The 71,277-nt window shown below is 38.1% G+C and overlaps 7 protein-coding genes and 1 long non-coding RNA gene across 14 annotated transcripts; 6 read left to right on the top strand and 2 right to left on the bottom strand.

The window, feature by feature from the left end:
* The first annotated feature begins 2,951 nt into the window (after positions 1–2,951).
* Positions 2,952–4,755, top strand: LOC131312969 (berberine bridge enzyme-like 15). The gene has a single exon (XM_058341008.1). It carries the CDS (start codon positions 2,989–2,991, stop codon positions 4,582–4,584), a length of 1,596 nt encoding a protein of 531 aa, XP_058196991.1. The 5' UTR covers positions 2,952–2,988; the 3' UTR covers positions 4,585–4,755.
* A 24,497-nt stretch (positions 4,756–29,252) lies between these two features.
* Positions 29,253–31,184, top strand: LOC131312968 (berberine bridge enzyme-like 15). Its single transcript, XM_058341007.1, has one exon. It carries the CDS (start codon positions 29,341–29,343, stop codon positions 30,940–30,942), a length of 1,602 nt encoding a protein of 533 aa, XP_058196990.1. The 5' UTR covers positions 29,253–29,340; the 3' UTR covers positions 30,943–31,184.
* A 4,104-nt stretch (positions 31,185–35,288) lies between these two features.
* On the top strand, positions 35,289–37,113 carry LOC131312959 (tetrahydroberberine oxidase-like). Its single transcript, XM_058340997.1, has one exon. The coding sequence runs from the start codon at positions 35,344–35,346 to the stop codon at positions 36,949–36,951; it is 1,608 nt and encodes a 535-aa protein (XP_058196980.1). The 5' UTR covers positions 35,289–35,343; the 3' UTR covers positions 36,952–37,113.
* A 38-nt stretch (positions 37,114–37,151) lies between these two features.
* LOC131312960 (berberine bridge enzyme-like 21) lies at positions 37,152–39,315 on the top strand. Its single transcript, XM_058340998.1, has one exon. It carries the CDS (start codon positions 37,449–37,451, stop codon positions 39,030–39,032), a length of 1,584 nt encoding a protein of 527 aa, XP_058196981.1. The 5' UTR covers positions 37,152–37,448; the 3' UTR covers positions 39,033–39,315.
* Positions 39,316–39,487: 172 nt separating this feature from the next.
* On the bottom strand, positions 39,488–55,256 carry LOC131312966 (uncharacterized). Of its 7 annotated transcripts, XR_009196026.1 has the most exons (11): positions 54,481–55,256; positions 54,312–54,392; positions 53,463–53,750; positions 53,253–53,308; positions 53,040–53,154; positions 50,621–51,889; positions 49,880–50,063; positions 48,588–49,763; positions 48,082–48,201; positions 47,179–47,995; positions 39,488–40,012 (listed from the first exon to the last, which is right to left on the bottom strand). XR_009196026.1 is itself a non-coding variant. In XM_058341005.1 (2 exons), the coding sequence occupies exons 1-2, from the start codon at positions 44,864–44,866 to the stop codon at positions 39,742–39,744; spliced, it is 372 nt and encodes a 123-aa protein (XP_058196988.1). In that variant the 5' UTR covers positions 44,867–45,578; the 3' UTR covers positions 39,488–39,741. The 7 variants fall into 7 exon arrangements, 1 of the variants encoding a protein (XP_058196988.1); XR_009196025.1 differs by lacking the exon at positions 54,481–55,256 and having other exon boundaries at positions 54,312–54,470; XR_009196027.1 differs by lacking the exons at positions 48,082–48,201; positions 54,481–55,256 and having other exon boundaries at positions 54,312–54,470.
* A 3,102-nt stretch (positions 55,257–58,358) lies between these two features.
* LOC131312962 (zinc finger BED domain-containing protein RICESLEEPER 3-like) lies at positions 58,359–59,851 on the top strand. The gene is made up of 2 exons (XM_058341000.1): positions 58,359–59,688; positions 59,797–59,851. Exons 1-2 carry the CDS (start codon positions 58,668–58,670, stop codon positions 59,823–59,825), a joined length of 1,050 nt encoding a protein of 349 aa, XP_058196983.1. The 5' UTR covers positions 58,359–58,667; the 3' UTR covers positions 59,826–59,851.
* A 4,969-nt stretch (positions 59,852–64,820) lies between these two features.
* LOC131312967 (uncharacterized) lies at positions 64,821–65,945 on the top strand. The gene is made up of 2 exons (XR_009196031.1): positions 64,821–65,202; positions 65,266–65,945. It is a non-coding gene; the product is annotated as an uncharacterized LOC131312967 (long non-coding RNA).
* LOC131312963 (dihydroceramide fatty acyl 2-hydroxylase FAH1-like) lies at positions 65,625–69,421 on the bottom strand. The gene is made up of 7 exons (XM_058341001.1): positions 69,193–69,421; positions 68,333–68,403; positions 67,817–67,909; positions 67,429–67,625; positions 67,247–67,352; positions 66,769–66,915; positions 65,625–65,994 (listed from the first exon to the last, which is right to left on the bottom strand). The coding sequence occupies exons 2-7, from the start codon at positions 68,381–68,383 to the stop codon at positions 65,875–65,877; spliced, it is 714 nt and encodes a 237-aa protein (XP_058196984.1). The 5' UTR covers positions 68,384–68,403; positions 69,193–69,421; the 3' UTR covers positions 65,625–65,874.
* Between the last annotated feature and the right edge of the window lie 1,856 nt (positions 69,422–71,277).

Raw genomic sequence — 71,277 nt, 5'->3', positions numbered from 1 at the left:
AATATGACCGGAAAGGAAAATGCATTTAAAGTGTTTTTATGAAAAACTACGTGAAATGCATTTAATGTGATCAGAATGTGATTTTAAAGATACTCGCGATAAATCAGCAAAAAAAATGATCGGAAAGGGCTTCATCCGAGCAGTTTATTTTAGGGCAAATTTTCGTAGTCGTCCCTCTAGTTTTACGACTGTCTCAATTTCGTCTATCTAATTTCAATTGTCTCAATTTCATCCCCGTAGTTTGTTTTACTTTTCAAATTGGTAAAATCGTTAACACCATTAATGAAACTAACGGAAAAATATGATTAAAAAATTAAATGCTTCAATTTTCAATCCGGTTGAACTGGTGCGAAGATCTTATTTTTTTGATCATTTTATCCTAGATGGTCGTAATGAATTTTTGGCTCTAAGGCCTTTCAACGAGCACCCAAAAACTTCTTACTCCTAATTATTTAGTTTCAGAGCTCTCTTAAGGTGCTCATTGAAAAGCCTTAGAGCCAAAAATTCATTATGATCATTTAAGATAAAATGATCAGAAAAATAAGATTTTCGCATCGATTCAAACGGATTGAAAATTGGAACACTTAATTTTTTACACCGTTTATATATTAAAAAATATAGTTAAAAAATTAAGTGTTCCAATTTTTAATTTATTTGAACCGGTGTGAAGATCTTATTTTTTTGGTCATTTTATCTTAAATGATCATAATGGATTTTTGGCTCTAAGGCCTTTTCAATGAGCACCCTAAGAGAGTCTTGAAACTAATTAAGGAGTCTTCGGGTGCTCGTTGAAAGGCCTTAAAGTCAAAAATTCATTACGATCATTTAGGATAAAATGATCAAAAAAATAAGATTTTCGCATTGGTTCAACCGAATTGAAAATTGGAGCACTTAATTTTTTAATTATATTTTTCCATTAGTTTCATTAACGGTGTTAACGATTTTACCAATTTGGAACGTAACACAAACTACAGGGATAAAATTGAGACAATTGAAACTAGAGGGACGAAATTGAGACAACTGTAAAACTAGAGGGATGACTACGAAAATTTTCCCTTTATTTTATGACCTATTCCAACAAATATTCATGACATTATTTCATGAAAAATCAAGATTCAACAAATTTTATTCATCAGGAAAAAAAATGATAGAAACTAATGCAGGGAGGTATTTCCGAACATGTACAAATAGGATCCGAACAAGTGGTACGTGGGGCCACAAAATAACTACGATAAGATAAACCGTCGTGGAAGGTGGTGATTGGCGATATGGACTAATGACATGTGAAGTCACTGGTCCAAGCAGTCTGTTCGGCAGATAAAGGACAAGAGACATATTAAGTCACTAGTCCAGGTAGGTTGTTCAGCAATGAGGTGGCCGAACAGGGAAAGAACTCTTGAGAAAGCAACCTCGAATGCTAAAGCAGGAGGAACATTCTAGAAGGATCCAAAACAGTGGGACCACGTAAGGAATAAAGATCTCGAGAATGAAGGATCTAGAAAAGATACCCAACGGGAATGGGATGTTCGGCCAGTCATGGAAATGAGTCCTAAAAGGACTAGGGTAATAAACTGATAAGGGAACGAAAATCTTAAATATCCAGGTTTCTTATACGAGATAGAAATCTTAGGGCAATAAGGATGCTTGGGCAGCAAGCATACGTATGCCTATATAAACAAAGTTAACCTAGAGGTAAAAGGTACGCAATATATTGCATTCATATTGTTCGCCTACTGATAACTAGGGTTTTTTGAGTACATGATACTAATTTAGGCATCGGAGGGTCTTTGCCACGAAAGGCAAATGTGCGCTTACCCCTTGTCTATTTTGCAGATTCGGGTTCTGACAACAAAATAGGATTCCGATGAAGAGGCACGAGTAGCCGTCGCTGTCTAGTGCTGTTCTAAGCACCAATTGTTTTCATCCCCCTACAACTAACATAAAATAAGTGAGTTCAAACATGATAAGTTTCACAAACATGACAAATAGGATCGATTGTGTGGACTTGATGATGAGTAAATGGACTTCGAGTACTCTGTGGTGTTGTTAGAGCCACTACGGATTGTGTGGTTGTGGTGGACTTGGATTTCTTCTTCTTGTTGAGTGGTGTAGTAGTGGTGGAACGGAATTGGTTATTTGGTTTTCAAATAGGATTAGCCTAATCCCTAGAATTGTATGAATTGGAAACGTCTGGTATATATACGTATATGTAAATATATTGCGGGAACAATTTACATAGGGGTCCTTCATTATATAGATAGACTTATAATGGGGCAATAATGCATTTTGATGATGAAAACATAAGTATTCAAACTCATATAGGATGCCTATTTAATTTCATCTAAAAAGTATATAATCCTAACATGCCTTATACCACACAGGTTCGATTCTCGTCAAGAGGGCGAGTGCTTGTTGTGGTGGTAAATGCCCTTTGGGCTTGCCTTATCCATATACCGCCTAGCGGTACCCCTTCACCTCCTTAAGATTAGGCTAGATGTCTAACCAGGAAAAAAAAAAAAAAAATGCCGTACAGCCTGCAATGCCGTGTCTGGGTTCTGTTAATGCCGAAGCTACTTAACATAGTTCTTAAGCCAATTCGGGAAAGTTTAGTTTCCTAAATTAATGTTGATATGCTGTAATCTGTATACACAAAAGTTTGTTTTCTTTGAATATTCGCCAGCAGGCACTTGTAAACTATGCCCTTCTGTGCGTACGGCTGTTTACTGTTAATGCCCAAAGTACAATTTTATGTATATTCAAAAAATATGTTGAATTTTCCTATCCCCCAAATGAGATACTACTAGTATTTGCTCAATGAATTACACTTTGACTTTTACAAAAGAAATTCAATTGAACTTGCTAATACGTGTCTTATCTATCTATCTATATATGAATCTTTCAACCATGCCCCTGCATGTGTTACAACAAAATGGATCAGACTTTTGATGTTAATAGAATTATCATCCAATTCAAGTGCTGAGAGAAGATATGAAAATATCTGTTTTTGGCTTTCTCACATTAGCTTTCCTCTTCTGTGTCTCAATTCCATCAGCAACTTCAGACTCAGCCTCCAATAACTTTCTCAAATGCTTTCAATCCAAAACTAATCTTTCCGTCTCCGATTCCCCTTCCAATGTCATTTTCACCACAACCACTCCTTCCTACACCTCGGTCTTGCAATCTTCTGCTCAAAACCTCCGATTTGTGACTAAGTCCACACCAAAACCACAACTCATTATTCGGCCACTTGACAAATCCCACATTCAAGCAGCCGTCACTTGTTCCGAGGAAAACAACATTAACATACGTATCCGAAGTGGGGGTCACGACTACGAGGGCCTTTCATATGTATCCCACATCTCATTCATCATCGTCGACCTTTCCAATCTCCGGTCCATCACTATCGATGTGGAAAATAAGACTGCGTGGGTCGATTCAGGTGCAACACTAGGTGAATTGTACCACGCAATTGCTGAAGAAAGCAAGATTTACGGTTTTCCAGCTGGTACTTGCCCCACGATAGGCGTTGGAGGGCACTTAAGTGGAGGTGGAATGGGTACCATGTGCAGAAAATATGGCCTGGCCGCAGATAATGTCGTTGATGCTCAAATAGTAGGTGTAAACGGAAGGATATTCGATAGGAAGTCGATGGGGGAAGAACTTTTTTGGGCTATTAGAGGTGGAGGAGGAGCGAGCTTTGGAATCATTTTCTCTTGGAAAATAAAGCTTGTTCCAGTTCCATCCACAGTTACTGTGTTCTTAATCCAAAAGTCATTGGAACAAGGTGCAACACAGCTCGTTCAGAAGTGGCAGCTCGTAGCAAATAAACTCTCTCAAGATCTATTTATCCGTCTTATTATAGGAGTTGCTGATTCGGCGAGTGGAAATTCAAACAAAACGATTGCAGTTACCTTTGCGGCTGTTTTTTTGGGCAGACGTGAGCAACTCTTGACTATGATGGAGAACAGTTTTCATGAGTTGGGAGTGGAGCAAAAGGACTGCATCGAGATGAGTTGGATCCAGTCGGTCCTTTACGTTGCCGGATTCTCAACCGAGGGATCGTACGATGTTTTGCTTAATAGGAATAACACGAACAAGTCCTATTTCAAGGCAAAATCGGATTACGTGAAGGAACCCATATCGGAAGAAGGGTTAGATGGGCTGTGGAACATACTTCTTGAAGAAGAAAGTGGTTATATGATTTGGACCCCTTACGGTGGTAGAATGAGCGAGATTTCGGAATTTGAGATCCCTTTCCCACATAGAAGTGGGAACTTGTACGAAATCCAAAATGTGGTTACTTGGGAAACAGAGGAGGAAACAGAGGAGAATGTGAATTGGATTAGAAGGCTTTACGGATATATGACACCTTTTGTTTCGAGCAATCCAAGATCTGCCTTTCTTAATTACAGAGATCTTGACTTGGGGATTAATGGGAACGAGAATGAAAGCTATGGACAAGCAAGTGTTTGGGGATTGAAGTACTTCAATAGTAATTTCAAGAGGCTGGCACAAATCAAGACCCAAGTTGATCCAAGTAACTTCTTTCGGTATGAGCAGAGTATCCCATTGTTCCTGTCATAAGGGAAAAGGAAGCTAGCAATGGCTTGATACGTCCTGGCCCGTTATCAATGTAATAAAGATTTTATGCATTCACTCTGCTTTTCTTTGGTTATGACTCTTTATATAATCCTCGTTCTTGCGACCCTTATCTACTGTGACTAGGGGCGCAGATAGGATGTTCGATTAATGGGGTCAAAAACTAGTAGAACTATATGCAACTTATTATTATTATTTTTTTATTGCGATTTCTAATTGTTATTGCTCGATCGAGGTGTTTGTATGTTGTGGCCTGTGGGCCTGATTTGATATTTTGTTTAGGGAGATATTCTTGGCTTGGTTTTTTTCAATATAAAGTGGAAATGATAGACATCTAGCTATTGAATTGGGTGAGATGCAGTCCACTGGTATATTCACATGAGAGAGAGCAAAAGGAAAATGAATTCAGTCAAATTAATTAATTCACGGCCTGTAGTAGATAGGGAGATTAAAAAAGCCTAATACAACCATGCATTTTGATTGAAAAAGCCTAGTAGGCTATTTTGAGAACAAAGTACGTACCGTTGAAGATTATATACAATCATGCCGTGGAAGAATTAATGGAAGAACCTCATCTCCAATGTCGTGGTGTTCTTATTTAGGTCTAGCTAGCTAAAAATTCTACAAGATACAGCTATACAATATTGACTTAAATATATTTTAATTTCTACATTTGCTAAATCGCCCAATATGGACTTATATTTTTCTTTTGAAATACCGCAACACATACGTACAGCTGTAAATCGCCCAACCTTTCAGATGAGTTTACTGGTTGTGGTAAATAGTTTCCACCTAAATAAGGAGAGTGAGCAAGACCTTTTGTCACCCCTATTTATGACTTGGATTGGAATCTTTGGTACGTAATCCCCTTGTTGCCCCTGTGAAGGGTAGGACGTTGCATGTGCGCATGCATAATGTCAAGCCAATTAGTTAGTAAATTGTCTATATATGTGTGTCAATGTACACACACTGGAAAGAATGCAGGGGGCATTTATATTTTGCTCACATGCATGTTAATTCGCCTAGCCTCAGGTGTGACATTCCACTTTTTCAGTAATATATATATATATATATATATATATATATATTTCACCCAAATTATTAAATCTTTCATTTTTCTTTTTCAAACTTCTTGCTAATAAAAAAAGAATAATAATAATAATAATAGGGAATGACTTCGGTGTCTCCGGTCATTTTGGGGACACCGTAACTTTTGGCATAACAAAACCATTATGAGTATAACCATAACCAATTATGAGCATAGCCAAAACCATTATGAGGATAACAGAACCATAACAAAGCATAACTTATTTGTTATGCCTTGGTTGGGTTTGGTTATGCCTTGGTTGATTTTTTGGATATTCCTTGGTTATACTTTGTTTGGGTTCGGTTATGCTTGTAATAGGTTTTAGTTATGCTCATAATGGTGAAGTTATGCCAAAAATTACGGTATCCCTAAAATGACCGGGGACACCATAGCATCATCTAAATAATATTAGGTAGATTGTGTAATTAGACTAGATAAGTTTTGAGTTTGAACGTGGACAGTTTATTAGAGTGAGGAAACATCTGAGAAGTGGGGTTATTTTATTTCTTGGGGAGGAGAACAATGTGAACGAGTAGCCGCAGTTGAGAGTTCGTCGATAGTTTCCGGATCAGTAAATCGTTGGGTAAGCTTAATGTTTTCATCGTCTCTTTTCTCCTTGCTGGGTATATTGTTTATAGTAGTTATAGATATACATAGAATTATGGATTTTGGTTTGATGACGGTGGAATTTTGTTTGGTGGCGAGGAGAGAGAGAGAGAGGTGTGCATGCATGTGTTAATATGTATATATATAAGTATATTATGAACCTGTAGGCATGTGCAGTGTGTGCGTGTGTCGAGACGAGAGAATTGAGAGATTAACCCATAAGGTAGTTCCTGGAGTTAACTTAAGGAGGATCAATATTAGTAATAATTATATTGTTATTAGTTTCAGTGGTAACTAGAGTAGCCGTTTTCATTGAATTGATTTCCGTACATGCATTCGTTTTGTTCAGACTAGCGGAGTACTCGAGCAATATTGCTTTTCGTGATTTATCTATTCAACCGAGGTGAGGGGTTAAGCATGTGATCCCTTCTTTTGGATTCTCCTTGAGCCTATCTGTTCTTAACAATTCGTTTACTCGTTGTAATTCGATAAGTGATGTTCTTATTCGTCGCTCTCATATTTATTGACGTTTGACGTACCCTTTGGCATACAAGGTTTATTGATGATATTTTCGATTGTTGGATTGCCCATATTTTTCTTGTTGCTCCATAATGTTATTATGACTCTGCAACGACACAGAGAATATTCCTGGTGCAGGTGACTCTGGTTCGCCGTTGTTTTATTTGTGTTTGGGACCATGGATTATATTTGTAATTATTAAAGTCCAAGGAAAAGACCCGTGAGATATCGTGGTGACTTTGGCCGCTAGGGAAAAGACTTGTGAAATACCCTGTGACTCTAGTGCTCAACGGATAGGGAAAAGACTTGTGAAATACCCTGTGACCCTATTTCGGATCGGCTTAGGGAAAAGGTCCTAGGCGCCATCCTGTGATGACTTTAAGTACGGTGTTGATCCAACGGGCGAAGCCCTGAGAAAATATTTGGCATTTGATAATTGGTACTTGGTAATTGGTGATTATGGTTCCCACTTTGATTTGAATTTCCATATTATTGTTGTTGGTCATTCTGAATATCATCTGGCAAACTGTTTGATGTAAATGCCCATTAGTGCTATTCGATTATTGATCCTGGTATTAGTTAATCAATTGTTGAGGCCATTGGTACTACTTGTTGGCCGTTCACCTTGTCATTTCTTATTTAGTTAGTTATTGATATTCGTTGACCCATCGATCATTACTATTGAGAACCATTTCATGGAGCTTTCGGTTATCATTTGTCTATACGTATGCCGCGTTGTACTCATTATCTTTAGCATGCTTAACTACTCACTGAGCTCGTCAGTTGACGGATTTATTCCACCTTTCTTTTTCAGGTTAGTTCATGGAGCATTGTAGTGGACTCTGTGGCATTGTTGGGACCTTCTGTTGGACCTCTAGGGCGTCTGCATTTTTATTTATTTTCTATTGTCAAATAGCTTCTGTACTTTTATTTATTAGTTTCTGCACTTTTATTTATTAGCAGTTCATGGTGGAATTTGGAGATTAGAAAATCGGATATCGTGTCATTTGCTTAAGAAAAAAATATTAGCTTCGTGTCGCACATTTATTGTAATAAAATATCCAATTTTTCTTTATTTATTTCAAGTAGTTAAAAATATTTTTAATTAGGCTTTGTGTCCCATGATTGCTTCATGGTACATGGCTGGTCATGCTCCCGGATTTGGGGTGTGACATCAGGAATATCTATGTACTCATCAGCAGCGGCACTGGCTTCAGTGAACAATTCAGTATTGACAGTATGAAAGAAAAATCAAATTATACGTATAAAAAAAATGAAAATTTAGTGCATTTTTCGAGTCTAGAGTGTTCGCTTGAACCCCCTCAAACATAGGTGCAGCCCTGCCCGATAGGGCTCTTCTGCCTGTTGAATTCGAAGTCGAAAACCTCTGTTTCTTTGATATCGGGACGGTTTAAGGGACATCCAAAAAAACACCCCAAATCTCAATCTCATAGTTCCTGATTAAATTTTTATGATCCGAACCGTTCAATGTGTGCAGAATGTGATTTTAAGGGTGCCTGCGAGAAATTAGCAAAAAAAATGACCGGGAAAGACTTGATTTGAGAAGTTTTTATTTGAACAGTTCAATAAAAAACTGTTTGAAACTGTTCGGATCAAGCCCTATCCGGTCATTTTTTTGCTGATTTTTCGCGGGTACCTTTAAAATCACATTCTGATCATATTGAGCGGCTCGGATCATCAAAATTTGATCGGAAACTATGAGGTGTTTTTTTAGGTGTCCCCGGAACTAGAAGACTAGTCTAGCAAACCGGTATGGTGTCACCGGTATGGTGTTTACCATACCGGTGTTTACCATCCACTAAACATGCCTAGTCGATCGTGCGAAGCACCAAAGGGAACTAGAAGACTATTTGCTAACAAGGTTTGGATTGAGCCTAGTCGTGATCTAGTGTGGTGCAGCCCTTTCGTGCTTCGCACCATACTGGCAGAGCCGGTACACACTCATACACGCACGCGCGCGCGCGGCCTGGGCTGTGTGGCGTGGGCTGTGGTGCATTGTGGCGCTTTAGCGGCGCACTTTGCACTTAGCACGTCGGCGCCTTGTGGGCACCATTTCTTATTGCGAGTTGGCAGTAAGGTGACGGTGACGTGGATGCTGCGTGTACACGCGTGGCAGGTGAGTCACACGGAGCGGTTCCGATCGGGTGCAACTCGAGCCTACCGGTACGTTAGTTCGTAGAGTTGCGATCTCAGCCGTCGGCCGCGAATGGGCTCGATCCAACGGATTGGATCAAATCCGATTGGGTGTGAGTGAAACAATACACCAGTTCGGTGTGACTGGGTGCGACTGATCGATCTAAACCGTAGGATCTGATCCAATGGTCAATCTAGATCAGGTGCATACCCATTCTTAATGGGTACGTAGTGGCCTATAAATAGACCACTACTTGACAGAATTCGTACACACAAAAAAAAATCCGAAATTCCACATCTCTCTATACTTCCTAGTATTCATTTTGTATTCTGTTTTGCTGCAGAAAACAGAACGCAGTGGTTCTCGGTTCTCATTTCCGTTCAGCAGGTATTCTGTCTGTTTCGTTAGTGCAAACATAAACGGTAAGAACTTCTAGTTCGGGCTTCGATTTATCTTGAAGGCAGGTTTGCTGTAACCCTTTGCATACCGGTATTGGTGGGGGCAAATACTGTCTTTAGGAAAGCGACATAGTCGTGACTCGAAGCGTATTTCAGCATTTGTGGAGGTTTCGCCAACAGTTTAGAATTTGCTGCAGCCAATTTCTCCATCAATCTAAAGACAGTATTAGCGATGGCGATGTCTCTACAGAAGATGGCACAAAACTTTCTGAAATTGGAGCGGTTTGAAGGTGGGAATTTTAGGCGTTGGCAGAAGAAGATGCACTTCTATCTAATGACCTTGAACGTGGTGTATGTTTTGACTACTTCGAGTCTGGAGATACCGAAAAATCCAGATGATGAAACTATGGAGCAGGCTCGTGAAAGGGGCAAGTGGGAGAATGATGACTACATCTATAGAGGACACATCCTCAATGCACTGTCAGATTCACTATTCGACGTCTATCAGAATTCAATGACAGCAAAGGAACTTTGGGATGCACTTAACGATAAGTATCTTTTTGATGACGCTACAAGTAAGAAATTTCTTGTTAGTCAGTTTATGAATTATTGCGTGGTTGATACAAAGCCGGTCATTGATCAGTTGCATGAGATTCAGTATATCCTCAGTCAGTTTAAGGTTAAGAACATGCATATGGATGAATCTATTGTTGTCTCCTCTGTTATTGACAAACTGCCTACAGCTTGGAAAGATTACAAAAAGGAACTCAAACATAAGACCGAGGAACTTACTCTTGATCAGTTGGCCCAACACCTTCGGGTGGAGGAAGAGACAAGGCGTCAGGAGGGTAAGGATAATTCTACTTCCAAAGTACATGTGGTGGAAAAAAGTTCCAACAAGAAACGCAAGAACAAGGACGGTGATAAGTCTTCTGGTAAGTGGAAGAAGCAGAAGCGGGATCCTACCGACATTGGTTGCTGGTATTGCGGCAAACCTGGGCATCTTAAGAAAGATTGCAAAATCCTGAAAAGGAAGAACTCTGGTGGAAATCCAGGAGCATCTGGGGTAAAGAATTCTAAATTCATTACTGTTGTTTCCGAGGCGAATATCCTCGATGATGCTGGAGGTTGGTGGGTTGATTCTGGTGCGACAAAGCATGTCTGCAATGACAAGAGGTTCTTTACTAAGTATAGTCCAGTTGCAGATGGTACCGTTCTGTTCATGGGAAATGCGTCAACTGCATCAGTTAAGGGAAAAGGCAAAGTGGACTTGGAGTTCACTTCTGGCAAGACGCTGACTCTTACTGATGTGTATCATGTACCAGAAGTTAGGAAGAATCTCGTGTCTGCAAGTCTACTTAATAAGTATGGTTTTAAAGTAGTGTTTGAGTCGGGCAAAATTGTTGTGTCCAAGGGTGGTGTATTTGTGGGAAAAGGCTATGTAACCGAGGGGATGTTTATGCTTAATATTAATAACACAGTTGTTTCTGCTTATATGCTTGATTCTTTTTCTTTATGGCATACTCGTTTAGGACATATCAGTACAAGGAAAATGCATTGCATGATTAAATCTGGACTAATTCCTAAATCTGATAATGATATGGTTGATAAATGCAAGATTTGTTTGGAATCAAAGATAACCAGATTGCCATTTCCTAAAATTGAGCAGACTTCTTCATTACTTGAATTGATTCATAGTGATGTATGTGATTTTCATAGCACTCCTACTAGAGGCGAAAAACTTTATATGGCAACATTCATAGATGATTATTCGAAATTTTGCTATGTCTATTTGCTTCATTCCAAAGATGAAGTGCTTGATAAATTAGTTGCATATAAGGCTGAAGTTGAAAATCAATGTGGTTTGAAGATAAAACGTCTTAGGTCTGATAGGGGTGGTGAATATCACTTTCCTGATAATTGTGAATCAGTAGGGATAATTCATGAAGTAACTGCACCTTATACACCATAACAGAATGGAGTGGCCGAAAGGAAGAATAGAACTTTATCTGAGATGGTGGTTGCTATGCTAAGCAATGCAGGATTAAGTAAAGGTTTGTGGGGCGAAGCCATACTTACCGCTGCTTATATCCTGAATAGAGTACCTCTCAAAAAGTCTAACATTACTCCATATGAACTCTGGTCAAAAAGGAAACCAAACTTGAGTTATTTTAAGACTTGGGGGTGTAGGGCGATTGTGAGATTGCCTGGACCTAAAAAGAAGAAACTGGGTCCAAAAGGAATCGAGTGTGTATTCTTTGGATATGCTTTGCACAGTAAAGCATATAGGTTTCTAGTGGCTGAGCCTAATGATGTTGTGTCCATCAACACCATCATTGAATCTCGAGATGCAGTGTTCTATGAAAATAGATTTAACAGAATTCCAAGGTTAAAATCTAGTAAAGATTTGGAATCTAATAAAGATTCGAAAGAGTTTCCTTTGATGTCCAAAGAGGACAACGAGCCTTTAGAGGTTCCAGTTGAAGGAAATGAACCTGAGGAACAAGTTGAATTGAGAAGGAACAAACGAGTTCGGACAGAAAAAACGTTTGGTCCTGATTTCATAGTTTTTCTAGTTGAAGGCACTAGAGAGACTTCATGTGCTCACAATGTATTTTCACTTCACGTCGAAAATGATCCTTTGACATTTGAGGAAGCAATGAAATCGCAAGACGTGGCTTTCTGGAAAGAGGCTATCCAAGATGAGATGGACTCTATTATGGGTAATAATACATGGGTTCTGGCGGATTTACCACCTGGTTCTAAGCCAATTGCTTGTAAATGGATTTTCAAGAAGAAAATGAAAATTGATGGAACTATTGATAAGTTCAAGATCAGACTTGTAGCCAAAGGCTTTACCCAGAAAGAAGGTATTGATTACTTTGATACCTATGCCCCGGTTGCTAGAATCTCAACAATTAGAGTTTTAATTGCTCTTGCTTCTATATACAAGTTTGAGATACACCAAATGGATGTCAAGACTGCATTTCTTAATGGTGAGTTAGATGAGGAAATCTATATGAAGCAACCAGAGGGGTTTGTTGTGCAAGGTTATGAGCACAAAGTTTGCAAGCTTATAAAGTCTCTTTATGGACTTAAGCAAGCACCTAAGCAATGGCACGAGAAGTTTGACAAAGTGATTGTGTCAAATGGTTTTACAATACACCAGTCTGATAAGTGCGTGTATAGTAAATTTAATAGCAAACGAGGAGTCATTATTTGTTTGTTCGTAGATGATATGCTCATTTTTGGTACAGACCAAGAGAGCATTCAGAGTACAAAAGATTTTCTTTCTGCTAACTTTAGTATGAAAGGTATGGGTGTTGCTGATGTAATATTGGGTATAAGAATTAAAAGAAGTGGTGGTCACTTGATTCTATCCCAGGAACATTACATTGAGAAGATTTTAAAGAAGTTTAATTACTTTGAAAGCAAACCGGTGTCTACTCCGTATGACTCTCAATCACCATTGGATCTTAATGAGGGGAGAGCGGTGTCACAACTAGAGTATTCTAGAGTGATTGGCAGCTTGATGTATGCCATGACAAGTACAAGACCGGACATTGCATATGCGGTGGGGAGACTTAGTAGGTATACTAATAATCCTGGGCATGTGCATTGGCATGCAGTATATAGAGTACTGCGGTACCTCAAAGGGACTATAGATTATGGAATAGTCTATAGTGATATCCTTCGGTTCTAGAAGGATACACTAATGGTAGTTGGATTACTGAGCGGAATGATCACTCGTCAACGAGTGGTTGGGTGTTTATACTTGGTGGAGGGTCAATCTCCTGGGGATCTAAGAAGCAAACGTTGATAACAGACTCGACCATGGCAGCCGAGTTTGTAGCATTAGCTTCTGGTAGTAAGGAGGCAGAATGGCTGAGAAATCTGTTGCTAGAAATTCCAGTGTGACCTAAGCCTATGCCACTTGTATTGCTGCATTGTGATAGTCAAGCTACATTGTCGCGAGCGTATAACCAAGCGTATAATGGAAAGTCCAGGCATATTGGACTAAGGCATAGCTATGTGAGACAATTGATTGTTGATGGGGTGATAACCATTGATTTTGTTAAGTCAAGTCAAAACTTGACGGATCCTTTTACGAAAGGCCTTGCAAGGGATTTGGTGTTAAAAACATTAAGGGGAATGGGACTTTTGGCCAATTAGCTTAATCACTCCTGGTGGAAACTTAACTCAACCGATTAATACTCCTAATCTCTTCAGTTCAATGAGAAACTACACCATATGTCGTGATTGGAAACACTTTAAAGCTATTTTACACATTCCAAGGTAAACTGTTTTGTACCTATAATGTGAATACAAAGGAGGTTGAACTACTTAGTTCTTAATAGATTGTTTTGTGCTAATGTTATAGGAGTACGGATAGCGATCTACCTATGTGAATGTGGAGGTGGAGGCGCTTCCTATAGATTACAGGGGCTAGACCTTAGAGCGTTCATGAAATCAAGATAAAAGACCCAAGGCCAGTTCACGGGTCAACCGATTAGGATATCTGCATTATTTGGAGGATTATGTGTGAGACACGTCCGGTTGGTCGACAGAGGACAACTAGTTCAAAGACACGTCTACTACGCTGTCCTGACCAGCTTTGATATGTTTTCACTAAGTGAATAGTTGAAGTCGCAAGACACTATTTATGTATGTATAAACCTTGTAATAAGAACTGAGAATATTTCATCTGTATTTCGAAAATGGTAAGGGATTGTTAGAGTTCAAAATAAAAGAGTTGTCGGTTTTGGTTTTGTAAAATTTTCTTTGTTTTCTTAGAATGCTTGTTTTCCTCTTTGTGAGCTTTGTCCCACATTGGTTAGCTGAGAGATGTTGGAGTGGTATATATTAGGAAACATTCCTAATATAAGTAACTAATGATCTAGTGTGGTGCAGCCCTTTGGTGCTTCGCACCATACCGGCAGAGCCGGTACACACTCACGCACGCGTACGCGCGGCGTTGGCTGTGTGGCGTGGGCTGTGGTGCATTGTGGCGCTTTAGCGGCACACTTTGCACTTAGCACGTCGGCGTCATTTCTTATTGCGAGTTGGCAGTAAGGTGACGCTGACGTGGATGCTGCGTGTACACGCGTGGCAGGTGAGTCACACGGAGCAGTTCCGATCGGGTGCAACTCGAGCCTACGGGTACGTTGGTTCGTAGAGTTACGATCTCAGCCGTCGGCCGCGAATGGGCTCGATCCAACGGATTGGATCAAATCCGATTGCGTGTGAGTGAAACAGTACACCAGTTCGGTGTGACTGATCGATCTAAACCGTAGGATCTGATCCAACGGTCAATCTAGATCGGGTGCATACCCATTCTTAATGGGTACGTAGTGGCCTATAAATAGACCACTACTTGACAAAATTCGTATACACAAAAAAAAAAATCCGAAATTCCACATCTCTCTATACTTCCTAGCATTCATTCTGTATTCTGTTTTGCTGCAGAAAACAGAACGCAGTGGTTCTCGGTTCTCATTTCTGTTCAGCAGGTATTCTGTCCGTTTCGTTAGTGCAAACGTAAACGGTAAGAACTTCGAGTTCGGGTTTCGATTTATCTTGAAGGCAGGTTTGTTGTAACCCTTTGCATACCGGTATTGGTGGGGGCAAATACTGTCTTTTGGAAAGCGACATAGTCGTGACTCGAAGCGTATTTCAGCATTTGTGGAGGTTTCGCCAACAGTTCAGAATTTGCATCAGCCAATTTCTCCATCAACCATGTCCATTGGTTGGAGATTGTGGATAGAAGAAGGTTACGTAAATGATTTGAAGGCATAGTGAGAGAGAGAGAGAACTACTCCTAAGAGAGAGTGTTTTTCAGGAAAAAACTAGCAAAATCCATTACAGTATGTATAGCGTGAGAGGTTGGAAGAATTTCCGTCCATGGTCCTCCTGTAAATGACTTTTTTAGCCCTTCTGGTGAGTTGCTTCTTACTGCCACATGGAATGGTGAGGACGGTGCTTAGTCACATAATCCTTGGCCTTTGCACCCTGCTCTCAACCACATTCTCAATCCTCGCACTCATGAATTGTAGTGGGTTGGGATTTTTTTGAATGAGGATTTCATGTTTGCGTTTGCGCTCTCACACCCATGCGCGCATTATATGACTTAGGGATAGTGCATTGAATTTTGCACTTTTTTTTAATGACTATTTTCACCCTTCGTTAAGCACTTCTTTTGCATTGGTGCCCACTTTTACAGGGTCAGGTAGTTATGTCTAGTGCAGCTCGTCGGATTAGACGAGAATGAAGAAGAACCCGAGACAGTTGGAGATACTCTAACACCAGGTCACACTCTCCCTGGTTCTGAATACGTTTCCAGAATGCATGGAATCTACAAGATTTGCAGATCACCTCATATTATTCCGACCAAATATATTTGCCAAAATCAGTCAGTTTAACAATTAGAACTCCCCCACAAGAACCAACATTAGCCATAACCATACGAACCCTCCTCCATTTTATGTGGCTAGAGGAATGAACTTGAGAGTTGAGACGGATGTTTGTGTCCTAAACATTGTTTCTGCTGCTGCTGCTGCTGTCATGCTTCCTTTCGCTGTTTTTTCATTTGTGCTAGTGGTTTTCTTCTATATTAATTGTTATTTTGTGCCATCAGCTATTTCTCTATATGTTGCCAATGTTTACCAAGGCTGACTTGGATTGCTGTGTCCTACCTAGATGACCGTGAAGCTGGATCTGTTATGTTAATTGTTGCTGCTGATTAAGAAGTTGCCAATGCTACTACCATGTTGCTATTGTGATTTGGAGCCAACTAGGCGGCGTTTCTGCATGCTTCTCTAATAAGTACTCGATCATGGTTGCTGCTGCCATTTAGTAATTTGTTTCTATTTCTTTTGTTTTTGGGTCTTGGTTGAATGCTTGCCAACCATTGCTCTCTGGGCTATACTGTTGTTTGTAAGGTTTACATATATGATTGTTTAGGTTCATTGAATTTTTTTTGAACAACTATGGCAACTATATATTGTCTTGGGGATCGATAATGCAACGACAAACTTCAATTGGAAAATCACACCTTGGACGGCTTTGGTTATTTTTTTGCTCATTTATTTAAAACTTTTTTTAATTGTAAGAATCTATGCTAAATATTTTAGCTAGGAAATTTTTTTGCTACCAAATATTTATTCTAATGAAATTGGTTGATAAGAACTAGTAACTCATTTAGGGACCATATTTATTTATTTGTAGCTAAAAGAGGTTTTCAGCAACAAAAAATGGACCCTTGGAGACCAAATTGGCAAAGGCCTTTAGCCTAAAACAAAGTTGTTAGGGACAAGTTGTGCATTTGGTCCCTAGCTAATGCTCACCCCATTAGAGCAAGTTTACCAGTCAAGGTAAAAAAGCTTTTTACGGAGTATCTATTTTATCTTGTCAAAATAAGAAAAAGTGCTTTGCACCAGAGTATAGCAAAATACAAAGGTAAACAACTCTTGGTGGTTTGGCTCGGTATTAATACCTTAGAACTATTCATGAGTTATCTCATTCAACAATAATTGTTTCTCTCTCTTCCTCTCTCTCCCTCTCCCCAATGGAACTTTAGTACTGGATGAATAGTAAAGTTTTTTATTTTTTTTATAAGGATAGAGATGGTAATAAAGAAGATTGGTGTAGGATTGAGAAAAATTTGAGTAGGTAAAATTAAAAAAAAGGACTGTTGAGTAGCTAAAATACACAACTATTGATGTATATGCTCTTAGCAACAAACCCATAATTTGGTCTCTAGAAGTGATTTTTGACTTTTCTGGACAATATTTTAAGCACAAACCTTCCGATCGACCATAAAATATTGTCCCAAATTCTCTTTGGCAACCAAAATGTTGGCTTTCGCAACCAATATGTTTGGTCGATCCCTAAAACCATTACATGTTAGATGTTGTACGGTGATATGGTAGGTAAAGTAGGTTTGAATTACTTGGCAATGTCAAGGTATTTGGGTGCAAAACGAGCAGGGTTTGACGAAAGCATGAGGTGATCGAGGCCAACCTTTTTTCACATGCAAAAAGTGGGAAATTTGAAACGTACGTGAGATAAAGACACAAATTTGATCTTCAGGAGCGACTCTTATAATTAAAGTTTCATGACATAATCATACCGGCCGATTAATACTAGTACGTACTAAAATACCAAAAAATAAAAATAAAAAATATATGAGTGGGGCGGTGGCCCCATTCCGCCCCCTGAAATCCATTAAAAATTTAATCCTCAAAAAAAATTGTGGATACGTCATGCTTTTTACTCACAACTCCAAGTCATATTCAAGTATGCTTTCTTATTTTAGTGAAATAAAAAAGCTACTAGATGAAATATTTTTAAAACATTGGTTCTAGCTAAGCTAGGTAATTTTCCTGTAAATCTCGGTAAACTATCATTTGTTAGATCTGGCATGCATGGTTCATTTTAATTGAACGGTTTCGATTGAAATCAACCATGCCAAGATAAATAGAGAATACTGTACGGAGGTTTACATGAAATTTGGACCCGGTATATATATTCTTGATTGGTTCAGTTGTCTAAATTCCTTCTCCGCACGCACATGTGCACAACACAAAAAAAAAAAAAGAAGCAAAAACGAGATTATGAAGTGCTCCTAAGTACAACCATGTGGTGCCCCATTCCCCTCCCCTATTACATATCAATGTGGGATTCAAACACTTGGTCTTCATGCCTGTATTAATATACAATGGTGGAGGGACTTGAGACACCACATTACGGTGCCACAAAGGCACTTAATAATTTCTCAGGCAAAAATCACTTAAACCCCCTCATCTTTTCACTCGCTCTCACTTAACACCCTTCATTTTTAAAATCGATCAATCACACCTCCTCATCTATCAATTGACCGTACCACTTAACACCCTTCCGTCCATATTTTGGATAGAACTTTGTTACTTCCGTCCAAATTAATTTTCATATGTCACATTTACCCTCCATTTTGGAGGAATTCAGAAGGGTTTTATAATGCCTTAAATTTAACACGTACAATTATAATGCCTTGAAATAATTTATTTTGTTTGCCGGTGAAATAATATATTTGTTACTATATATGTATCAGGAGGAGGGTTTTATAAGCTTTAGAAGGGAATGGATGAGGATGATGGAACTTTTCCTCCAAAATGGAGGAGGAATGTAACAAAAAATAATTAATTTGGATGAAAGTAGCAAAGTTCTATCAAAAATTTGGACGAAAGGGTGTTAAGTGATACCAGTTGATAGATGAGGGGGTGTATTTGATTGGATTTAAAGATGAAGGGGGTTAAGTGATTGCGAGTAAAAGATGAGGGCGTCTAAGTAGTTTTTATCCTAATTTGTCAAAGGAAAACTCTACATCATCGACGTCATTCTAATGTCCCTATACTACTCCCTCCGTCTCCATTTAATAATCCTTCATTCTATTCTAACCAAATAAAAAATTAGTTATATCTTTAAATTGGTAATGAATTTACCTCCAATATGGACCTTATTTAATAAATTTCAATTAGTTCTATAAAATAATGTTTTAAAATCACATAAAACATTATAATATATAATCCATTGAAAAGTAGCACGAACTCTCAAAAGAGAGTATTAAATAGGGATAGAGGGAGTATTAATCTCTAAACTTTTCCATTAACAATGTCCTTTTTGGAATTTCGTGCCACTTTTCAATAGATTATATCTTATAATTTATAATATTTTATGTGATTTTAAAAATATTGTCTTCTAGAACTAATCAAAATTTATCAAACAAGATCTATATTAGATGTAAAATTTATTACTAATTTAATTATATAACTAGCTTTTCATCAAGTTAAAATAGAATAAGAGACTATTAAATGGAGACGGAGAGAGTAAGACTTTCCCGAGGAGAACATGGAATTTGAGCTAGTGTGATCTTACTTGGCTATGTATATTATGTAGGAGTACTACTTTTTATTAACCACTAATCAATTTTGAGAGAAAGTGTTGGCAACCCTCATTATCTTTTATACTATCTTTTATTGGGAAAACGAATATATCCTTAACCAAGATTAGCATACTTCATCACCAGCCACTTTACTTGCACTAGTTGAGATTTTCCAAACTAGTGGACTTAAATAAGACCCATTTCGTAATTAATCTATATGTCACATTCTATAATATTTTTTGCGATTTAGAAAACTTTGTTTAAAAAATTATTTGAAATTTATCAAACAAAATTCAAATTAATTTGATATAAAAATATAATAAATTAAAAGATATAGTCAAGTTTTTAGAGGTCCCAAATAGTAAACAGGACTAACAATTTGGAACGGAGGTAGCAACTTTGTTTGAGTGATTTCATTCACATATCACCAATTTAATTAAAACTAGTAGTGCCAAGAAATCATTTAAAAACAGAAAAATACTTATTATACTACTTCTCTAAGAAGGAATATCCTCACAAGGTCACAAAAAGGGTGATTGCCTACATATGTTACTAATTATTTAGGTTTTGTTTTAGCTTTATTTTCATGGTTTGTTGATAAAGCTGTTTCACCTACTTACTTCCGGAATCTCAACTTTTTGGGTTAATTTTTTTGTCACTGAATGGAATTTAATGGAAGACTACTCGCCCAGTGCCCCATTAAAATTATCAAATGCTCAAAGCTAGTCATCCATCCATCAGTGCTTAATCTTGACGAGTTGACGTTCAATTTCGTGGTACTCTGTGTGTGTGTGTGTTTTTTAAGAAAAAAAGTGTATTGATATTTGCAAAAAGTGCAAAAATATCCATCAATCTGCATTGATATCTGTGAAAATTGTATTGGAGCTAGTTCTTATTGTTTTATCTTTTTTTGTGTATTATCTCAAGCCCAATAGGTTCACATTAACGTACCCTTTTCAAAACAAATCTATTTATTACAATAAGAAAATAAAAATGTAAAAACCAACTATTTCCCAATCAGTATTTTCCTTTGCCTTTCCTTGGATAGGAGTAATACAATCCAGGACATTCAAAACAGGAAACTCCCAAGAAAACAAATCAACGGTCCAGAACTTTTCCCTGTAAGAGTTTTTTTAAATCTGGATTGTTTATTTATTTTCCTGGAGGGTTTTCTGGACCTTATCATTTCTGTTCCTGGGGTTTTCAACATGGCCAAGAACTCTAATAGATGCAAACCAGGCTCAAACCAATGTGAAATAAATAAAAAAATTGACAAGAAAATTGTTATCACAAACCAGGAAGAAGAAGAAAAACAACCAAGCAATTAAACTCCACACAAGAACACCAAAATTTAAGTGGCCGGTTTGGCTTAAGCACAAAGCCCACGGACGAGGGATGAGGAGAATTCATTAGAAACATAAGAGATTAAAAAGAGGTGGTTGTATCCGTAAGTCAATTTGGACCATCGATTTTCAAAATCGGAGTAATTAATTTCGAGATAATCTTTCATGGTACATAGAAATTTCCCAAAGAGAGCAAAATCCTAGTTTCCTTTTTGTAGGAGAGCACGAAATAGCTAGGGTAATTATACTAATTAATTCTGAAGCGCCTATGTTTTCCGTGTTCGACCGTGCAGACAGTCGACTTAGGATGGAAACGAACGAACTAAGTATATTTATTGAATTCAAAGCACAACCTCAACAACAAAAAATTTACTACTTTAATTAATTTCGCATGCATGCACATCAATTAAACTCTTTAATTACGTACCCACGAGTCGACGATATATAGCGACAATCGATCCACTGCTAAAAACTCTGAAGATTAAATTACTATGAAGCTAGCATCTCGTTTTCTTTTGTCTTTCTTGGTGCCCTCTGCCACCCCAATATTCTACTCTCTCCACGGTCCTTGAATTTCATCAAGTTCCTAATTTATAAAGCCGTAAGCAAGCTAGCCACCATGCAGTATCATATATATATATATATATATATATATATATACATTTATTAAAACCATACATGTATAGATACAATTGTTAGATCGAGGTTTATTATATATGCATGACCCCGCATTTCACATTTCAATTATACAGTTTTTTACCTCTAAGTACAACAAAAGTGACACTTAATTCTCATTAAGGAGAGATAAAATACTTAATTACCACTAGGTCCATTTTTACAAAAATACAAGTACTATTAATGAAAGTGTCACCCTAGGATTTTAGGTTATGCCAGGGTTTTATGGTACCCTAAAGTCTTAGGGTACCCTAAGATTTTAGGATATCCTATGATTTTAGGATATCTTAAGATTTTAAGGTTTAGGATACCCTAGGATTTAGAGTACCCTAGGGTTTAGGTTTAGGTTTAGGCGCTTTCATAGAGCCCAAGGATTTAGGTTTAGGCACTTTCATAGGGGTTTTAGGGTGCACTTTTCTATTATAGGGTTTTAGCGGTTTAGGCACTTTCATAGGGTATCCTAGGGGTTTAAGCATTTTCATAGGATATCCTAGAGTTTAGGCATTTTTATAAGGTGCCCTATGGGTTAGGCAATTTCAGTGTTTAGGATTTTAGGCACTTTCATAGAGTTTTAGCGTTTTGTTAATTAAAGGAGATCTAGTGGGAATTACTTTCTATTTTCTGGACCAAAAGATAAAATGCCCTCAATTATAATAGGCACCACATAATACATGACACACATCCATAACTCTTCAACTCGATAGTCCAAACATATTCACCTTTTTGGGGATGCATGGGACCGACTTCTTCTAGTTGAACTGCAGTTGTATCTCGGTCGCCCATCTCGACAATTAGTTGGTTGTCCAAATTTTAAAAAGATTTTTTCTCAGAAAGAATGATAAGAATCTTTTAACAAATTTGAACCATTAAAAATTATCCCTAACGATTGAGGTCATACGAACTACTTTTGCAGTCCATATAAAGAAGCTTATGCATGTCATCCATTTTCTATTTTAGAGTTATAGAACTTGGTTAGAGTTGCTCTGAGAATTATATTCTTATGGTGAGGACTTCAAATATTGGACCCCACAGCAATTTCCACCGGGGTCGGGTATAGTCGAGCGCTAGTCGGGTCTAGAATTTTATTTTATTTTTAGTTAATTAGTGAATTAAGCGTAGTTAAAGTCAACATATAACCCAATTTCACTTACTAAACTAGTACTTATTTGTTAAATAAGTATTTATTTTTTTAATTAAATGTGATGTATTGTGAGAAAATGACCTATCTCGATCGTAAAACGGAAAAGTACTTAAAAAATAAAAACGTTAATAGAACAGAGCCTAATAGGCCAGACAGTAGGATCCACCTCAACCAATGAAACTGAGACACTATTCTTCTATGTATTAGGCAAACTTTTCCTATACTCCATGTGGTTTGGGGCCTTGGGCCATCTATCCACCTCCTCACGTTCATTTTGTTGCATCCACGTGTGCTTTGTGAATTTGTGTAGATGCTCCCAATTTCCTTCATGTTAACGGATGTGTAACTCGCACGTCTCTTACAGAATAGAGCATCTCCGTGAAAAATCATGTCAATCAGCTATCAATAACTCAATCATCAGGGAACATTATTCTTGTTAAAATAAAAGATAAATTTCAATTTGAAATTTACTTTATAGTAATTCGAACTATTCAACCATGAAGCTCTACAATATCTACTGTTTGGATCCAAATTTTTGTATTGTGGATGAATTGGTTAGAATTCAAGGAAGAAGATGATGATATATTAGACTTTTCCTCGTTTTCGTTAATAGTGGGTTTCACATTATTTCCATAAGTGGGTTTTGCACATGACCCAAACCACACCGGTAAGTAAAGTTTGCCCTATATTTTAACCAAAAGGGTCTATTAGTGAGGAGAGCTGCTTCGTGTGTCTCACAATCAATATCGGTAATACAATTATTTTTAGGGGAAATTACAGTAAGCCCCCTTCAACTATACCTCGGTAACGAGTTGCCCCCTTCATCGTTTAACTCAAACACTTAACCCCCTTCATCGTTTATCGCGTGACACTTAAGCACCGTCCGTTAGTGAGCCGTTATGAATTTAACGGAAGGTCATGTGAGCAGTACATGACCTTATTAATGACAGGTCATGGCCTTATAAATACATAAGTGTTCCAAATTTCAATCCGTTTGAACCGGGGAAAAGATTTTTTAATTTTCTGATCATTTTATCCTAAATGGTCATAATTAAATTTTGACTCTAGGACTCTTGTTGACTAGTCCTAAGAAAGTCGTAGAATCAAATATCTCTTAGGGCTAATCAACGAAAGCCATAAAGTCAATTTAATTATGACCATTTAGGATAAAATGATCAAAAAACTAAAATCTTTCCACCGGTTCAAACGGATTGAAATTTGGAACACTTAATTTTTCAACCTCTTTATACCGTTTATATATTAAAAAATATGGTTAAAAAATTAAGTGTTCTAAATTTCAATCCGTTTGAACCGGTGGAAAGATTTTAGTTTTCTGATCATTTTATTCTAAATGGTCATAATTATATTTTGGCTCTAGAGCTCTCGTTGATTAGCCCTAAGAAAGTCGTATAATCAAATATCTCTTAGGGCTAATCAACGAGAGCCATAGAGTCAAAATTTAATTATGACCATTTAGGATAAAATGATCAGAAAAATAAAATCTTTCCACGGGTTCAAACGGATTGAAATTTGGAACACTTAATTTTTTAACCATATTTTTTAATATATAAACTGTATAAAAAGGTTGAAAAATTAAGTGTTTTTTAACATATTTTTTAACCATATTTCAATCTGTTTGAACCGGTGGAAAGATTTTAGTTTTTTGATCATTTTATCTTAAATGGTCATAATTAAATTTTGATTTTATGGCTCTCGTTGAATAGCCATAAGAGATATTTGATTCTACAACTTTCTTAGGACTAGTCAACCAGAGTCCTAGAGTCAAAATTTAATTATGACCATTTAGGATAAAATGATCAGAAAACAAAAATCTTTCCCCCGGTTCAAACGGATTGAAATTTGGAACACTTATGTATTTATAAGGGCATGACCTGTCATTAATATGGTCATGTACTGCTCACATGACCTTCTTCCGTCAAATTCATAACGGCTCACTAACGGACGGTGCTTAAGTGTCACGCGATAAACGATGAAGGAGGTTAAGTGTTCGAGTTAAACGATGAAGGGGGCAACTCGTTACCGAGGTATAGTTGAAGGGGGCTTACTGTAATTTCCCCTTATTTTAACATTAGATATTAACTTTTTATTGGCAAGGTTGCATTATCCCATTAATAGACCACTCAATCTCATTATAGTTTCAAATTCCACAAATATTCTCTCCATGCATTGCACTCCTGACAGAAAAAAAATTAAAAAATGCTCATTTTAATACACTAATTTCGATTAATGCATGAGTGCGTGTATAGCACGGGTTTGCTGTTAGTTTTATGTTCTAAATAAAAGGAGGAAATTCAAGTGAGTTTTTTTTTTTTTTCTCGTTTTTTTTTTTATTTTGAAGAACAAATCAAAGCGAGACCCTTGAGTACCATTTTCTCTTTCTTTTTGGGCCGGGTTTCTTCCCCAAATTAAAGGAATGCAATATGTATATATGTTTCCTCCTTGCTTGGCTTATAATTGCTGTAGCTGCTTGTTGAAGATGATCAAACTTGCAAGTGCAAGGTTGTAGAACCAAATTAATGTCTTAATTCTAAATCTATTTGCATATATACGTACTGTGTAACACAAGCTAGCTAGCTATAAATTGCGTAACTTTGATTTTTCTTCTTTTATACTACAAGAAGCTATAAGTTGGAATACCTTTCCAATATCAACTTCTACGTACAATTAATATTGTTTTGTGTATAAAATAAGAGATGCGACCTTCTTAATTATTGTCGTTCGGAAACAAAACCCCCCATTGAGTCAATGACACACTAATTAAATATGTTGTTTTGTGTCATTGCAGTCCTTAATTCCAACTTTTTGTGCTTTTTATTCCGGTCTTTTGTCCATTACATTTACTAGTATTATTATTTACTAACAAAGTGCATATATTAATGCAGACGTATTAGCTAACAAATTATTACCGATTGCTTTCTTGTATTTCTTCGATTGGCAGAAATTAATATTTATTCTTAATACTGTAACAAAATACACTGAAAGAGAAGGGAAAAAAGGAGTGTAAATAAGCTACCGACAAGGAAAAACCATAGCTCTAGCTAGCGCAAAACACCAATGAATTGAGGATGGCTGATTTTAGTAGTAGTTCACTAATGCCAAAATTATGCATAAATTTTTTTTTTGTGATACTAAATTATATATAAATTAAAGTCAGACAAAACCCCTGAATGTATTGACTCCAAAGGATTTGATAGCACTTGAGAGTTAGACTTTGAACCTGACCTTAGGACAAAACAAAATCCTAAGTCGCAGACCCCACCATGCCAATCCATTGGGGTTATATTTGATAGAGCTTTAGATATATATTGTGGAAAGAATAAGATAAACATGTACAATAGCTGCATACAGCAGGGTTTTGTGCCAGTCTTGAGTTTAACAAAGATGATTGGAGTCGTTTATTTTGAAATGTTTAGTTTAGAGTCCCTATAAAAAATCAACTCAACCGGATGTCGATAAAGGCGCTTACAAAACATTCAACTTTGCTTCAGAATTCAAGCCTAAATTTGAAGCAAAATTGGATGTTTCATAAGCGTTCTTACAGACATCCGGTTGAGCTGATTTTTTGTAGGACCCCTAAACTAAACATTTTAAATAAAATGAGCGGCTCCGATCATCTTTGTTGAACTCGAGACGGACGCAAAACCTTGTTGTGCACGGCTGCTGTGCATGTTTGTCTGTACCTGTAGCAGCTCTCATATGTATACGGTCTGGTCAAACAAACTGTAACTAACGCGCGAATTTCCCAAATCCAATAACAAGAAGTTAATTCCTATTTGAACATGGACACATGAGGGCTATTGAAGACTTTGGTGGCGTGATGTGCGCTCTAAGGGCCATGGAAATTGCGGAATGATTAGTTCCTTTGGTTTGCTTCAACTTCAATCCTCCAAAATCGTCTCAACTGATCCTTTTAACAAAACTTGGGTTACACAAAAAGAAAAATCCCTTCTCACAAAGTTGCAATTTCAAAAGTATCTTTTTACTTTCTTGACTTGACGTCAGGGTACATCAATTAATCCAAGGTTGGCCAAATGATTTCTGTGTTTTGGATTTTTTTTTCCAATAATTTTTGGGGTTACTTCATCCCCACACGTAAGTGTATGAAACCGTTATGGATGTGGGGATTAGTCTAAGGTATGCGCAAGTTAGACTAGAACACACTTATCAAAAAAAAAAAAAGTTGGACTGGAACACCCTGCATTACCAAAAAAAAAAAAAACCCCTTCAGTTCCATATTGAGAGTCTCATACTTTCTCTCTAAATCTCTCTTGCCATTTTTCAAATAAAAAAATTAACTACTTCCATGTATAATTTTTTGAATTTTTTGCACCGTATTAAAGATCTCGATTAGTACTTTAATTTGGTGCGAAAAAATTCAAAAAATTATACACAGAAGTAGTTGATTTTTTTATTTAAAAAATAACACAACTTTTCATGATGATATAGACTCTCAATATAGAACAGATGAAGCAGTGTTCTGCTATCACATGCATTGCTCTTTTAATTTCCTACCTACCAAATTTCACAAAGTTCTAAGGCCGAAAACTTGACTTATTACTTTGGAGTCCAATAATTAGTGTGGGTAATCATTGCTTTGGTATACTACTTTCATGTTGTTTTCCCCAGAGGAAAGGGTTGTTCCCCCCAAGATAAAGTGTTGTTCCCCCCAAGATAAAGTGTTGTTCCGTCTTCAAACTGGAAACTGTTAAGTCTAAGAATTGCTTTATTATTGTCGTTGCTGAAACTTCATATCTAACCCCAAATCTTGTGTTGTTGGATGGAAAAGTCCCAAAATTACTACTTAAATGATCACTAATTCATGCCCAAGTAATATGGAATTGGACTCGTTCACATTCCGGCCCTCTCCAGTGTTCACGTTTGAGGTTTATCAGTGTAGTCTCTTTTTCAGGTTTAGCATTGTCCATTAATCTTTTTGTTGGTTTATCGATCTTCAGGTGACGTGAATTGATATTTGTAAAATGTGTGATGGAATGACCCTTGTGCTAATACCATGTCAACCCAAAACCAAAAGTTAAGTTATTAAGTGGAAAGATCAATCTTAACATTATATGAAGTGATAACTCATTTCATATCCAAACAATGTTTATTATAAATACCTTAATAGCCAAACATGCAATTCCCTCTCTCTCCTTTTTTTTTTTCTTAAGTTTCTTCTTCCCTGTCATATGCTTTCAGATAAAAAGTGTCAAAATCAGTATATTGTTTCAGTGTTGTGAAATATATATCTCACTGTAAGAAGCTGTAACATAACCTAAACATCGATCACACCTGTGTGGGGTGATTTTATGACAACATTTCAGCATAAGGTGCGGGATCTGAACCCACTTTCTCTCCATATCTTTTGTAACTCGGCAGTGGCGAAGCGAAGATTTGGATTGGAAGGTGGCGCTCTTTGATATTGATATTGATGGTAGTCCACTTGTATTGCTGCATGTTGTTACTAAGAATATAAAATATATATATATATATATATATATATATATATATATATATATATATATATTGAGTAAAACTCAAACTTTGCCCTAAGCTTTGTTTTAAATTGAAAAAATAAAAGGCTTGATTTAACTCTCTTTTGGTCCTTAAATGAAAGCCATCGAGATATTGTTTTCATGATCCGAATCATTCATTCTTCAAATCGCTATTTTTCATCAACTCTATAAAAAATCAAGTCATTCAGACATCGATAAGTGCCTAATTGACTTCCCTTCGTGTAAAACCGGGGGTGGCTCGTGTCACAACCGCTCCTCTTTGTAGTTCCGCCCTTGTAACTGAGTGTGTCCGAGTTAACTTTCGCTCCTCAACTAATCCCTAAAGATTCAATTATGCCATCTACTAGCAAGAAGCTTGATTAAAGCCGAGACGAATTAAGGGACAAGGCCGCTCTGTATGAAATAACCCCATAAGAATTAATATCACCTAAATATTGTGAACCCGAGACATTGGAAGAGTCTTGTCGAGGCCAGTCCCTTTGCCCTAACTTATATCCCTTCAGGAGTACTCTCGATAGAAATAATAATAACTATTGGGTCACTTCGTTAATGGAATATATATATGGAGCAATTGGCAATCGCTTTCATTCAAGTTGAAGTGGAAAAACCTACACCATTAACTTTTTCCTTGACAGATATATTCTTTGTCGTGTATGTGAGAAAAAAACTATATAAACAAATTGTGTTGTCCTCTCATGGCCTACAAAATGATGTAAAGGTCAAAAAAGTGGCCTAAATCGTAGAAGTTGGAACCTGATGAGCATGATCTAAAGCTCAGAATTTAAATATCTAAAATTCACTACTTATCAGGTACCCTAATTAAGGTTTTATTTTATTTTTTGGCTGATGCCTAAAGTTTTATTTTATTTGGTCATGAATTTGAAGCGGCATTTATAAGGAATTAAGAACGAAAAAGGATAACCTTATCAAGAAAAAGTAGAAAATAATGAAATGAATAAGCCTCTTGTATTTGTTATTATCGCACAAATCAAAATCCAAACCCAAATCAAATAATATTTGATTCCCAAGAAGTTGATTTTATGCTTTTAAATGCATCAGATTTTACTTACTACTGCTTAATTATAATCTCATAACTACACTTTACATGTATATCCATTTTTACTAAAATTTGAAATTTAGAATCTGCTATCTAATCTCAAGCTAGAATCTAAATAAATCTGTAATCTGATTTCCTGTCATTATCTCTTTCAACAAATATTCACAATTTTCAATCGAATATTACGTTCTCATTAGCTCATAATAGGGTCATCAAACCACCATCAACCCTATAAATAGAACCTCCAAGTCTCTCACATTCCACACAAAAACAGAGGAAACAGAGAAACTAAAGCCAAAACGCAGATATGGAGTCCTCAACCTCCACCTTACTTCCATTTCTTGTAATCCTACTGGCAGTTTCATATGCATCTTCAGATTCCTTTCAACAAAACTTCTACAAATGCCTTAATTCCCATATTTCCGTTCCCCTCTCCACTTGTTTCTACACCCCAGACAACCCCTCATTCACTCCCCTCCTCAATTCCTCTGCCCAAAACCTCCGGTGTCTATTGCCTTCCGTCCCGAAACCCGAACTGATTTTCACACCTTTGGTCGAATCTGATGTCCAAGCAGCGGTAATTTGCTCGAAACAGCTAAACATGCACCTCAGGATCCGGAGTGGTGGCCACGACTACGAAGGCCTCTCGTACATCTCAGAAGTCGAAACGCCATTCGTTGTCGTCGACATGTCCAAGCTCCGGTCCATCAGTGTTGATATCCAGGGAAACAGCGCTTGGGTTGAGGCCGGTGCGACCGTTGGTGAACTTTACTATAGGATTGCTGAAAAGAGCAAAATCCACGGATACCCGGCTGGCCTTTGCACTAGTTTAGGCATTGGTGGACATATTACCGGCGGGGCATATGGGTCAATGATGAGAAAATATGGCCTTGGAGCTGATAACGTCCTTGATGCGCGTATAGTCGACGCGAATGGCAAAATTCTAGATAGGGAATCCATGGGTGAGGATCTTTTCTGGGCCATTCGAGGAGGTGGCGGAGCGAGCTTCGGAATCATACTTTCTTGGAAAGTAAAGTTGGTTCCTGTACCGGAAACCGTGACAGTTTTTACAGTTACAAAGACGTTGGAAGAAGGCGCGACAAAGATTCTTTATAAATGGCAGCAAGTCGCCGATAAGCTTGATGAAGATCTCTTCATTAGAGTCATCACTCAAGTGGGAAATGGAGCTAAAGAAGGCGAAAAGACCGTGAGCAACTCCTATAATGCCCTTTTTCTTGGTGGTGAGGATAGGCTCCTCCAAATAATGGGCCAAGGTTTCCCTGAATTGGGATTGCAACGAAAAGATTGTGTCGAAATGAGCTGGTTGGAATCCGTGCTATATATTGCCGGGTACCCCAGCAGTGTTCCCCCGGAAGTTCTACTCCAAGGGAAATCGTCGTTCAAGAACTACTTCAAGGCCAAGTCGGATTTTGTGAAAGAGCCGATTCCAGAGAGTGGGCTCGAAGGGATTTGGAAAAGGTTTTTGGAAGAAGACAGCCCTTTGATGATTTGGAATCCGTATGGTGGAATGATGAGCAAGATTCCCGAATCTGACATCCCTTTCCCTCATAGAAACGGGACGTTGTTCAAAATACAGTACGTGGCACTCTGGGGAGACGCAGATAAAGATTCGCCCGGGAAGCATGTGGATTGGATAAGGAAGCTCTACAACTACATGTCTAATTATGTTTCCAAGTTTCCAAGAGAAGCTTATGTCAATTACAGGGACCTTGATCTGGGCATGAACAAGAATGGTAGCACAGATTTTGTGCAGGCTAGTGTCTGGGGGTCCAAATACTTCAAGAACAACTTCAACAGATTGGTAAGGATCAAGACGAAGGTCGATCCGGATAATTTTTTCAGGCATGAACAGAGCATCCCGACTCTTCCAACGGCAGCAAAACAGTAAAGAAGAAGGGGTAGAAATTCCCATCATGATGGGTGAAAATGGGAAGGGTAGATTTGGATTTTCTTAGGTTGCATCCTTCAAGGTAGGACCCTGTTTGGCTTGATATATTAATATGTAATTTTAAGCTTGGAATAGTGTTTCTTATTTTCCAAGTATTACAAAGAAGTGATGTAATGGTTCGTAACTGCAAATTTCTGATTCTGATTACCTTATAGGCAAATATCTGCTATCATTAAGTGTTACTGTATCTCCTTGTTTATTTTTCCACTTTGCCTTAGTAAAAGGGGAGATTTTTTTTATTTTTCTGTGAAATATGTGTAATCGAACTTCTGCTGATTCTCAGGCAAAAACTAAATTAAATCACCGGAAAAATATTGTTATCCACAAGCTCAATGTGCCTAATTGGTTGTCTCTTTAGCATAATCAGTTTCAACACAGGGCCGGCCCTTAATAGGGCCCATAATTCGAAATAGTATGTATGTAGTAAACAGTAGATTTCTAATGGAAATATGCTGTGGTTCAATGGTAGAAAGGCTGTTTGATAAAATCTTTGGTCACTGGTTCAAGCCTCCTTGTACTTTGTTTTGTGTCCAAAATAATTTTTCAGTTAATTTACTACTTTACGTTATGAACGATGTTGATAAGTTTTGAACTCAACACCTATGGGTTGAGTGCTTGGATACTGCCTGTGCACCAACAAGTTAACTTGATTGTATAAATAACAGTTATAATTATACTATATTGGTATGAAATTACATATTTAAATTACTCCACCTTATATATGGGATCTCTAATTAATGTATCAGAGTTAGAAAAAGATGTTCGATCACAACTTAAACAAAAAAATATGAGAGGCTATTCAAAATGTTATGATAATTTTCTCAATCTATTAGTGGCTTAAGAATGCCTCACAGTTTTTGGTGGAAATTGCGTTAAATTAGCGTTAGCGGCTAAGGTTAGGGTTATAAAGATGAAGGTCCCATTTTGTAATTTTGCCTAGGGCCCCATAAATCTTTGGGCCAGCCCTGTTTCACTTGCAACAAATACCCACATTATCATGAACTTTCACGGGTTGGTGCAGTAATAGTTGCTTTCACAATCAGGGTTTTCATGAAATCTTGAGTCTGGTGTTCAACACTCACTGTGTGCTATCACGTACTTCATGTATTGAGTCAATGATGCCAATCCATACGGGTTTTGCCCAGCTTTTATTCGAGTTGGTCTCATTGAGTCAGATACCGAATTACGTATAAAAAACAATTCGTACGTTGTCAAAGCAGAGTGATGGGAAATTCTATAGATCGAGGACCCGTGGAAAGTGGTAATTGCCTAAAGAAGTAGAGAAAGCAGGGTCTGGAGCTCTACTTTTTCCCTAACTACTAATTGGTGATTTGTTAAAAAGCAAAGAAAAAGAAATGTTTTACTACTAAGCGTAATTATCTTTGTCTGAAACTAAACATTACTACTCCGTACTATAATAATGCTGTCGATATATATATATATATATAGATGCAAGAGTGCATGACAATGTAGAATATCCAATAAAGGTGTGACAATCTCAAGGAAATATGATGATCCGTGGTTTAGAATATTAATTCATTTGAACAAATCCCACAAGAAAACTAAAAAGAGTACACACCTAAACCACATCCCAAATGAACTCTAAGAGTAGGTTTTGCTCCATTGAAGCTAGCCTTTCCTGGATTCCTTTCTGATATGGTATTTTTAGTAGAGAGATTTGAATACACCTCACCTAGCTACCTCATGTGAGCAAAACACTAATCACAAGTTTACAAAAATGTGATTGAACTTCCTGAATCAAGAAGCAGTTTCCTTATTCTTGAGACTTAAGGCAGCCTAAGGATTTATATATAGCCAGCCAAAAATTGTAAAGCCGAGAGCTCTTGAGATGTTGTTTCGATCAAAACAAATATTGGGTCACTCTTGTGAAATCTAGCTTATTTAAGGAGATGTAATCATTACACGTCATACATTTTTACATTCCAATGTCACCCTTGAGAAGTTTCAACCATGGATTTGAAATTCAAATGACTAAGGATACAAAAAGAGCAATGTCACCAAATTTTGCTCATCAACATATCAAAGTGGATATTTTTTATGGAACAAGTAGAAAGATGGACTAACAACGACAGACAAAATGAATATGCATTTACTCATAAGGTATACAATACCTAATGAAAAGGAACGACACGGTGACATAACCTACTCACGAGGTTTTTAATGGGGAAGTGAGCTCCTTTTAATTGCTCAAGGTGACATGTCTTTTTTTTTTTTACTCGGCAAAAGTCAATATTGTTAGTTGAAGATTTGAACCCCAATCAAATGTACGAGAGTACATGTTGCCAACAACTGAGCTACCGTTTGACTTGCCATGGAGATAATCCTTTGATGGAACATCTTACACGAATCTCATATTCGTGGAGGGCCATTAAACTGTAGGCCCAATTGAAAATTTTAAGACAGGACCCTTCACATTTTGAGGAACTAGAGTTCAAAGGACAAAACCAACTCCAAACAAAAATGTATAAAAATACCCATGAGACGATGTGGTTAGGATCACTTGAACATCGTATCCTTGCATGTTTAATTGGGCCCTTGGCTTGGATATTAAGCACGAAATCTGTTACAATGGGTTTGGTTGGATGGAATAGAATGTGAATAGGAATGGAATTAAGAATAGAATAGAATTGGAGGAATTGAGAATGGAATAATTATTCTCATTCTCATGTTTGGTTGTGCTTAGGAATAGTCATTCTCATCTCTAATGGAATAGTGTGGCAATAGCAATTTTTAGAGTGACAATGGTAATTTTTGGAGTGGCAATAGCAATTTTTGGAGCGGCAATAATGAATGTTGGAGTGACACTAGTAATTTTGGTGTGACAAAGAAATGGAATAATAATTCTTTAGTTTTTGGATGGAATGACAATTCTTTTACTAAGGTGAATAGTGATTCCATTATTTAATGATGAACCAAACATTGGAATAAATAAGTCATTGGAATGACTATTTCATTCTAACATTGATTCCATCCAACCAAACATACCCTTACAGAAGTTCTTTGTTCCCCCTTTTGCCCAGGCCTGCGATGGAGTTGATGGTTTGTTTGGGTGGTGGATAAGGCAGTGGCTTTAGGAGGGTCGGGCCTGCATGTTAGTAAGCCATAAGCTTGTGTATTAAACACTAAGAAACCAGTCCCAAGGGTTATAGTCTTGTTGGCTGGGGGTTTGCTTCGCACACCATTGATCAGAGCTCAATTCTTAGGGTCAGAAGTGATTTCTTGTGAATCTTCTAATCCAGTCGTGGATAATCTGTTTGTCTTTGACCGGATCAGGGAGGAAATTAGCTATTTATCAACTGTGATATACGAACAACAACCTGATTCCAACAACAGAATGTTTTCTGGTGCACCATAAGAATTGATTCGAGTTGACGGAGCAACATCAGCCTGCTATTATAACTAATTATGAACCACTGCCATGCTAACACTATCACATTGACAAAAGAAATAAAAAAATTACTGCTCAAAAAAAAAATTTATATATAAATATACGGAGCGATTCCAGGGACACCTATAAAAACATCTAAAAAACATCTCATAGTTCCCAATCAAATTTTGATGATCCGAGCCACTCAATGTGATCAAAACGTGATTTTAAAGGTACCTGCAAGAAATCAGCAAAAAAATGACCAGGAAGGGCTTAATCTAAGCAGTTCTTAGCTTAGATTTGATGAACAGTTCAATTAAAAACTGCTCAAAACAAGCACTTCCCGATCATATTTTTTGCTAAATTCTATTGGCACCCTTAAAATCACATTCTGCACACATTGAATGGTTCGGATCATAAAAATTTGATCAAGAACTATAAAATTGGGATTTGGGATGTTTTTTTAGGTGTTTGTGAAACTGCCCCGTGTGTGTGTGTTTTGCTGCTCATGATCAAACAAAAATATTACTACATTTTTCCAGGATCTGAACATGGGAGTCTTTAGGGGTTGAAGATAAGAGAGGCATATTTCCTAGAATTCAGACGTAAATACAAAATGAGAAAAACTAATTGAGACATTCAGTCAGACGTAAATAAATTTAGTCTATTGAGTACTAACAAAGGTCCAACCACATGGTACACGAGGTAGACAACAGCTGGGGAGAAAGGCCCAGAAACAATAATTTTAATCCCTTTCTCTTTCTGAAATGATTATTTTAACATAAAGAGATCTTTCGAAATGACCAAAAGATTATTTTAAAATTCTCCACCGCAGATTATTTTAATGCAGATATGAACAAATCAGCAACGTCCCAATAAAAAGTGCAATTTTTTTTGTAAATTGAGATAGGCACCGAAACACCGTTTTTAGAACAGAAAGGAAACAATTCAGAATGGAGCCCAAAATCAGCCAACTTGTTTCAACCCTTTCTCTTTTCCTTCTTTTAGTCTCATCATCATATTCAAATCCAGTACTAGTGTATGATAATCTTGTCCAATGCCTTTCCCAGAACTCTCCACCATTTAGTCTCATAACCAGTTTAATCTACAACCCAAGTAACTGTTCATACTCTTCCATCCTTCAATCTTCTATTCAAAACCTACGCTTTTCTACACCTGAAACACGTAAACCACTGGCTATTATCACACCCATAATCGATTCTCATGTCCAGGCCGCAGTTATATGTTGCAGAAAACACCAATTGCAGCTAAGGATTCGAAGTGGTGGTCACGACTACGAAGGTCTCTCTTATACCTCCGCTTTCCCATTCGTAATTCTAGACCTTGTCAATATTAGGTCCATTACTGTCAACTTAGAAGAAAATAGCGTGTGGGTTGGCGCCGGTGCAACAGTCGGTGAACTGTACTACCGGATAGCTGAAAGGAGTCCCTTCCATGGTTTCCCGGCAGGTATTTGCCCTACTGTTGGGGTTGGGGGCCACTTCAGTGGAGGTGGGTTCGGTACCATGTTGCGGAAGTATGGTCTGGCTGCGGATAATATCATTGATGCTTACATAGTAGATGTCCGTGGAAGAATTCTCGATCGAGAATCAATGAGCGAGGGTCTGTTTTGGGCCATCAGAGGCGGCGGTGGAGCTAGCTTCGGGGTCATTCTCTCTTTCAAAATTAAACTTGTCCCTGTTCCAACAACTGTTACCGTCTTCAATATTCCTAGGACATTGGAACAAGATGCTACTAAACTTGTTCATAAATGGCAATACATTGGTCATAAATTTGATGAAAAACTCTTCATTAGAGTCATTATAGAAGCAGTCGGTGACGGAAGAACCAGAACAATTCAAGCCACGTTCAACTCTATGTTCCTAGGGAGAGCTAACCAGCTCCTAGAACTACTGAATGAAAGCTATCCCGAATTGAGTTTGCAGCGACAGCACTGTATGGAAATGAGTTGGATCGAATCAGTCCTATACTTTTCAGGATACGCAGAAGGGGAAACCCCTGATGCCCTTATTTATAGAACACCCCAACCGAAAAGCCTATTCAAGGCTGCATCGGATTTTGTTCAGGAACCTCTACCAGAAACTGCACTGGAAGAACTATGGAAATGGTGTTTGGAGGAACAGAAGCCGATACTGATACTGGATCCGTATGGGGGTCGGATGAGCCAAATACCAGAATCGGATTTACCTTTCCCTCACCGAAAAGGGAATTTATACAACATACAGTACTTGGTGAAATGGGAAGATGAAAATACATCAGAGAGGCACTTGAATTGGATACGAAGGGTATATAAGCAAATGACGCCATACGTGTCCCAGTGTCCAAGGGCTGCTTATTTCAATTACAGGGATATTGATCTGGGTAGGAATGAGGGAATGGACACAACCTATACGGAGGCTGTGTCGTGGGGAAGTAAGTATTTCAAAGAAAATTTCAAAAGACTGGCAGTTGTGAAGGCAGAGGTTGATCCCGGTAATTTCTTTTCAGATGAACAGAGCATCCCACCTCTGTTTTTGGATGGAGAGAGGAGAGAGATTTGAGAGCAAAACAAGAACGGAAACTTGTTCCTCTTTCCGCTTTTGTTGTTGTAATGGCATTCCTTCAGGAGATGAATAATTTCGAGTAGTATTGATTTTATGTTCTGTTCAAAACCGATTGCGTGCAATAGTAGAAAAATTATCGTAGTCGTCCTAGTCGACCCCACCCCCCCCCCCCCCCAAAAAAAAAAAAAAAGGAAGTGAAATAAACATCATTAATGGGGTCAATGAATATTACCAGAGTTCCAATATTCATGGTGCCATACCGTTTAATATGTCATTACCCTGGGGAACTAAAAGTATTACTGTACTAGCAATTACCCATTAATGTCAATTTATATTCTTGCAAGAGTTTTTCTTGTGCTGTTTTATTCTTCAGTTACACAACCTGAAACAGTAAAGACAATTCATTCTTGTACGAGTGAGGAGAGTTATTATAATAACATAGTAGAACTCAGATTAACCAGAACTGAGAAAACAAAACAAGAGTGTAAACAGAAATGAACCCTCTTATCTCAGTACTATTTACCCTACTCTCTTTCCAGTTCTCACTATCCTCTGCGAAATCTCCATCTCAAACTCCAGAATCATTTGTAGAAGCCAAATTTACCCAATGTGTTGCCCCAAATTCCCGATCAAACATCATCTACCCAAAAAGCTCACCATCTTATTCATCAATCCTTCAATCATCCATTCAAAACCTCCGGTTCAATACTTCAAAAACACCTAAACCACAATACATTATCACCGCTCGCACTAATTCCCACGTCAAAGTTGCAATCAAGTGCAGTAAGAAGCACAATTTTGAAGTCAGGATTCGAAGTGGGGGCCACGACTATGAAGGCCTCTCCTACACATCACAGAGGCCATTTGTGATCATTGATCTCGCCAATCTAAGAAAAATCACAATCAACGCGGTAGATGAAAGTGCGTGGGTTGAAGCTGGCGCTACAATTGGTGAGCTCTACTATCAAATCGCCAAAAAAGACGACACACTTGCTTTCCCAGCCGGTGTACCCCCCACTATGGGAGTTGGTGGGCATGTAAGTGGAGGCGGAATGGGACCCCTAATGAGAAAATTTGGTTTATCAGCTGATAATGTTGTAGACGCGGTCTTGGTTGATGTGAATGGTAGGATTCTTGATAGGAAATCAATGGGGGAAGACCTATTTTGGGCTATCAGAGGAGGTGGAGCCGCTAGTTTTGGGGTTGTTCTTAAATGGAAGGTCAAATTGGTCAGAGTTCCTCCTAAAGTGACCGTTTTTAGCATCTCCAAAAACCTAGAGCAAGGTGCAACCAAGCTGGTTTACAACTGGCAAAATGTTGCAGACAAACTTCATAAAGACCTGTTCATTAGACTAATCATAAAATCTGGAGAAAATGCGCAGGAAGAAGAAACAGTCGATGCTGAGATTAAGGGATTGTTTCTAGGAAGGATTAAACGTCTAATGCCATTGATAAACTCAAGCTTCCCGGAGTTGGATTTGAAGGAGCAAAACTGCAGAGAAATGAGATGGCTTGAATCTATCCTATTTTTTAACGATGGGTACTTGAAGAATGAGTCTACTGATCTTCTACTGAACAGGAATAACCACGGAAGGGTATTCGTCAAATCAAAATCAGATTTCGTGACAGATCCCATTTCGGAGAATGATCTACAAGAGATGTGGGAGGAATTTCTAACGAGTAAGGGTGTTATGATTTGGGACCCGTCTGGGGGAAGGATGAATGAGATTCCAGAGAATTATTCTCCATTTCCACATAGAGCTGGGAATTTGTTCAGCATACAGTACTACACGACATGGCAAGAATCGAAGAGTAAGGTGGCCAAGAAGCGTATGGATTGGATCAACAACCTTTACAATTTCATGGGTCCTCATGTTTCTCAGAACCCACGGGCTGCATATCTCAATTACAGAGACTTAGACTTGGGAAGGAATGAATATGGAAAGGAAAGTTTTGCGGCGGCTGAAGCTTGGGGAAGAATGTACTTCAAAGATAACTTCGAGCGATTAGCGCAAATAAAGACGGTGGTTGACCCGGAAAATTTCTTCAAGAATGAGCAGAGCATTCCGCTTATATGAAAGAGAAGGGAAAAAAAATAAGTTGGATCTATTTTGGATTAGAACTTAGATACTCAAACACCCATCAAGCGTACCACTTTCACAAAAAAAAATTGAGCTCGTTGTTATCAACTTGTCGAAAACCAGGCTTAGAAAAAGCCTGAAATGTTTCCCCAGCCCAAGCAGTTCAGGTATAAATACAACAGGTAACTACAGTCGCAATCTATAATGTGTACATACAGATAACGAACTTAAAAAAATCTCAACCATGACCCTGAAGGTATTTTATGAAAAAGAACACCTCTAAATTGCAAATTTGTGCACAGAAGAGCAAGAAAAAAGCAGCAGAATAAATCCTATACCGTAAAAAATAAAATGAAAAATAAATAAAATAAAATAAAATAAACAAAACAAGTGAACCAAGGCATGATGCAACAAGGGGTAATTTCAGAAAACAAAAGTTCAGAACTTCAGAGTTTTAGGAAAACAGAGGTAACACAAAATTGCCATATATCATCACTAAATGTTTTGTACTCCTTGTCACATGCAAAGAACTTGCCTCTTAACCATGGCGAAGCAAGAAATTCTACTTTCTGACCCTAGCTGTAAGTAATGCTACAACAAAATCCCAATTCAAACGTAGTCCAGACCAGATCAATAAGGCAGCAGTTAACAACGAAGTTGTGCAACAGGACACACTAGCAGATTGTAGAAGACTGATTTTCAAGGACTACAGCTTATTGTTTAGTCCAGAGTACCACTCCCTAGCTAATACAATCAGGGGATTATCATTAGGTGGACTTACAACTGCTGGAAGCTCGAAGGTACTCTTAATAAGTTCTGTAAAACTCAGAGAAAGGAGACCAAGTAAAGCCTTGACAATGGCGATTTGAGAAAGGCGGGACAATTTCCTCGAAGAATTCTGGCACAGAAATGAAGACAACCTGTATCTCAGGTTTTCAACACCGTTGTCTTCATACCCACTAGCATCAACTCCAAGCCTGTGAAATAAGGAATGGTTAGGCAAATGAATAACTTACATAAACTTGGACAAAAGTAAGTAAAATGTACCAAAATGTTGTAAGGCAATGCTATTCTCAATCCCTTTTGAGCTCTAACACTCCATGAGAGAGGTAGGATGGAAAAAAAATGTGTCAGAAACTTAAACAGGGGAGATCATTCCCCATCAAATCTTTAGCTCAACATGCTGATGTCAACTATAATTAGTTAGCGAACGCAATTTTGGTGACTAAAGAAGATTCCATGCAACAAAATCAATGTTATTTAGTTTATTTGAAAGCTTCTCCAACAATTTTCTTGTTGAAAGCATTGTATGCTGGCTCTCACCGATATTTTAAGAAGACTACCAGATGAGTATGGCATGCCTCTTCATGAGTTGTGATGAGATAGCAAAGTATTGCAAGAGCGTATTAATGCTTAATTATTATGCTGAAGTGTCTTTCTCACTTCTAGTCAAAGAGTCTAGTTGTTTTTGTATTTCTTTTAGTCTTTCTATCATTTTCCGTGAATCTAGTTGTCTTTTATTTTCTCTAGGAATCTTCCTAGTAGCTTGGAGTCAAAGTCTTGTTTAGCATTTATTTAGAGTCTTGAAAATGTAATTGCTTTTATTCTTTTTCTTGGAGGGATGTTCCAAGATATCTATTTAAGGCTTTAGCCATGAATGGAACGTTGGAAAATATGAGTTTACTTTTTGTGATGAAACCAATAATATGAGTGCAATAAAATTAGAACTCAAAACCTGGAAATCGATGCAACAAAATTGGTGATCAAGACGAGTGTGACACTCTGTACTCAATACAGATTCGTCCCCGCTACGATGTTTACAATTTGTATGGGCGTCTATCTCTCAGCACTACTTGATCCCCACAAAAGCAGCACTAAATTGGTGGGTCTGTTGAACCTCCTTGTGTTTTGCAGTGTTCTAAAAGAAGGATTTAATCGCCGATTAATCGGAAATTTGGCCTAACCGATTAGATTAATGCCTCGAAGGTTGAATTAGTAGGTCAGGAGGTTAATCGGAGTTAGTCGGCGATTAACCGGCGATTAGTCAGTTGGCGTCTAGCGGTGATAAGTCGATTAATCGGTTAATGGGCGATTAGTCGGCTATCGGCGATTAATAAAGGTAAAATCTATAATTTTGGAAAATCAAGGGGTGTAACTGTTATATACTCATACCAGTTTAAGGGTTTTGAATCACAGTATTTAGGGCTTGTTCAACACCCAATCATCGATTGATCGATCTCGGAGTCACCTGTCATATCTCTGTGTAAAACACGTGATTTCTGAGCCGTCTATCGCCTCTCTCTCTCAAATTCGAGATCTCCTCTCACTCCACGTCTCCACCGACCTCGAACATTAGTGTTTTTTTTTTTAAAAGCCCATACCCATATTGACACGTTAGTGATTCTGAAAACAAAGTGTAGTAATATTTTTTATTAAATCTTAACACGAAGTGTAGTATTATTTGGTGTATATAAATAAAGTTATTATAATTGGTAAGTGACTAATAAATGAACGGCCCATACCTAGTACCAGTTGGTGTTATAATCATGTTAACAGTTTTTTGTAAATGAGAGATTTCTATGTCATATTTGAAAAACAATTGATGTTGTTGGATTGATAGATGAATGTTCAATTTTTTATGAGAGTTGTCATTGGGGAGTATTTATATATAAATAAATAAAAATCCGACTAATTGCTACAAGCCGATTAATCGGCGATTAATAGGTCTCGAAGCTCGAAGGTGGTCGACCGAGCGACGAACGCCGAGCGACTTTTAGAACATTGGTGTTTTGTACTCTTTCTCTCAAAATGAATGACTCTAACTCGATGAAAATATAAACATAAACATCTTTTCGAATCTCCTAAAAAATGAATGGGGAGTATCTTGTTTATAGACCAACTGCCAAGGGAAATGACACATTTGTTCACAAAGGAAGCATCCATCCACGGTGAACTGATGTCACTGGAAAGACATGACTCTAAATAAGTCAATTCACATTCAAACCAAATTAAAATATTTTTCAATAATATTTTCTAACATGAAAAGGAGGGAGTTAGTTGATTAGTAAATTATTTGCAACTGTGTCTTGCTTGGAGTGAGTGATTCCTCCTACAAGTGTGTGACTTGGTCGCGTCGAGTGGCATCCGCGTCGAGTGGTGTCCGCTACCCCCGGTTGAGTGGCATCCTGGGACTATCCTAAACCTCGCAGGTCTCGGCCTGCATCAAATTGGTATCAAAGCGGTGATCCGGCCTTGCTGAGTTTCCATCCCGTAGCATTTGGAGATAAAATGTTGCGCGTGAGTGGAAGACCGAGGAAAGATCATGCGTTCGAAGAAATTATTTTCGATGAAGAATCTATTACAACCACTGGTGAATTGGAATTTGCCTCCAATCTATGATGAGTACAGTGAAGAAGGATTCCTAATTGTCCAAAGACATCAATATTCTGGTTCAGTGGTTTACAATCGATGTCTTCCTAATTTCAATGCTGAAGATATTTATGATGGCGAATGTTGCAAAACTGCAGCTATGGCAGCCAAGATTGATTGGTCCAAGCCTCCTATATACGATGAAGACCCTAAAGACGAGGGCATTGCATTGGGAGAGCTGACCTCTTTGTTGCCAGTTCACAACACCCAACAAAGTCCAATTTTGTTTCAAACAAATGTAAGTCTGATGATTCAAACTGGATAGACGAATCCGTCTATGAACAGCACCAAACTTTTTGAGACTTATAGCATCATTAAGGGGTTTGAGTGCCTCTTCATTATGGATTCAGGGAGTCAAGGTATCTATGTTTCTCAGCAATTGGTCTCATTCTTAAATCTGTCGACCAAATATCTTGCTAGGCCTTGTCACGTCAGTTGGGTGAATCAAGGATCAAGAATACCTGTAACTAACCGTTGTTTGGTGAAGTTTTCAATTGGGAGCCAGTATTGGGACAAGATTTGGTGTAACGTCTTGCCAAGGGAATCATATGATGTCTTGTTTGGCCGCCCATGGCAGTGGGACAGAGACGTTAGTTATCAAGGAAGAATGTTTATGAATTGAAGATGAACGGCAAATCCATCAAGTTGTTCCCAAAAGTGGAGAAGATGAAGAGGGAGAAACTGTTATTCATTGCAGAAGAAGTTGTTCCATCCAAAAGAAAAAAAAAAGGAAGAAGTTTTAAGGGAGAATGATGCAGGAGCGTATTAATGCTTATGTGAAATAACGTATTATTATTATTATTATGCTGAAGTGTCTTTCTAGCTTCAAATCAAAGAGTCTAGTTGTTTTTGTATTTCTTTTATGAGTCTTTCTATCATTTTTTGTGAGTCTAGTTGTCTTTTATTTTCCCTAGGAGTCTTCCTAATAGCTTGGAGTCAAAGTCTTGTTTAGCATTTGTTTAGAGTCTTGAAAACGTAATTGCTTTTATTCCTATTCTTGGAGAGATGTTCCAAGATATCTATTTAAGGCTTTAGCCATGAATGAAAAGGGGGGAGTTGAGTTGATTAGTAAATTATTTGCAAGTGCGTCATGCTTGAAGTGAGTGATTCCTCCTAGTGCGTGACTTGGTCGCATCAAGTGGCATCCCGGGACTATCCTAAATCTCGCAGGTCTCGGCCTGCATCACAAAGGGGTATTACTTTGTGCAGCTCCACAATGCGCAGTAGAAAAAATGAGGACTCCTAAAGCAATCAAGTGCTTAAAAGTTGTAACTGAAAGCATCCAATGGTTTTCAGCTCAAGCACGTTTGACAATAATAATCACCTAACATTCATATTGCATATTAATTTTGACACAAAGAGACTTACGTTAGATACACCTACTGGAAGGTATTTAATTGTCATTGACCAAATTCATTTACGAGTTCTCAAACTTTTTATTAAACAAAAATGGAATTTGGTGGGACTCATTTGAGATTAGGTCCAACCCAACTTTTTTAAACATTCAAGCCTCATTAATATGCTTATTCCGAAAATACCCTACTGAAGACACCAACCTCACATCCACCTATCGAGATCATGGTACATCACCTCAACATCCACTTAAGAAGACCAAAATGTATTCCAAATTTCCAATAAAAAAAAAACACAAGACCAAAACATCTCCTCTACTTCTTTAGTATCAACTGTCTACAAGGATGTTTTTTCTTACTACGGTATATGACAAGAACAACAAATATCATACTAATTGCTATCACAAAAGTTTTCTGAGAATACAGTTAATTTGGTAATAAGTTAAAGTCAACAATCCGTTTCAGACATTTTGAAGGAATCCAATCAAAAGTGAACTAAAGTTACTTCAATCATTCTTCAACTTTTGGTTGCATAACTAGAAAAGGGATAGGCTTCTTAAGGGCCCACTGGCCCTCTCTTACTAACTGGATTGAAAGCCCAGTCGGATTTGAGAGAAGCCAGACTTGTTACACAACAAATAGTACGCACACCAGATACTTTGAAAAGGGAAACATATGCCCCATTTTCTGGCCAAAAAGTTGGGATATGCGTCTCCATTGGTAACGTATACCCAAGGGAAGCTTGTAATTCTGTGATTCTAAAGGATTGCCAAAATTTACATAAGGCCAAAAGACTGTGTGATGTGCTCCGGTTTCAATAAGACGATGATGATAAAGCAGAGACTCTTTGCTAGTACCACAGCCCCTCAGTAGAATATTAGGTTGATAGCACTTGCCAATAAAATTAGCTGACCCCTCAAATTAAAGCAATCAAGAGTTCATAACCCACCTTCCCAGCTTACCAAGAAGTATAACAGTAACAGCCAAAAAGTTCTCTTGGGCACATGATTCCAACAATCTCAACAGCTGATGCACAATGTTGTTGATCATTGATAGATATCAAAAACTACCTTGGAAAAGAAAAACTATCCAACATCTTTGCACCTAATATCAAAATCATACATAGTTCAGAGTATTCGATACTACCAAGAGATTTACATCATAAGGTAGTTTTTTTACCATCAAGCAATAAACAGGGCTACCAGCACCCCACACAAGAAAATAGAGCAGCACAAGGCAATCAAAAGTGGAAAGAGAAGGGAAAAGAACAGAGCATGAAAACAAAAGAGACAAGCTAATATGTAACATGGCAATCATAACTGTAATGGTAAGATTAAATAGAGAAAATGAACTCAGATCACAAACAGGGGCTCGCAGACAAAAAGCATTTGTAATCGACACTTAGTGCCCATTCTCCTTAGCTTTTTTTGTGAGCTTTTTGGTTTTTTGTACTTATTCAATTTTTTCCGCATTTGTTAGTTTTGCATCTTTATCTTGGATATTTCCCAAAATATTTAGATAGAAGTCATAATTTTTTATTTTTTTAGTTCCTCTCATCGAGACGAACCAATAATACACAAAAAACCAGAAACGCCTAAGGAGAACAACCACTTTAGATTATGGACTGATTAGAGAAAGGTATAAAAAGAAACAAATGAGCAAAAAACAACTACAACCCAACATGAAAATCCATATTAGTCATCTCAACGTTATATATACTCCTTCCGTCCCAGTTTAAATGTTCCCTACGGGAATCCGTGCATTTTCAAAAATATAAATAGAAATTTTTTTTTTTGGTGAAAGTACACGAAGACCCCCTGACATTTAAAACCACCCATACAGATCCCCTCAACTATATGAAGTAAAAAATTGGCTATGTTAACAGAATGAGGGAAAATGGCAATTCTATCCCTTAAAAGTCGCCCACATTGACCCCCTCATCTATAAAAATTGTCCACGTTGACCCCTTCATCTCTAACGGTCCTTTTGACAGAAGGGTACTGATTGGTTAACGGTTATAGTTGAGGGGGTCTGTATGGGCAATTTTAAATGGTAAAGGGTCTTCATGGAAAAAGGTGATAGTTGAGGGGGTCTTCGTGTACTTTCACCTTCTTTTTTGGGTTTGAAAATGCACGGATTCCCATAGGGGACATTTAAAAATTGGAATGGAGGGAGTACTTATTAGTCTTTCTCATACATCCCATCTTCGGAAAACCAAATTACTCGATATTTATAGCCTATGAAGCACGGATACTCTATTTTAGTCTCCATATCTCGTACCGTGCGCGTATTGGACACGGATACGCTCCGGATACATGTCTGATACGTTTTTTAGAGTGTCCAGTTTTTGAAATTAATTTTTGGTGTTCTGATACGTTCGGATACGCTATGGATACGTTTTGGATACGCGCAGGGGTTAAAATGTTATAACTTAAAATATGAGTCAAACTGTAATTAGGTCTACATATATTCTCCTGAGGTGTCGAAAATAGAGAGAAGGCAGAAAAGAGAAACAGATCGATCTCTCTCACTCGTCTCTCATCTCTCTCAACGACATCATCTGTAAGTCTCACTCTCTCGTCTCTCTCGCCTTCCTCTGTTCCATCTCTCATCTCTCAGACTCTCTCTCACGTTGTGTATCTATCAGTGTATATATATATCTTCTCTCTCTCTCTCTCGTCTGTAATCACTCTCTCCTCTTGTCCGATTTAGGGTTTCTTTTTAAAAAGTAAAATCTGATTTAGGGGATTTTTTTCTTTAACATTCTGATGGAGTATGATGGATTTTGCTTCTGCTGGTAGTTCTGTTTCCTCATCCTCACAACCTAATGAAGGGGATACAAATAATCCTCTTTTTTTGGGTATATATTTTATTTTTATTTATGTTTATATTCAACGTATCCCCAACCTATTGTATCTACCTTTTGGAAAAATCACGTATCCGTATCGTATCATATCCGTATCCATATCCCGTATCCGTGCTTCTTAGTTTATAGCATGTGCACATGAAAAAAAGAGCCCATTTCGTCAGTAGAGCCCAATTTACTGAAGAGCCTATTTCGTCACTAAACCCCAATGTATCAACAATGAAGTATTCAATTCTATTATGTAGCAATTGCAAGAAATAACACAATAAAGTAAATGAAACTCAAAGAAGTTCCAACAAAAAAAAAGTGAAAAATAAAAATGTTTTTTTCCATAAAACTCTAAACCAAAAAGCAACTTCTGCAACTTTAGCATGACATTAACACTATGATTGACTGTACACCAACCAAATTTAGTCAAACAAGCTATACAGTAGTCCAAAATTGCAAACAGAATGAGATTATGAAGTAGAAGGTATTCAAAGATGTGAAACCATACCATATTCCCTGCTACAAGCTCCACTAGCAAGATTACATCACTGAAATGGCAAAAATTCCCATCACAAAGAGACTTTACTTGAGCGGTGGGCATATCAAGCCTGATTAAACAGCTGGATGCACTGCAGTTCATAGGTTGGAGATTTAATTCTCCCTCCAGCCTCCAGGTGTTCTCAGCCTTCTCATTGTAGGACAGGAGCGAAGATGAATTTTCTACTTTATTTGGATCTTGATTAACGGTACCAGATAATGCATATTTCTGAAGTTGTTGCAAGAGAGATAAAACAACAATTTCCACAGAAATTGCATCCATGGAAAAGGGGCATTGGGTACACGTAGGGAACTCCGGCCATGAATTGGAATCACTTGCTATATTTCTCTTCTCCAGAAATGGGACTAAGGATTTGATGACGTCATTATCAAACCATAATCTTTATGATTGAAATATTTAGATCCACATACAAAAGCAAAAACATGAAGAATAGTCAGCACCAAGGAACCATCCAATTTGTGCATCCTGAAGATGTTGTAGGAAGCCTCACATAAGAACCCAATGTGGTCAATCGCTGCACATAATGCTGCTAATAAGATGCTCCCCGCCAGTAACTGAGGTGTTCGAGCCATTTCGTATGACAGATGTTCTTCTTACCCATTCAGAAAGAGGTCGACCATTGAACCACGAAGAGGTAATGAATGAGAAGAAACATCACTATACACCAGAATTCTTCTGTTCATAAGGAAATCCTCGATGAGTATAAGCAGCTCCCCAGAGGCGCATAATTCTGCAAGTATACATCTTGTCTGCATATCAGAAACCGCTGCATAAAAAGAAAATTACAATTTGTTAATGGAAAAGATTCAGAAAACAACAGAAAGTATTGTGAATGCCGATTGAAAACCCTACCTGTGTGCATGTGTCCAGCAAAGGATTCAAAAAAGCGGATAGAACCACTCTTCAGAAAATTTCGGAATTCCTCCATAGCATTCAGTAAAACTGAAAAAAAAAAACACGCATGCCTTCTCCCTGGAAACAATAAATGGGAAACAGAACCCAAGAGAACCAGAAAAAAATGAGTACCTATTTCAACAATTCCACTCAGGACAAATTTTTGGCAACAGTTCACCAACTAATGGAACAAAAGTGGATCATTAACATTAACGAAAATGATTTTAGCACTCCAGTTTTTAGCAAATGAACTCCAAAAATTTTCTTGTAAGGCTTGTGTTGTGTGTAATTTTAAGCACTAAAGACAGAATTTGAAGTGCAAAAATCATTGCCCTGACATTAAGTAACAATCACAAAACAAGCAACATTGGTTAGAGTCATGCAAATCAAGAACAATATAATATTTTAACCACCTAAAACTACCATAACATGCAATTTACAAACTTAAATTCAAAATCACTTACTTCTGTGATAGATCTTCAAAACTCAAAAGAGCAGGCAGAATCTTTTGCACCAGATCCATTTGAGAAATAGTAGAAAACTCAGACATACAAGTTCCAGCAGCACAAAATATCCTAGACATGCTGCTGTAGTCCTTGGTATCAGAAAACACAACATAGCATCTACGAATATCATTGCCCGCACGTACAAGTGCACTTTGACACAAATTATTTGCCCCTCCATAGCCACAACTGTAAATATCTGGCATCCCCTTCTCTGCATGGGAACGCTCCATCTGGTGGGGACAAGTATTGTCCTCATATACGGTATTCCACTTAACATTTCCGTTGTTTGTCACATTCTCAAAAGGATTAGCAATACCTCCATTCTTATTCAATGGTGGAACATGGGAAATTTTAGAAGTACCAAATTTCCATCAATCGGACTCCTTGTCCGTGTTAACAACATCAGCTTTGCAAGTAGGCCCCTGATTCGCCTGTTCAAATGACTCGTTCGTTTAATTCAAATTTACGGGAGCGGTCCTCATCAACTGCATAACCTCTAGTGTTATCTAATTCAACTGACTCGTTGTTTTGAACCTCAATCACAGGAAGAGTTGGTGACAGCAGCACTTGAATAGTTTTACGGTAGTGGTCCTCGTCAACTGCATTATGCAAGTCAAGCAGCTTCAGAAAGTTCCCTTCCAGTTTCTCATGACTTCCCAAATTGTCCCAATCACCCATTACAGCATCAAAACCCTGCACTTCTCCTCTTTGAATGTCCGTACATCCATTAAGGTCAGACAAATGCTTCAGAGCTACTTCTTCACAAGATGCCTTTCTTTTCTTGTGCGCCCTGGCTGGCAAGGCAATGGGATTACATTCCAAGTCATACATCATGCATGGGTTCTTTTGCAGGAATTTGCCTGTTTGACTGTTTAGCATGCCATGAAGCATGGACAACTTCTCCTCGATCCGGAGCTGCCAGTTTTCACCCTCAGAGTACAAATGTTCAATGGATTTAAGTGCATTAACATTCCTCTTTCTCTTTTTACCATGCCCAGCCTTCCTCCCAACAGCATCAATGCACCTTGTTCTGGTAACTTCATCAGACAAACTGGAAATGTTTAACTGTGATTTTGATTTGGATTTCTCTCCTGCCACTATAGCTGATGCCGTGACTGAGAAAGCACCTCTTTCCTGTGAGCCCATCAATGGTCCATCAGAAAACAATGACATACTTGAATTTAACGCAGAACTCTGTAACAGTTGCCTGTTAGAACCTCTAAGCAGAGGCTCCATTTTAGAATCAATACCTGAGGTGCACTGAGCACAGTTTCTGACAATACGAGGAAGCAATGGAGCATTACTATCTATGGTTTCTTTCATAAAATCAGAGGCATCCAGGTCGTTATTGCAGTGAAGGTGGACCTGATGTGATTGTTTCATGAAGAGCTTCTTCTTCAAGTTAAAGCTTGGGATATTGAAGATGTTGCCACTCTGCAGAGCAAACGGTTAGCTACATAAGCCATGGACAGAAACTCTTGGAAGCTAGAATAACCGGAGAAAAAGCATACAAGAAATCAAAAAGCTTGTGAAGAAAAGAGAAATAGAATAAATGAGAAACCAAGACAAGACTCCACCATTTCCATTCAGGGCCCTAGGTTTCTAAAACCGACCAATTTGGCATGCAGCAGCTAAACACCAATAAACATTTGACAAACTCAACCCCAAATAATTAGCTAGATTGTTTAGAATGGAATATGCATGTCAAATATACATGACCAATTTTGAAGCACCAGCTCCGATAAGATTTCACTCACCGCCAGAATAATATATGAAATACCCATCGGCTAAATATTTTTCTACTTCAGCTAACTTGTTTCAGAATAAACTCAACAAAAATAATGTCCAAATACAAATACAGAAACACTATGCAATTGATGACATTAACTCCATTACCAAGCACAAAGCACCCAAACAATTGACTGTAAATCAAAGAAGATTGTGTATGCTCAGAAATTACACCTAAGCAATGAGAAAACCAGAAAACCCACCTTTGCATTGTCATCTCTACCTTCACTGCAGTATGGGAAACAGTTATTTAGTAAATCCAGACGACGCGAAAATTGGACACTTTCCTTCTTTAAGAGATGCAGTTCTTGTTGAAGAATTTTGTTTCAGCCAATTTCCAACTTAGCAACTTCTTTGGCATGCTTCAGTTGCTTCTTTTTAAACTTCAATTCATCTTTCAGCAGCTTCATTTTAGAAGTTTCAGAATTCGTGCGTATATTAGGTGGATCAGCAGAAGCCTCACCCAGTTTTCTAGAGGAGGCAAATTCTAACATTTCATTTTGTAGTCCCTCAATCTTAAGTCCATTGTCTTCTAACTGCTGAGCTAACTAATCTGCACGACGTTTTTCCTCCATGGCCTTTTTCATATTAGCTTCTGCAATCACCCTTTGCTCTTCTGCTTTCCTCATCTCTGAATCTGCACGCCTCTTCTCTGACCACCTTCTGTTTCTGCTCCTTTATGCTTTTCTTTACATTTTCAGACATTAAGTCTCCCAAAACCAACTTTGATTCAGCCATTTCCGGTTTTAACATCTCCAATGGAAAGAGCCCACCTCTCTCTGTTGCATCAGGTTTCATCTCTTTGTCAGAAAGGTCAGTAGACATCTTAACCAATGTTTTCGAGGATTCTTGTTCATCCATCTCCTTTTTTAATTTCTCCAACCGTTGTTTATACTCTTGCAATTGTTGAGACAAATCATTGGCACAGCATTTTTCATCTATGGCCTTCTTCTGATACATTTCTGCAAGGTTCCTTTGCTCTTCTGCTTTTCCATCTCAGAATCTGCACGTTTTTTCTCTTGCATCACCTTTTGCCTTTCTATCTCAAGATTTTTCTTTGCCTCGACCTTTAGCTTCTCTAACTGGACTCCATTTTCCTCCGACTTTTTCCGTTCAATATCGGCAAGTCTCCTGTCGTCATTAGCCCTACTTTTTTCTGTCTCCTCAATTTGCCGTGCTTTTTCAGCTTCTTTCTTCTCTGCTTCAGCTTTCTTACACTCTGATTCTGCTGTGATTCTCTCTTTCTCAAGAAGCTCCTTGAGCCAATTTATTTCTGTCCCCTGCAGAAATTCGTGTTCAAAGAAGCATTACTTCTCCATCTAGATCTTGAGATTCCGAGCTCCCTTTTTATTGCAACGACAGTATCTCAGATTTAAGAGCACGGACCTCATTCTCCAAAGATATTCTCATAGCTGATTCTTTTGCATTCTCCTGTCTTTCAATGTCAACCTGCACTCTCCCCTCCTCATTCTCTGGAAAAAAGACAAAATAAAAAAATTTTAAATAAAAAAAATGTCGTTGACCTACTATGTCATTATCTTCTCTAATTGTTATGTGCAAAGATGTGTTAACTTTTACTACACATGACCACAAAAGAATAAAAGTCTAATTGAAATACAGGGCTGCAAATATCCATGGAACTTCGGCGTTCACTTCATTTCCTTGTATTCAAATCACACTTTCTGCCTTCCATGAAAAACTCACAGTGAGAACTAGTATTAGTGGCACACAAGCCAAGGTGAGCAAGTATAGCATCTCCATAACTATAAGTTTACTTGACTTGTAAGGGCAGATTATATCTTGAACATGAACTAGTATTACAGGGCCAATAAAAAATAATAATAAAAACTAGTATTACAGGCACTACATGCCAAGGTGAGAAAGGGTAGCATCTCCATAGCTATAAGTTTACTGGACTTGTTAAAGAACATATCCTGAGCAGACTGATCATGGAATGATTAATTCTGTAGCCAAAAATAGATCATACAACTCAGCATTAGGTATAAAGCTTCTTAGATAAGAGTTTAGTGCTTTCAGGTATGCTACATAGGGAAAATACAGATTTGGATGAGGGGAAGAAGAGGTCGATTAAGGAAGTTATAGAGGGGTGCCGTAGATTGCTCCTTTCTAGAGGTACTGGATGGATGAAATTTGAGGCCATCTCAACCCTGGATGCAGAGTGCAAGGATTTCGATTTCCACACCCGATCACTCAAATGGAGATTCTTGATTCACTGTGGCATTTGCATTGTTTCTCATACTGGCAACAGGTAAATAAACTCAAGGATGACAATTCCACCAAATGTGGAGCTACTAAGGAAGATCAACTTCATACTGCAAGCCTTTTGAAGTTGTAAATGATCTTTCTAATTACATCTATTCTGGGTTTCCCCCACCTTGTTTAACTTGAAGATGACAATTCCACCAAATGTGGAGCTACTAATGAAGAACAACTTCATACTGCAAGCCTTTTTAAGTTGTAAATGATCTTTCTAATTACATCCATTCTGGGTTTTCCCCACCTTGTTAGGTTTCATATTCTATTGTTCCTCAAAACACTGTTCACCATCAATCAAACAAGAAAATCATTGGCTGTGACAAACACATGTAATTCGGATTTTACCTTTAATAAGACTCAGATTTTCATTCTGAAGCTTATCAATCACATCATTTTGCATCTTCACCGCTTGTTGTAGAGCATTTCGTTTTTCTTCCAGCTTTGAGTATTTCTCTTTCAACTGTACATCAAAACATACATTAGTACTAAACGTGAGCCATGCACGACTTTGCACCAAAATTTGCCCGGAAAAAAAAAAAAGGAGAGAAAATAAAATACCGCAGCACAGCACGGATTCATGACTTGATGCTTCACCACTACATCCGCCTCCATTACTACAAGCATCACAGGGAAAGAAACAATTAGGGCTACATGTGGAAGAAAATTCATCTGAGTACAAGTTACAAAATTCATCTCTCTACATGTGGAAATAAAACTTCTAAGCCAGGTCCACATTTGATGAAGATCAAAAAACTTGATGATGCTCACATCTTCGCTTGTCTTCACCATACACTCACGAGCTAGGTGTTGAATGGGTGCAGGCTCAAGCAGTTTGAAGACAGTACTCCTGTCAAATGATCCAACAATTCCTTAGCTTGGCAGGATCCGAAGTCAGGATCAGCATCCTGATGGTGTCACACTAGAGCGCTCTCTTTAATTTCTATGTTAGAGCCATCAGTTGCCTCCATGTATGATTTCATAACCGGTTCCACAACTTGCTTCCACTCGAGGTCTGCAGTCAAGGGACTGGATTCCCAGACAGTGTTATTACCCCATCTGTAAAAGCAAACAGGAACATACGAGTGATTAAACGAGAGAAATAGAAAAAGTAAAAACATGGGAGACCAAATTCGAGAAAACTTCAGACAAAAACATCAAAAAACAAATTTCCCAGCATTTTTTTGTGCCCGCTTTTGGGGTTTTTGGTGGACTTTTTTCAATTTTTTTCCCATAATAGTCTACTTTCAATATTCCTTTAAGCGAGACAAACTGGAAAAACCCTTCTTTTGTTACTAAAAGCCCAAAATTTCACTAATGAAAAGGAAATCAGTTCACTGACATACTTTAATTTAGTTTAAAGACCAAAAACAAAGAAGATCACAGAAACGTGGTTGCAGCAGTAGCAGAATGGGAACTAGAGAGCACAACATCTTTGTATGGACATTTTCTTTCTCCAATGTTCTGATATTTCCGATTAAAAAAGTACATACGCAACCCACCCACATCCCCTATTGACATTGATGCTCCATGCCAAAAAAAGATTGCCTTGTTGCTTATTATTATAAAGTGGAAGTTCAAACCAGTTATACATATGAAGAAGTGGAAACTGTAAAATACCAGGAGAAGGCTGCTTCAGTGCATTCTCTTGGACTTGCACCCATTTTTTCTCCAAGTCCAGAACGATCATTTCCATTAACCCTTAGAAGATAAAATGGTTTCAGTAACAGCCAAAGTATTTACAAGGGAAAACTGGTAGAAATTACATAAAAAGAGCATGACCAAATACCAATATGAGAAATATGCAAAAGACCAGATCTTTTTTCTTGTTCTCTAAGTTGCCCAGTAGATCGGATTCCGAAGCTTCTGTATCTTCTTGAGCTTTAACTGTTGAATCAACCAAGAGTTCACCAGGTTATCCAGATTGCCTGTCATCCAATGCAGCAATCGCATTGTCCAACTCCGCCTTCAGATTTTTCTCAGTTAAATCCATTTCCTGTAAGACAGTACTTTTAATTTGCCTCAAAGGTTGGTGACGATTGAACGGATGGCACTACTTTAAAAAGAGTTCAATGTGAAACCAAAAAAAAGGCCTCACACGGCCGCCATCCTCATTTAGTTGGGAGTAATTCCTTGTATGGTTTAGTGACAGAATATGTCCAACTAAAAAAACCACAAAGTTAACCAAATTTTTCCACAAAGTTCTTCAAAACTGCTCTTTATGCCTGAACACATAAAATCCTTGAAGTACAATCCTGCTGACATGCTTCACTGCTTTGAAAACTTTTCAGAAATCACTTACAAAAGCTGTATGTTCATCAACTTCTCTATGACAAAGTAGTTCAAAGAAAACCATAACACGCCAACCAAGTAGGATACAATAATGCCTTCATCCATGTCCAGGTTTTCAAAAGCCCTAATTTTTGAGCAACCCTAATTTGAGAATTAAGGGATTTTTTAAGGAAAAATTAGGGCAATCTGATTAACAGGGAAGATTCTGTTCAGCTTATACTTAAGTTAGGGCAAACTGATCAAAGCAGAAACTCAAAATTAGGGCAAACCGATTAATAGGGAAGATTCGAGTATAGAGAAGATTAATAGGGCTAATTAGAGAGAGAGAGAGAGAGAGAGAGGGAGAGAGAGAGACCTTGGTAGTGTGTCTGCTTTGAAAGTTCTAACCGTGCGATAGAGAGCCCGATAGTGGTGGTGGTGGGTGCTCGGCGGCAGGGGCTCGTCGGTCGGAGCTCATTGGTCAGAGTGCGGGGCGCTGGAGTGGTGAGGGGCTGCGGGAATGGGCGGGAATAGCAGACATTAACAGCCCCTTTGGATGCCCAGGTGAGAAAGGGGAGTGATCTCCCTTAGTAGTGAGAGAAGAAAAGAAAGGGGTGGGGTTTCTCACCATTCCATCCAAACGCATGTGAGAAATCAAACTCTCACTCCCATCTCCGGCGACTGGTCTCTTCTCCGGCAACTCTCCGGTGACCTTGAACTATTCACTCTCTTCTCCGGCGACCTGAAACTCTTCTCCCACTTCTCCGGCGACCACACAGCCACTGGTCCAAAGACGAAAAGACGCCGGCGTAGCCGGCACGCGCTGCCGGAAGTTGAGCGAGTGAGATCTACTCTCACTCACGCTCTCCAGTCGCCTGTCTCTTCTCCTTTCTCACGGAATCGCGCCAAAAGTGGCGAGAAACAGAAACGGGCAACGATGAGACTCTCGTCTCCCACCCTTCCTCACCCTCTCTCGCCTTGTGGATCATCCAAACGGAGGAGAGATTGAGTTCTTCCTCCTTCCCCTTTCTTTTCTCCTGAAATCGCTCGATCCAAACGAGCTGTAAGAGGGGAGGAGAGAGGGGGCAGCGTGTTTTTAGTTTTAGGGGTGGAGTGAATGATTTAATCTAGGGCTGTCCAAAAAACCCACCCGACAGACCACCCGACCCGACCCGACCAGAAAATTCAGCCTTGGACGGTTTAAACTGAGACAGTCGGTCGGGTTCAGGTTGGCTTAGTTAGACCCGACAGTTTTTCAGTCGGGTTTCGGGTTGCATATATTAAGTTTCGGGTCACCCAACCCGACCGAATTTAACAGAGTATAAAAGAAAAAAAATCCTTTATCATTTTAGGGTTCTCACTTCTCACTCAGTCTCCTCTCCTCTCGCTCTCCGCCGATTTCCACCCCACCCCCACCCACACCCAGCCCCACCACGGACGGCCCCCACCCCACTCTCTCAGTCTCTCTGACCGGCGACCAAATCTCCGGCCAGTCCTCTCCGCTCGGACCTCTCCTGCTCTCCAGTCTCCACATCCGCTCTCCTCTCGATCTCGCAGCGACACAGCCGATCGAGTCGATCGACAACGGTCAACGGCTAACTCTGCCACTACCGTGGTACGTTTCTCTCTCTCTCTCTCTCTCTCTCTCTCTCTTTTGCTCACGTCAGTCTCCGATCTCCGATTCTCCATAGTATTGATAATTTCATTATGATTTAATTTTTTAACTTTTAGTTTTGAATTTCTAGATCTCCAGATTCTGTGGACCACTCCCTCGTTCTCGTTCGTAGCCGATTGCAGCCGATCGTCGCCTAAATCTGGTACTTCTCTCTCTCTCTCTCTCACAGTCTCTCTGTCTCTGGAAGTGAGTGGCGGCGCGCCGGCGGTGGACTGGTGGTTGATGTTTACAGTTAAAGGCTTTACGAAAATATTTTGATCTGATGTGATTTTGATCTGATGAATTGATACTTGATAGAGTATTTGATTGGGATGGATAGGGCTTGAATAGTTGAATCGATCAAACCGAAAAACCCCCTGGTTTAATTTTTTTTTTCCCCCTTTTCGGCTATAAGATCAATCATCAGTGAGCTGGTTTTTTCTGACTGGTGTAGATAAATTTTTGACTGATAAAAACGTAAAGCAAAAAAAAAAAACAGTTTCTGATTCTATTTCGATTTTCAACTAGTGTAGCACTTAATTTTTCCCCCTTTTTGGCTGTAGATTAGTGAGTTTTTGGCTGATTTTTTCCGAGCGGTGTAGGCTGTGTAGCTAGCTAATTTTTCGACTGATAAAGGCGTAAAGCAAAAAAAAAACAGTCTGTGCTTCTATTTTCAACTGGTGTAGGCTGTAGGCCTGTAGCACTAAAACTAATTTTATGATTCTATTTCATTTTCGACTGGTAAAGCAAAAGAAAACAGTAAAGCTAATTTTTTCTCTTATTTCGACTGGTTAGCACTATATCTATATGCATTGGCAGCATTGCAGTTTATTGATCTTGATTACACTTGTTTGTAGGTGATGGATTCAAGCAATTTTGATTCACGCTTGGTAGGGAACTTGAGGATGATGTTGTAGATGTTGAAGAAGTTGAACTTGGAGGTAATTCTAATCCTCCTGTGTCTACGAATGCCAATGTTATTGATGTTCAAGATGATACAGTAGTTGAAGTTGGACAAAATACTGAAAATAGACTCAAAAGAAAGGTTCCACCACGAGTGCCTAAACCTAAAAAAGAGCCTGGAAAAAGATATAGATCTCCTTATTGGGATCACTTCAATGATATTAAAGAGGAGGGGGTAACCAAATGGGCTGAGTGTAAGTATTGTAATAAACGATACGCGGCTGAAAGTAAAAAACATGGCGTTAGTAATTTGAAAGCTCACATCCCCGCTTGCCCACTATATCCTAATAGAGACCAACATGGACAACAAAACCTTTCATTTCGACCCACAGACGGGGGCAGTGTTGACGTTGTGACGCATGTCTTTTCTTTTGACGATTGTAAGAGAGCTCTTGCCGAAATGGTCATCATTGATGAACTACCTTTTAGGTTCATTGAGGGGATTGGGTTCAGAAAATTTTGTAAGGTCATGCAACCTAAGTTCTCATCGGTTTCTCGCCAAACGATAACTAGAGAGGTTGGTGCAATTCATAAAAATGAGAGGGGAAAACTGAAAAAATTCTTGAAGGGTCGTAGGATTTGCCTCACGACTGATACATGGACATCAATTCAAAATCTTAACTACATGTGTCTCACTGCACACTTCATTGATGATGATTGGAAGTTACAAAAGAGAATCTTAAACTTTTGTCAAATTGAAGATCATAAGGAAGTTACCATAGGCAAGAAAATTGAGTCATTGTTGCTGAAATGGAATGTTGATGGTATTTTTACTTTGACGGTAGATAATGCAAGTTTGAACGCCACGGCTATTGAGTACTTGAAACGGAAAACAATGGATTGGAAAAGGACTGTCTTGGAGCATGAGTATATACATATGCGATGTTGTGCACATATTTTGAATCTTATTGTTGTTGAGGGGTTGAAAGATACTAGTGAGTCTATTCTCCATGTTCGTGATGTTGTGAGGTATGTAAGATCTTCTCCACAAAGAATGGAGACATTTAATAAGTGTGTGGAGAAGGAGAAAATTAAGTCGAAACAAACTGTGTCTTGATGTGTGTACTTGGTGGAATTCCACTTACTTAATGTTAGAAGTAGCCATCAAGTTTGAGAAGGCATTCCAAAGAATGGGGGAGGAAGATAGTAGTTTCATAAAAAATTTTGGCATAAAGGAAGGCGATGAGGATTTCTCATTGGAGTTGGAGGGCCTAGGTGGGAGCCATATGATTAGTGTCCCAACTCCAAGACAACCAACTATCCCAAACAAGCTTGATTGGAAGAAGTGTGGGTTGTTTGTTACATTCTTAAAACTTTTTTATGATGCAACCAAGAAATTTTCGGCTTCTCTATTTGTCACATCCAATATGTTCTTTCATGAGTTGTATGAGGTTCAAGTGAAGATAGATGAATTAATCGCCAACCGAGATCCTTATATGTCTTCAATGGCAATTGAAATGAAAAGAAAATTTGAGAGGTATTGGGGGGATCAAGAGAAATTCAATCCCCTACTTTATGTGGCAGTGGCAATGGATCCCCGGTTTAAGTTAAGGTTGGTGAAGTTTTGCTATACAAAATCCAAAGGGAAGGCGGAGGGTGAGAAAATGGAGAAAAAAGTGAAGGATGTTTTGAATCGATTGTATGATTCTTATGCAAAAGAGGGTGAAGTTAGACAACATGTGTCTAGTGCAAGTCCAATGCCGAGAGTGGAGAATGAGGATTGTGATTCTCGCTTGAATTTAGCTATGGAATTTGACACTTACTTGGAGGATGAGTATTCTAGTGTTTGTTCCTCGGAGGTAGACAAGTACTTGGGGGATTTGTGTGAACGTAGGGACAATCCGGATTTTGATATCTTGGTGTGGTGGAAGAACAATTCCAACAAGTATCCAATCTTGTCTAAAATAGCGCATGATGTATTAGCTATGCCCGTGTCTACCGTTGCTTCTGAGTCGGCTTTTAGTACGGGTGGTCGCGTACTTGATCAATTTCGGAGTTCACTCTCACCGTCAATGGTCGAGACTCTTGTATGCACCCAAAATTGGCTTTTAAGCACGGTTCCAATCTCTCTTCGACAGGCTATGGATAAAGTTGAAGATCTTGAACAAGGTAATTTTATTTAATTGATCTGGACCATTTGGTCTACAATTTAATTGATTTGGTCTATTCAGTCAACATTTTCTAGTATTGTATTGAATTAAGTTTTTTTTTTTTCAGAACTCTTACAAACTGATGATGCTTCTTAGGGATTGATGGGGCTTTGGACCTTGGTAAAACATAACAACAGATGTTATTTGATGATCTTTGAAGTTTTAACTTATCAAAAAAAATAAAAAATCTATGAAGTTTTTAATTGTCTTCTAATTTTTCTTTCTATGTAACAAGTTTGAACTTTGAACGGACATGAGAAATATGGGGTTGAGACTTGGGAGCAGCAGCACTATGGAGTATTGGCTAATTTAAATTATTATGGACTTCTTTTAATCATTTTAGACTTGTTTAGTTGTTTTGGTGGTCGTTTGAACTTGTAATATAGTGGTGGAAAACTGATAATATTTTGACTTGTTGATTGGTTGTGTTTGTGTATGGTTGCTGAAAAAACAGGAGAGTAGAGACTACTAGACTAGAGAGTTGGCTGGTCTCTGTAATTTTTTTTGTGTGTTTTTGCTGTGTGGTGGAGGTGGAAACTAGAAACTGAAAATGTGCTGAGAAAACAGGGGAGGAGACTGGAGAGTGCTGAGAGCTGGCTGCTCTAGTGCTCTCTGGAAACTAGAAAACATTTCCAGCTAAAATGTTGGCTTTATTTTTTGTTTTGTGGTTGTGCTTTTGTGCTTTTATGTTTGGAATTTGGATTGAGAAATGTGGAAACTCGAAAACAGGGCTTGGACCCTTGGATTGAGCTATGGGGCATGGCCCAAAATATTTATATTAATTTTTGGGCCATTTGGCCTGCTGAAATGGTGGAAAACTAGCCCAAAATAACCAAAGAATTTTATAAAAAAATGGCCCAGAAAAATAAAACTGGCCCAAATAATGGCCCAAGCGGCCCAACAAAATTGGCCCAATCCGATTATCCGACCGAACCCAACCAACTCAATCCGACAACAGTTCGGTCGGAGCCCGACACTGTCCACGGTCGGGTTCGGGTGGCAAGTACTCAATCCGACATTATTCGGGTCGGGTCCAACCCGACCAAAATCCGAAAAAAAATCCGACCGTGGCCAGCCCTAATTTAATCTCAGCTCTTGAAATGGAGGGTTGAAATGGGATGTTCTTTGGATGTTTTTTCAAGTGTCCCAAAACCGCCCGGGAAACACCTAAAAAAAACATCTAAAAAAATATCTCAAATTTCAATCTCATAGTTTCGATCAAATTTTGATGATCTGAATCGTTCAATGTATTTAAAACATGTTTTTAAAAGTACTTCCAAGAAATCAGTACAAAATATGACTAGAAAGTACTTGATCCAAACAGTTTTCATAAATGTCTATATAATTGTTTTATAAAAAATTATAGGGATCGAGCACTTCTCGGTTATATTTTGAGTTGATTTTTCGTGAGTACCCTTAAAAACACTTTTTAAACATATAGAATGATTCGCATCATCAAAATTTGATTGGAAACTTTGGGGTGTTTTTTTAGGTATCCTCGGAGCCACCCTGATATATATATATATATATATATATACTAGTGCTAGCCCGTGCCTACGGCACTACGCATCTCGGTTGAAAGAGGATGGCAGTTGTGTGATTTAGGTGAAAACCATGGACACTTAACCGGGAAGTGGGAGGAAGCACTACAGCCTTTGGATCAAATGAATCTGAGCCGTTCCAACAACTTGTCCCCACACCCTTTTGTTTTATAATAGAGATAGACAAACACACATAATAATATGTGTATATACATATAGATACATATATAGGTAAATATCTATCTATTCTAATATATAAAGGGAGAGCACCAATTTGGTGTCTCCCATTTTTTAAAGTTGAAACCCGTCACAAAAGTATTTTTCATAATTGCCCTTTCATTGACTTCTTATGGGCAATTAAAATTTGGGCAAAATAGTAAGTTCATGATTGAACTCCCCAACCCACGTTGCTACTCCAAAAACTGTAACTTCCAAAAATACAGTTTACTGACAACCTCAACCTAATCCTTTCTTTTCTTCTTCTCTCTTCTTCACACAAACAATCGTACCCATGATCAGGTAAAAAAAAACTCATAATTACACAGAAGAAGTACAACGAAATTCTATCAGCATTTTCCAAAATGGGAAAATTCTTAGTACGTACCCACAGAACACCTCTGATGCTAATCCAATACAATTTAGAATATCTCTAATGCTAAGTAAATCTCTAATGGTGCACTGCAGACTTGTTTTTGGATATTGTTGTTGCCCAAGATTCCCCAGTACCGTAGTTTGTTGCCAGAGAAGTCGATCGAGGTTTTCAGAGGATCGAAAAGAGCAATTCCAGCCGTTGTGAACATTGGAGACACTAAGACTGTAAGATTTATTTGTGTGATTGTCATCTTTTACTCAAAATTCGATTTGTTTAAATCTAGTATCTGTTCTTATCAATTTAAAAATTTCAGTACTTGCACACGCATCGCATCTGCTTTGGCCTCTAGTTATATATGTGTGTGTGTGAGGGAGAGAGAGAGGGACAGAAAGAGATAGTGGTACGTACACTGACCTTCTGGTGTAGAAAGAATGCATCAGATGGCCATGTTCAAGTCGATCGAGCGCGGGTTGAGATTCTCTTTGTCTCTGTCTCTGTGTCTGCTCTCGTATCCGGTATCCGGTATGCTTGAACTAAACCCCAGTTTTTACAGTGAACTCATGGCGGACATTTGATTTTGGGGGGACAGAAAAAAGAGAACTAAACGAATACCAACCGAACAAATCGAACCGACCCGGATTGGAAGCACAGTCGGTGCAAGTTGGTCCAGTATGGATTAGGAAGTCACCTTCCGAACCAAGGCCCGATAGCAAGTCACCTTCCGAACCAAGGCCCGATGAAGTGGCCTGCAACCATGGGCCTGACCCACCCAGTATGATCCCGGATAAAACTGTGCTGAATAGCCTGAATTGGGTTAAATGGGATGCTGCATGTAGTTGTTTTTTGGGTGAGAAATGGGTTAGATTTGGTTCCATTTTTTGCTAATTTTATTTTTATATAATAAAAAAAAAAAGAGCATCTCCACAAATGATTAGTAGTAATAGACTGAGAAACTCTAAAGTTAATGTCCCCAAATGATTTTACTAGAAGTATTAAGTTTATCTTTTGGGTGAACAAAATCAATTAATTTTAGTTTTTGAAAAGTTTAGTTCATCGGGAATCGATCTTCTATTATAAGAGCATCTCCAACTCTCACTCTGATTTTTACTAAAGTTTTATAATAAAAATTTGAGTAAAAACTTTATTTGGTACTCCCTCTGTCTCTAAATACGTGTCCGATGCGCAAATTTAGGCTTTACAAAATATGCATATTTTTAGTTAAAAAAATCTATTTTTTTCACAATATAATAGAACTCATTGTTATCTATTCATTTGTGAAAATAATACTCCCTCCGTCCCTTTTTTTGTGTCCAGTATTCCATTTTGGGCTGTCTCTTAATAAGTGTCCATCTTGTAAAGTTAGGGGGGTAAAAGTTTGTGTATTGTCTATTTTGTCCCTAAAAGTAAATTTTATTTTGAAAAGTTAGTGAGTAAAAGTGTAATGATGATGGGTAAGTAAGGAAAGTGGAGGAAAAAGTTGATGTGAAAAGTGTAATAATGATGTCTTTTTAATAAGTTGGAGTTACGAAGCAGGACACTTAAAAAGGGACGGAGGGAGTAATTTTTTTAGCGAAACAAATGCACATTTTTAAAGACTTAGGTTTGCGGGCCGAACACTTATATATGGACGGATGTAGTATTGAGTACTCTAATGGACAAACCAGATGTTAAGCAGAAATTTGAGGGAAAAAAACTTTACTAATGGTATAGTTGGAATTGTGAAAACCAAAACTAGTCTTCAAAATTTTGAGTAAATTTTTTAGTATCTATCGATTTGGTGAAAATTTTGAGTATCTCGTATGAGTTTAAGTCAAGGTATAAAGTGAATTTAGAGCTCTTACGTGTTTGAAACAAATGATTAGATGAACGATACAATTGCGAGTTACAGCTGTATTTTTTCTAGGTTCCTATCACCCAATTTGTAAAAGAATCCTGCTACACACAGATAATCGGTGCACATTTTTCGTTGTGGGTCCACCACGGGTCCCACACAAATAATCCGAGCCATTCATTAAATGTAAAACATTTTTTTGAAGGTTCCCACGAAAAATCAGCTCAATCCGATACCTATAGATGCTCAATCCAATTGTCTAACTTTTCATTATCCTGAAATATGAATAAAAAGTTAGATGATTGAATAGAGCATCTATAGATATCGGATTGAGCTGATTTTTTACGGAAACCTTTAAAAAAATGTTTTACATTTAATGAACAGCTTGAATTATTTGTGTGGGATCCGTAGTGAGTTCCACAACAAAATCTGTGCACTAATAGCTTGTGTGAGCAGACTTTCTGTTTGTAAAAACTAGAATCCAAATTTGTGTTAATAAGTGGTTGTTAATTGCTTATCAAAAAAAATGTGGTTGTTAATTTAGAGTTTTAGAGAGAGTGAGTTATGTCTGGATGAGGTGAAAACCCTCCACCACCATCTGTGGGCTCCGTCGTGCGTTCATTACGGTAATCTGAACCGTTCATCTTGTAGATCTCGCAAAATCGTGTATTCACTCAAAAAAATCTGCTTTATCGAACATTTATAGGTTACCAAAAATTAAATTTTGGTATATAAGACGGACGACCTGGATTCTGTCAATAGTTTTTAAGTTAAAATGTGCATGACCGTCCGTTTTATAAACCAAAATTCAAATTTTTGATATACCTATAAAGGTCCGATAAATCTGATTTTTTGTGTAAATACACTATTTTGCGAAATTTACAAGATGAATGATTCAGATTACTGTAGTGAATGCACGATGGGCCTACAATGGGAGGCGGAAACCCCATAGTTTCCACCTCATCCGGAAATAATTTTTTCTCAAATGGTTAGAGTGTAACGTCCCGCTCCCTCGTCGGTGGGATACAGTGCTTAAGTGTAATTTGCCGCATCGGTGGGATATAGGAAAGTCAAGTGTGTGTGCGTGGGAGAGAGAGAGAGAGAGAGAGAGAGAGAGAGAGAGAGAGAGGGGGGGAAGTTCTTATACTATCTCACCCCTACAAAAATCTCCAATCTAACTGAAAGTCTCGGTAAAACCCTCCATTTTCTTGAGTGCTCAACAGAATACTGAATGATACTAATAGCCCATGATCAACAACGATACGATAGGTGCACATCCACCTTCACATTCATTTTTCCAAGAGCTCTCACAAATATCGATAGTCTCATCATCACTCGCAGAGTCGTAAGTCGAATCCACCATCACTTGTATAAACGACGTCAAAATAGATGTGCTCATATCATTTGCTGCTGGAGATGTATTATTAGGGTATCCAAAATGCAAACTTGAGCCTCGAGGTAGAATAGACACTATCTTACCTTTGTTAGAAAGTGTCCCATCAATTTCAGGTCTTCCTCGAGGTAGAATAGACACTATCTTACCTTTGTTAGAAAGTGTCCCATCAATTTCAGGTCTTCCCTTGGTGTAGGACGTCGTTCGACATCCTTCTCATAGGACTAACTTGAAAGACAAGAAACCAGGAAGAGGATTCTGACTCAGAAGGGTTTCGTAACGGTCAACCCACCACCACTATCAACGATGAGTCTAACATTGACAAAACCTATAAACTTATCAACTCCCAGCCAAAGGACCCTTACAAAAGATGGAGAAGGGGAAGTGGAAGTGCATTTATACAACAGAAATTTCCTCGGAGCATAAACGCAAGAGTAACAATGGCCACCTTCAAAAACAATTCAGTAAATTTCTCATTGAGTAAATTTACAACTTCGCTGGAATGAGTACTGTGAAAATAACAGATGGAGGGATAAACTCAGGGAAAACAAATAGAAGACAATTTCATCGAGAAATACCGACACAATCAATTCATTTCATACAGAAAGAATGAATCAATCAATACCATCCTGACATACTAAACTTGGGGAATCATTTCAAAGGACAAAACATGCCATAGAATTGAGGGAAATAAAGGACTAATAAGAATGATGAGGAAGAAAACTATGTTCAAGTCACCTAAACATTGTGGCCTGACCATTGAACAAAAGCCATTCTTAAGAACGAAATTATTTACTTTTTCCAGCTGCTTTTGATTGAGGTAGGGTTCCGAATACCTTGTCCCATAACGACGAAGTGATACCGAAGCCTTTGTTCTGGATCCGGAAATGATGGTTCAAATGATATTTCTGCAAAAATAAAAAATAAAAAACAATCAAACTCAGACAAAAAAGAGGAAGCCCGTTCCCAGAAAACACTTTTTGATAAAGCTTACAGGTTTCTATCTTCCATTGACAATAAACAAGTTTTTGTGTTTATTTGTCGAAACAAGAAACATGTTTCCTGCACGCATGATTGACTTGAGGAGTAGCTGGAGGGAAGGTAGTCACAGAAGGATCATTGCAAGTGGTGGCTGTCGTTTGATAGGTTGCAGACAGAAGGGAGTCAAGGAGGTGGTGGCCTGAGTTGGGAGGTGGGGGAGGCGATGGCTAGGGGTGGTGCGAAACGAAGGAGAGATAAAAGCTGTTTCCAAAACAAGTGAAACCATCTTCTTTTTTTAGAACTTTCAACAACATTGCAATTTGTTAGCATTTCTTGAAACATTTACAGTCATGGATTGTGATTGAGTTATCAGTTCTTAGACTTTTTCGTAAACAAAACCAAAGTTAGGGAAACTTTACCAAACATAACCCAAGCGTTCAACTAAAAGAAGGTCTTTTGATTGGGACACTTGCGGACCACGCTCGTCATAGGAATGAAATATAAAGAGAAAATTGATACAGGAAAAGTGGCAGTGGCATTTCTGAAATTACATGGCACAATGGAGATTGTTTGGGTTTGAAATGAAAATGCCACACTTTTATAAGCTGATACCAGATAACCTTCACCATAAACCAATGAGGCAAGGATGCAAATATTTGGAACCCTCTATTACAAGTTGCAACAGCAGCTACTGCTCTTACCTTAAGATTTCGGGGTATTTCGCTTGTCGGTTGTCCATGGTGCAAGTAGTAATGGGTGACATCATACATCACATAACCAAGTAAACCACCTCCAAACATAGCAGGAGTGAGAGATGGAGTGAATACGAGTTTAACCAAGTTCCAGAACTGGCAGAAATAGAAACAATTGAGTCAATCAATAGAAATCTAATCAGAAGCACATGGACCCAAGTTCATACAGATATATGCTTGTTTTCTATAAGAGATTCAAATCGTGCATTCCAAATTGACCAATTAGTCACTAAAATGACTTAGAAAGCACGTAAACAGATTGCATAAGTCACCAGCAATTATCAGCCTCGACCAATGAACAAAAGGACACATTCACAGTGCCAGTAACCCAGCAGGATATCTAAGTAGTCCGCACACAAATATGTTCTCTCCTAGTCTTCTAAAATTACTGACAAGTAGAAATGTAGCAAATGTAAGTAATACATACAGGCACACAAAGTACAGCTGTTGCAGCAGGTGGAAAAACAAGGCGTAGTCCATCCATGGGGTGCTTATGATGGCAACCATGAAGAAGATAGTGTATGGTGTTTCCCCTATATGACAAATATTAGACAACATAAGTTCTAGTCATCAATGCTCGTTTTTTCTGAGAGAAGAAGAGAGACTAACCAATAGCTCTTTGTTTTGATGTGAAAGAGGAAGCGATGCAAAGTGTATTCGATCAATGTCCATATAAGAATACCGAAGACCATCATCAATGCTATATGAAGAGGCGTATGGCCCATCCGAACAGACAAGGAGATGCTCCAGCATACAACTGGCAGCCAGATAAGAGGAATTACCCACCACTCATTTTTGGTCAAAAACTGCGTCAAGCAAAATTAGTCAAGGAAGCAGCAGTTTTCATTCTGATACAATTAACCAATGGCACTATAACAAAAAAACTACAAATTGATTGAATAAAATAGATGAAGCAAACAGTCAAATGACATGTCTTCACAAGTGAATTGCTTAGTTTGTAATATTGAAAAAGAAAGAAAGAAAGAAAAGGTATTACCTCCCAAAAGTCGCTTTCAAAAAATCGAGGGCCTTCCTTGCTAACAATAGGCTGGTGAACCCATTCTTGATAAGCCTCTCCAAGGTGGCCTACCTGTGAAAGGTGGCCAAAATAGATTACAAAGGAGAATGAAATAGTATTAAAAAGGTTATGCATGATGAAAACTGAGTAGGGAGTGCTGTGCGGACAAATTTTGTCAAGTCAAAATCTTTTAACTTAAATTCCCCGGACTTGAAAATTTTGCTATTTCGATTAAAATTCTGAACTTGGGTACTTGTTGCCCACACTCGATTGAGACTAGAGTCAAGTTCCAAAATCTGAGTTATATGAATGTCTCCAATAAAAGATCCATTACTAATTTTCATTTGAGAAAACAAAACAAAAAAATGAACAAAGAAAAGTACATGAAATGAGAATGACATAATTGCACATCTTTATTTTTATCTTTGTTTAGCATTAGGCATTCTAACTGAAATAAAAGGAATGACATCCTGAATGATACAGAACCCAGATCACCTGGAAGACCAAGGGTTTATTCAAATCCACTGTGAAGCCTTGTGCAACCATCTTGGAACCAAAATGCGTAACTGAATTCATTTAGGCAAAGAAATAAGGACACAGCAAAGGTTAGACACCAAACAATTAGAATATTCAACTACGTAAAACCTTATCGTACAAACATTGGTATAAAACTACATGGCAAAGAGCCAGTCCTCCAAAATTTCAATAAGAACCTAAAAATGTCTTCTACTTCTACAATCAAAATTTTGGTACGATTTTAAGGTAGTGAGAACTGAATTTCACGAACTACCCATAAGATTCAAGGGGCGTGTTCGCGATAGTTGTAAATACAAATTTTAAATTTTAGCTTCAGATTCTGTTGCAGATTTTAGATTCCGATTTTTTGTAGAAGTTAAGAAACTTGTTTGTTGCAGCTGCGAGATTATGAGAATTTCATTCTTTTTTTGGGAATTTGTGTAGCAAAATCCCAAAAACTACCCAAACTTACCTTTTTAGATTTTGAGAATTTCATTCTTTTTTTACCTTTTCAAAATCTGTAGAATTCGAGAATCCGTAATCAAGAATTTTCGGCAAACACTACAAACTGATTTTGAAAAGCTAGAATCTCAAAATCTGCACACAAAAAAATCTCGCAAACACGCAGAAGAGCTCATGCAGTACCACAACAGCGACCACTAACCGAACAAATTGAAACGATGCAATAACTAACAACAATCACATCAAATCCCATAGTGAAATACCCACTTCAAATCACAAATAACTTTTCAATTTCCAGAAATTGCTTAACAAAAACAAAATTTTCTGCATAAAGACACACAAAAAAACTCAGATCAAATCGAGAACATAAAACTAACCCAGAAAAATGCTTTTCCGATCTGTGACACTGACTGCAACAAGGTCTCTCTCTGTAGACCACCCTCTACCAGCACCAGGCACACACACACACACTCTCTCTCTCTCTCTCTCTCTCTAAGACCCAAGGCACAAGTACCAGGAGTTCTGTTCAAAAAAAAAAAGTACCAGGAGTTTGTTAATGCCGGCAAGTAATGAAGTGAAAGAACGGCCCTCGTGAACAAGTTAGCTCTCTCATTCCGAAACACAAACTGACAAACATATACGTGCACTGAGTCAAAACTACACTATTAGTCCTTTCTATTTAGAAATGTTTCACATTAGCTATTTGCAGTTCCGATTTCCTCACTTTTGTCCTTATAATCTATATTGCTTCTGGCGAAATTTACTGCCTCTTCCATTTCAGTGTTGCCCCTTGTCATGTTTTTTTAAAATGTTACTAATTTAAGTGTTAGAAGAAAACACAATACAGGGACAAATGTGACCAATTTTATAAGGTACTTTTTTTTAACGACAATTTTATAAGGTACTTATGACTTTTCACAACTCCAATTAAAAAATTTAGTATATCGAGATTGGTAGTTTCGATTTGTTTACTTGTGTTCTATTTTGACGCCAAACTTTAGTTTGGACTAATTAACTTACTTTCTCCGTCTCATAATTGTAGTTTAACTTGAAACGTTGTACCATTTTTTTGTCTATAATTAAAAGATTTTTTTAACTAATTTAAAGATTTCCATTTGTTATTTTAGTTAGTGTAAAATATTCTTATAGTCCGTCAGGACAGTGTTTCTCTTTTTACCTTCAAAATAAGATAATTTTCTTAATTTTTTATTCATCTCGAAGGGAAAAATTAAATAATTAAATAATACATCCAGCTTAAGAAAAAGATCAAAAATAAAATCAATCTAGAAAATAGATCTTATATACTTATTTTTTTCTCTCCATTGATTTTTATGTGGCTTACGATCATAATTTATTATCTTTTGAGTTCCACTAGTCAAATATAAATCACACATAAAAGAAATAGATCAAAAACTAACAAAAAGCAAGATAACTTTTTAAAAAAATTAATCAGCCAAACCATACCTTGAACATAGGGACAAATTATAAATCAGGGAAATTACATGGAATCACAATAAAACTGTGGACTAATAGTGGAGTTTACCCTAAATGATGTGCGCATATCTGCGAAAATGCTGAGATGAGGGACAGAAATGCTAACTATATGTGTGGTTAGATGAGGCAAGGGTAGAAAGATCTGTGCCCTATCTAATATTCCATTTGAACGGATCTGCACGTTGGAATCTAAAGGATGCCAGCCTGGCGACCCATACAACCCACCATCACGATTCACGGTAGGGGAAGAATCTGGTGTCACTTTTCTTAAGGCCACTCAAAATACTCTTGGGTTTTTCTGCAATTTCATTGGATTGGTTTGGTATCACATTGAGGAGAAATTTTTTTATGCCAGTAGGGTACCACAGTCGACCATCCGGACCGTACATATGTGTTTTGAAAGGTTCAATTTTTAAGAGAGAAAAAGAGGCGAGAGAGTAGTAGGATAAGGGGAGAGAGGGAATAAAATTAGGTTGTTGGATCACTGCTTCGGCGATCCGGATTGTTTGGACCAGTGGGACACACCACGCACACAACCCACGCACAGATTTCAGAGAGAAAAACTTTCTTCGTATATATATTCACATAGTAAACGCAAAGATGAAAAAACTCTTTGAAAACCACACCCCGGTTTCTTTTCAAGGAGACACAAACCGGCCCCCCACGCTTATCTCACCCTCTCCCTCACATTGTGTCACACACCCCTAGGGTTTACAAGAAACATAAATATAGAGACTCCAATGGTACATTATGCTCAACACCCATCACAAAGAGTATTACACAAAATAACTCCACCACTATGGGTGGACCCCAACACAGATCGTCGACCACGTGATACCAGCTCAGCATTCAAAAACTTCTTCAATATTGAGGGGTTTGTTTAGTGGAGAAAATTCAGACTTGGTTGGACGAGACTCGAATTTGAGTTTCTATAACCTTTTATTGGGGGCTATATATACTCCTAACAT

The sequence above is a fragment of the Rhododendron vialii genome, chromosome 13a (genome assembly GCF_030253575.1).
Source record: "Rhododendron vialii isolate Sample 1 chromosome 13a, ASM3025357v1".
Classification (NCBI taxonomy): Eukaryota; Viridiplantae; Streptophyta; class Magnoliopsida; order Ericales; family Ericaceae; genus Rhododendron; species Rhododendron vialii.
The sequence above is the reverse complement of the archived record's forward strand: the minus strand, read 5'-3'. Positions and strand labels throughout refer to the sequence as shown.

Bases quoted from the DNA above. Each gene is read 5' to 3' on its own strand.
- LOC131312969 (XM_058341008.1), top strand. From the start codon at position 2,989: ATGAAAATATCTGTTTTTGGCTTTCTCACATTAGCTTTCCTCTTCTGT.
- LOC131312963 (XM_058341001.1), bottom strand. From the start codon at position 68,383: ATGGTTGCACAAGGCTTCACAGTGGATTTGAATAAACCCTTGGTCTTC. The intron at 66,916-67,246 runs GTATGTATTACT...TATTTCTGCCAG, and splicing joins CAGCTGTACTTTGTGTGCCT to TTCTGGAACTTGGTTAAACT. The intron at 65,995-66,768 runs GTAAGAGCAGTA...TTATTTTTGCAG, and splicing joins AAATACCCCGAAATCTTAAG to AAATATCATTTGAACCATCA.
- LOC131312966 (XM_058341005.1), bottom strand. From the start codon at position 44,866: ATGATCAACAACATTGTGCATCAGCTGTTGAGATTGTTGGAATCATGT. The intron at 40,013-44,765 runs GTGGGTTATGAA...CTTATTTCACAG, and splicing joins CTTCTTGGTAAGCTGGGAAG to GCTTGGAGTTGATGCTAGTG.
- LOC131312968 (XM_058341007.1), top strand. From the start codon at position 29,341: ATGGAGTCCTCAACCTCCACCTTACTTCCATTTCTTGTAATCCTACTG.
- LOC131312959 (XM_058340997.1), top strand. From the start codon at position 35,344: ATGGAGCCCAAAATCAGCCAACTTGTTTCAACCCTTTCTCTTTTCCTT.
- LOC131312960 (XM_058340998.1), top strand. From the start codon at position 37,449: ATGAACCCTCTTATCTCAGTACTATTTACCCTACTCTCTTTCCAGTTC.
- LOC131312962 (XM_058341000.1), top strand. From the start codon at position 58,668: ATGTTAGAAGTAGCCATCAAGTTTGAGAAGGCATTCCAAAGAATGGGG. The intron at 59,689-59,796 runs GTAATTTTATTT...TTTTTTTTTCAG, and splicing joins AGTTGAAGATCTTGAACAAG to AACTCTTACAAACTGATGAT.